General features: G+C 31.1%; 5 protein-coding genes and 1 long non-coding RNA gene across 8 annotated transcripts in view; 5 read left to right on the plus strand and 1 right to left on the minus strand.

The window, feature by feature from the left end:
* Positions 1–5,866: 5,866 nt before the first annotated feature.
* On the plus strand, positions 5,867–9,372 carry LOC119611661 (fibrinogen C domain-containing protein 1-like). 3 transcript variants are annotated; one of them, XM_037967317.1, is made up of 7 exons: positions 5,867–6,035; positions 6,114–6,181; positions 6,247–6,407; positions 6,485–6,533; positions 8,333–8,711; positions 8,782–8,863; positions 8,928–9,196. In XM_037967317.1, the coding sequence occupies exons 1-7, from the start codon at positions 5,925–5,927 to the stop codon at positions 8,933–8,935; spliced, it is 858 nt and encodes a 285-aa protein (XP_037823245.1). In that variant the 5' UTR covers positions 5,867–5,924; the 3' UTR covers positions 8,936–9,196. The 3 variants fall into 3 exon arrangements, with proteins under 3 accessions (XP_037823245.1, XP_037823243.1, XP_037823244.1); XM_037967315.1 differs by having other exon boundaries at positions 8,333–8,863; positions 8,928–9,372; XM_037967316.1 differs by having other exon boundaries at positions 5,893–6,035; positions 6,099–6,181; positions 8,333–8,863; positions 8,928–9,372.
* A 1,878-nt stretch (positions 9,373–11,250) lies between these two features.
* Positions 11,251–13,257, plus strand: LOC119611658 (microfibril-associated glycoprotein 4-like). The gene is made up of 6 exons (XM_037967312.1): positions 11,251–11,398; positions 11,519–11,601; positions 11,669–11,829; positions 11,908–11,956; positions 12,410–12,940; positions 13,016–13,257. The coding sequence occupies exons 1-6, from the start codon at positions 11,288–11,290 to the stop codon at positions 13,143–13,145; spliced, it is 1,065 nt and encodes a 354-aa protein (XP_037823240.1). The 5' UTR covers positions 11,251–11,287; the 3' UTR covers positions 13,146–13,257.
* Positions 13,258–13,712: 455 nt separating this feature from the next.
* Positions 13,713–17,068, plus strand: LOC119611659. The gene is made up of 5 exons (XM_037967313.1): positions 13,713–14,078; positions 14,251–14,333; positions 14,406–14,566; positions 14,654–14,702; positions 16,675–17,068. Exons 1-5 carry the CDS (start codon positions 13,968–13,970, stop codon positions 16,787–16,789), a joined length of 519 nt encoding a protein of 172 aa, XP_037823241.1. The 5' UTR covers positions 13,713–13,967; the 3' UTR covers positions 16,790–17,068.
* A 674-nt stretch (positions 17,069–17,742) lies between these two features.
* Positions 17,743–23,359, plus strand: LOC119611660. The gene is made up of 4 exons (XR_005232089.1): positions 17,743–17,880; positions 20,193–20,516; positions 20,589–20,673; positions 22,412–23,359. It is a non-coding gene; the product is annotated as an uncharacterized LOC119611660 (long non-coding RNA).
* A 17,978-nt stretch (positions 23,360–41,337) lies between these two features.
* LOC119611657 (NADH dehydrogenase [ubiquinone] flavoprotein 1, mitochondrial-like) lies at positions 41,338–42,965 on the plus strand. The gene has a single exon (XM_037967311.1). The coding sequence runs from the start codon at positions 41,338–41,340 to the stop codon at positions 42,718–42,720; it is 1,383 nt and encodes a 460-aa protein (XP_037823239.1). The 3' UTR covers positions 42,721–42,965.
* Positions 42,966–68,232: 25,267 nt separating this feature from the next.
* The window catches only part of LOC119611656, a 5,000-nt gene continuing 1,143 nt past the window's right edge, over positions 68,233–72,089 (minus strand). Inside the window, exons 1-2 of the mRNA XM_037967310.1 lie at positions 71,687–72,089; positions 68,233–71,647 (exon numbers count right to left, since the gene is read on the minus strand). The exon at positions 71,687–72,089 is cut by the window's right edge and continues 1,143 nt beyond it. Coding sequence (XP_037823238.1) covers positions 68,865–71,647; positions 71,687–72,089 — 3,186 coding nt within the window. The 3' untranslated portion in view covers positions 68,233–68,864. The remainder of the gene's footprint in view (positions 71,648–71,686) is intronic.

Here is a 72,089-nt window from a genome sequence, read left to right on the forward strand (position 1 = left end):
CTAAATATACACTTTGGGAAAAAATGGAAAAAGAATACAAGAAACCTGTACCTCCTGTATTGGTCTTATTATAACTGCTTGAAATATAATATATAGATATTTCAAATGCCGACGGCATTATGACTTGATGATTCATTTAAGGCAAAGAAATTATCTTAAACGATGAGCAGTGATTAATACCAACGTTGCATTTCGAATTAAAAAGATCCAGTTAAGGTCCATACAGCGAAACCCATAATATAGTTCTTGATCAAAGTTTTAAATCTAACGGAAAAATAATCATATATAAAATGGCAATACACCTCACAAGATTGATCGGATTCTAATCTACATAACGCAGTATTCTAACAGCGAACGACACAATATAATGATCTCTCACAAAATATTCATATCAATATATAAAATGTATATATATGAAGATTTTGTCGGTCTGTGAAACCAACATCTCTAAAAGTCAAAACCTTGAGACCATTTTATAGTTTTCTAAAGGATTGAATCTGACCTCAGCTTCTCAACATCACATTTGGGCTTTAAGCTATTGTGTCTCGACATTTGAAAAATGTTATTTCTACTTCTACCACTTTATTTATGTATATGTATGTATGTCAGTCCATTCTGTTAACTATAAAATAAACGCTTAACATATAACATGTCTGCTTTCCCCTTCGAGATATTTTCACCTCGAATTCTAAGGTCAGGTTCGGTTTTAGTGTAACTCAATCCTTTAAAAAAGACTCCGAGTTAAAAAATTGATGGCATTTCTTCTCTTTCGCAAAAGTATTATAAATTTGCCATTAAGATCGAACGATTATCTGGACATTTGTTATGGGTTTTTGTTTTAAACCGACAAGTTGCAATTTATTGATTGCAACTTATAACAAATGCCTTAACCAATGGCTAGACTATAGACTAGACTAGACTAGACTATAGACTAGACTATAGACTAGACTATAGACTAGACTATAGACTAGACTATAGACTAGACTATAGACTAGACTATAGACTAGACTATAGACTAGACTATAGACTAGACTATAGACTAGACTATAGACTAGACTATAGACTAGACTATAGACTAGACTATAGACTAGACTATAGACTAGACTATAGACTAGACTATAGACTAGACTATAGACTAGACTATAGACTAGACTATAGACTAGACTATAGACTAGACTATAGACTAGACTATAGACTAGACTATAGACTAGACTATAGACTAGACTATAGACTAGACTATAGACTAGACTATAGACTAGACTATAGACTAGACTATAGACTAGACTATAGACTAGACTATAGACTAGACTATAGACTAGACTATAGACTAGACTATAGACTAGACTATAGACTAGACTATAGACTAGACTATAGACTAGACTATAGACTAGACTATAGACTAGACTATAGACTAGACTATAGACTAGACTATAGACTAGACTATAGACTAGACTATAGACTAGACTATAGACTAGACTATAGACTAGACTATAGACTAGACTATAGACTAGACTATAGACTAGACTATAGACTAGACTATAGACTAGACTATAGACTAGACTATAGACTAGACTATAGACTAGACTATAGACTAGACTATAGACTAGACTATAGACTAGACTATAGACTAGACTATACTAGACTATAGACTAGACTAGACTAGACTATAGACTAGACTATAGACTAGACTATAGACTAGACTATAGACTAGACTATAGACTAGACTATAGACTAGACTATAGACTAGACTATAGACTAGACTATAGACTAGACTATAGACTAGACTATAGACTAGACTATAGACTAGACTATAGACTAGACTATAGACTAGACTATAGACTAGACTATAGACTAGACTATAGACTAGACTATAGACTAGACTATAGACTAGACTAGACTAGACTATAGACTAGACTATAGACTAGCGGTATTCTACGATATCAAAAATTACAACAAAAAAAAATACTAAAGTGCTGAATTTTCCATGCCTGATCCAAATTATCTTGTGTTTTTTCTTTAGGAGAAGTACTTATACCTTTATATCTATAGGTAAGCTAATAAATTTAAACAATTTTTGAAAATTTATATGAATGAACTTGTTCGGTATATCTTGTAGCAAATTAGACTTGTCTTTTTCTCTGTATATAAAATATCTCTGTATATCCATATAATAAAACTATAACTATTTAGATAGATTTGTCTTAAACGTGTAATTGTTCGGTCACGCTATAAATATCTAGACACAATACTAGTATCCACTCATTATAATACCTATATACAGCTAAAACAGCGAGTAAGTACATAACGAGTACTATGCCAAAGCTAATTGAATGAAATATTTTTATTTTTCTTATTCAATTGTTAATTATTTGAAAGTTTATCATCGTCTGCATTGTATTTAAATAAATAATATTTAAATGGTGGAATGACTATTGCTTTACTCTCCAGACAGTCAAATAAAAGCCATAAATTTATTATGCAAAATAGTTGATTTTATATGCATTTTTTTCCAGCAATAATAAATAGAAAAATAAATATGAAAAAAACAACAACAACAGCACAAAGTGTATATCTAACAATAATAATAATACAATATCAATGATTAATTTACACTCGCAATCTTTAATCGCATTCATTCATAAATTCTTTAGAAGGCAGTTTTTAAAAGTATCATTTCTTAACAGAATGCTGTGCACAGAAATTTCGCCAAGCTGTGCACAGCAATATCATTTTTTTTATGCTGAGACATATTCAATCATGATGTTTTTGGGAAAAACTATGGGGATTTTATTTTAAAAATGGGAATTTTTTTGAGAACTTCCAGCCTTAGATTGGGGACATGAGTTAAAATTTTTCTGGCAACACTGCTTAAAAGTATCATTTTTTATAAAGGTTAAAAACCATAATAATTGTTTCTGTTCTAGATAAATGTCTTTACTAAGGGGTTGTGTTCTTACCTAAATTATTTGTAAATTCGAATTTAGCTTTCGTTAAACGTCCAGCAACGTTATACGCGTTTTTATTTTCTAAGTTGTGTGTTCGTTATGTTTTGTCATCAACCGTTAAAAACGTTTAACGTTAACTGGGTAATTCATGTAGCTGTGATTTCTTATAGTCTAGTCATGCACCCATTTAACAGAGTGTTTCATAGCCTAATACTGGTGTTTGTCTGGAATATTGAATTATAACCGAATAACGCCAGAGTTTGCGTTAGAAATTGGACATTTTTGCTGAGGCTCAGCAAAAAATTGTGAGCTCAAGTTTTACATATGAGGATCGGACAGACAGACAGACAGACAGACGGATATACATAGCTTAATCGACTGTGATTCTGAGCCAATTAGTATACTTTATGGTGGGTGTAGGACCAATATTTTTGGGTGTTACAAACATCAGCACAAAAGCATAATACCCTCCCCACTATAGCGGTGTAGGGTATAACAATAAAAATAAATACCATTACCGAATATTTTAACTCAGACTGTTTGAAAATACAAAAATCCAACCTTTAAGAGATGAAATAAAGGACGGATTTCAAACATTTCTTCTATCGTACGAAGAGAATTGCCATCTCCTGTTTGATTACGTTAAAGGCTTCTTTAATCTCAAAACAAATGTCTTAAGAGTGTCTGCCATACTCGTGACATTATCGTTATAGTACCATGATCAGTGATTGAATCCGGTGAGATGTGTTTTTTTAATAGGATGAAGCTACGTGAAATTTCGCGAAATTACTTACAAGGTGGTGCGATTTGACTACTCCTGTGGAGTCACGAGAAACGACGCCTTTGAGGCCAAATATGTTCGTGACACCATTAAACTTCCTTCTAGTATTTAGCAACGCATCTATTAGCAATCCCTTACCCATAATCAGTTCAAAATTTTTATACCCACCATCAAAAAATCATCGAAATATTAGTCATAGACCCACAAAAGTATATATGTATATTCTGGGTCCTTATTAAATTCTAAGACGATCTAGCCATGCCCGTCCGTCTGTCCGCCCGTCTGTCTGTTGAAAGCCCGATAGAATCCGAACGGAATGAGCTAGAGGGTTGAAATTTTCCACAAATTTTTTCTATAGATAAGGTTTGTTTGTTATTGAAAATGGGCAATATCGGTCCACTTTTTCGGATAGCCCCCATACAAGAGGACAGCTTTAACGGTATAGCGATGAAATTCGACATAAATAAGTTTCATATGAGCCAAAATCTGCCTATCAAATTTTATGAGGATCGGCCCATAATTCCCCTTCAGAAAGTCACTATAACGCTCATTACTGGCTTAAAAATAAGAATATAGCGATAAAATTCGACACGCATAAGTTTCGTGTGAGACAAAATCTTTCTAGCAAATTTTATATGGATCGGTCAATAATTAACCCTACTCCCCATATAAGGTCCCCTTGAAAAAATGACTTTAACGCTAATGTTACTGTCTTAAAAATACGACTATAGCGATAAAATTCGACAAATTTTATATGGATCGGTCCATAATTGACCCTACCCCCCATATATGGTCCCCTTAAAAAAAATACTTTAACGCTCATTACTGGCTTAAAAATACGAGTATAGCAATGAAATTTGATATAAGTAAGTCCCTAAAGAGCCAAAACCTCTTTACCAAATTTTATGTGGATCGGTTCATAGTTGACCCAACATCCCCCCCCCATACAAAGTCCCCTTAAAAAAATACTTTAAAGCTCATTACTGTCTTAAAAATACGAATATAGCGATTACAATTACACACATAAGTTTCATGTGAATACCAAAATTTTATGTGGATCGGTCAATAACTAACCCTACATCCCATATAAGGGGTCACCTTCAAAAAATGACTTTAACACACATTACTGGCTTAAAAATTGCTGGATTTTATAGCAATGAAATTTTACATAAGTAAGTCTCTTACGAGCAAAATCCTCTCTAGCTAATTTTATGTGGATCGTTCTATAATTGACCCTACTCCCAATATAAGGTCCCCTCCAGATCTTTATTGACTTAAAAGTATGAGTATAGAGATGAAATTTCACATAAGTAAACTTTTTACGAACCAAAACCTAAGAAACTTTTATAAGAACGTAAATCTTCCTACCGATTTTCATGCGGAAAGTGTCGGGAACTGATATTCGATGTAAAAACATGTTTTATATAAACCAAAATCGGTCTAAAAATAATTTATGAAAATCAGTCAATAATTCACGCTACTTCTCATATAAGGTCCTCTTCAGTAAATTTGATGAGTAATATTACTCTGATGTTTATAGGAGAGCCATTCCTTTTACGCTATACGGTTCGATGGTGGGTATATTAGATTCGGCATAGCCGAATATAACACTCTTACTTGTTAAATCTTAAAGTCTCTTTAGATAAGGTCAGTGACTTATCACATTTTTCCCTAAAATTAATCTTCTTCAAATCTCTGTATGTATGTATATGTATTATTTTGTGAGAATCGCAGACTTTCTATTTACTGATAAGAATAAACTATGCCTTTGCAAAACTATTCTTCCGAGCATTTGAGTTATAAGTTTGTCAGGCCGTTTTAAAACTCTCCTAAAATGCTATATTCTAATTCCGTATGGACCCACATTAATTGCCCTGTGACATATCAAATCCTTAGATATCCAACGATATTCAGGAATATGTAAGTTCGTATTTAAAAACTCCTATTTTTTTAAGGAAATTAAGTTTTTTTGGAATTTACTGAAGGGTGCTATGAAATTCGGATCAAGAGTACCTAACACTCTCACTTATTCTAAGTATTGAAATTAAGAGATAAGAAAATACTTATAGGTATGTATTTTCAAAAAGTAATTTTGCAGATTAAACCGGTGAATTTTTTCCTTGAAATATTATTTGTTTACAAATTAATGTCTTTAGTCTGTGTTCTAATATATTGGTGCAAACACTTTGCTGTTTAAAATGAAATTAAAAAAATATCTAACAACTAAAGTATTCATCTTAATAGTTGTAAATTTGTTTAATTTTGCAAACTCTTCACAAATTCTTACGAATAATGATTTTGCTCCAGAGGTAAACAAAAACAATAAACATTATCTTTTCAAATAGCTTGACATATACATACATATTTTTAAGAGTTCTAAATTTTAGGAAGGTGCAGATTTAGAGCTTGATGATCCCTGGTTACGTGCCCAAAAATATGAACAAAATGTTCTTGTGTAAGTTTTTTTTAATTTCTAATTAATTTAAATTTTTATAATTTGTTTCTCTTCTTATCAATTAGCATGGAAGAGAAAATAAAATATTTGTCCGAAACTTTTGATCAATTAGAACTGAAAATGCACACCCTTATTAAAGATAACATGGAATTATTAGAAAAAAATCTACAACAAATTATAGATGAAAAAATAACAAATATAAATCAGGTGGCAGAAGAAAAAATGAGTAAGTAGAATTTTAAATAAATTACAACAAGTTTTATAATTTTATATCGTTTAATATACACTTAATCTATATTTTAGAAATTATCAACAATGCCAAACTAACTTATAATGTTAACGAAGTCAAATGGTAAGGATCAAAATAAACCATTGAGAAACACATGAAAGTTTGTCTCAAAATTTTTACAAATATCTAAGTTGAAGTTAAATATAATTTTTAGTCTAGTCTATAGTCTATAGTCTAGTCTATAGTCTAGTCTATAGTCTAGTCTATAGTCTAGTCTATAGTCTAGTCTATAGTCTAGTCTAGTCTAGTCTATAGTCTAGTCTATAGTCTAGTCTATAGTCTAGTCTATAGTCTAGTCTAGTCTAGTCTATAGTCTAGTCTATAGTCTAGTCTATAGTCTAGTCTATAGTCTAGTCTATAGTCTAGTCATAGTCAGCTAGTCCTAGTCTATAGTCTAGTCTAGTCTAGTCTATTCGTTCAGTCTATAGTCTAGTCTATAGGTCTAGTCTATAGTCTCGTATCTATAGTCTAGTCTATAGTCTAGTCTTATAGTCTAGTCTATAGTCTAGTCTATAGTCTAGCTATAGTCTAGTCTATAGTTCTAGTCTATAGTCTAGTCTATAGTCAGTCTATAGTCTAGTCTATATCTAGTCTATAGTCTAGTCTATAGTCTAGTCTATTAGTCTAGTCTATAGTCTCAGTCTATAGTCTAGTCTATGTCTAGTTATAGTCATCTATAGTCTAGTCTATAGTCTAGTTATAGTCTAGTCTATAGTCTAGTCTATAGTCTAGTATATAGTCAGTCTATAGTCTAGTCTACTAGATTAGTCTATAGTCTAGTCTTAGTTAGTCTATAGTCTAGTCTATGTCTAGGTCTCTAGTCTTAGTATATAGGTCTAGTCTAGTCTAGTCTTAGTCTAGTCTATAGTCTCAGTCTATAGTCTAGTCTAAGTCTAGTCTATAGTCTAGTCTTAGTATAGTCTATAGTCTAGTCTATAGTCTAGTCTCTATAGTCTAGTCTATAGTCTGTCTATAGTTCTAGTCTATCGCTGTATATAGTCTAGTCTATAGTCTAGTCTATAGTCTAGTCTATAGTCTAGTCTATAGTCTAGTCTATAGTCTAGTCTATAGTCTAGTCTATAGTCTAGTCTATAGTCTAGTCTATAGTCTAGTCTATAGTCTAGTATAGTCTAGTCTATAGTCTAGTCTATAGTCTAGTCTATAGTCTAGTCTATAGTCTAGTCTATAGTCTAGTCTATAGTCTAGTCTATAGTCTAGTCTATAGTCTAGTCTATAGTCTAGTCTATAGTCTAGTCTATAGTCTAGTCTATAGTCTAGTCTATAGTCTAGTCTATAGTCTAGTCTATAGTCTAGTCTATAGTCTAGTCTATAGTCTAGTCTATAGTCTAGTCTATAGTCTAGTCTATAGTCTAGTCTATAGTCTATAGTCTAGTCTATAGTCTAGTCTATAGTCTAGTCTATAGTCTAGTCTATAGTCTAGTCTATAGTCTAGTCTATAGTCTAGTCTATAGTCTAGTCTATAGTCTAGTCTATAGTCTAGTCTATAGTCTAGTCTATAGTCTAGTCTATAGTCTAGTCTATAGTCTAGTCTATAGTCTAGTCTATAGTCTAGTCTATAGTCTAGTCTAGTCTAGTCTATAGTCTAGTCTATAGTCTAGTCTATAGTCTAGTCTATAGTCTAGTCTATAGTCTAGTCTATAGTCTAGTCTATAGTCTAGTCTATAGTCTAGTCTATAGTCTAGTCATATAGTCTATAGTCTAGTCTATAGTCTAGTCTATAGTCTAGTCTATAGTCTAGTCTATAGTCTAGTCTATAGTCTAGTTTATAGTCTAGTCTATAGTCCATTCAGACGTTTTAAACTTCCAAACAATAAATATATTTAAAATTTTTTTCCTTCTAGTTCCAACAATCGTTTACCCAAAAGTTGCCAAGATCTAAACGAATGCAATAGTAATATCTATAGTATAATGGTACCAGATATCAGCAATAAACCTTTGCCGGCTGTATGTGATTTAAAAACTTTCGATGGTGGTTGGACCGTTATACAGCGGCGACAAGATGGTTCTGAAAATTTCTTTAGAAATTGGACAGATTACGTAGAAGGATTCGGCAATTTAAATGGTGAATTCTTTATAGGTTTAGAAAAGCTTTATGCTCTTACCTCATTGGATGAACCCCAAGAATTATACATTACTTTGGAAGATTTTGATGGACAAGAAAGATATGCTAAGTATGGCCTATTTAAAGTTGACTCAAATAGTACGGATTACATACTAACGGTGGGTAAATACTCCGGAAATGCTGGTGATTGTTTAAGTCAACATAATGGTTATAAATTTTCAACCCAAGATCGTGATAATGATGCAGAAGAAAATAAAAATTGTGCCGATCACTGGAAGGGAGCATGGTGGTATAATAATTGTTTTTATAGGTTAGTATGTATATTATTATTGTTTTATTTATTTATTTATTTATTTTTAAATTTTAATTTTTAGCAACCTAAATGGTTTGTATTTGGGTGGCAAAACACCTCCCTCAAAGAGAGGCATATCCTGGTGTAAATTTCGAAAGTATGAGTATTCACTTAAGTCGGTAAAAATGATGATACGATCAAAGAGAAATTGACTATTTGAATCAAGGTTTTGGGATGTTATATTGAATACAAACTATTTTACAAAAGTTAATCCATAAGAATTTTATTTAAGGTAACTAATATAGCGAAATAATAACTTTAGATATTGAAATTCATAAAATTTTAAAAACAGGGTCTATTATAGGAAGTACTAAAATATTTATTAATTTGATATGAAGCTTTTTTAGGAATACCATGTATGATAAAATGTAATGAACTGTATACTATAAGTATCGTTAAAAATTGTTGTAATATGAATTTTTCTATAAAATATAAAACTTAAATTGGAAGAGTCCAAACTTTAAAAAGGCCAACCGTGTATTCAGTATCTCTAAAGGACATTTTATTTTAAAAATTTTGATGAAAATTACAAAATTAAAAACAACTTGTCTACAGTCTAGACTATATTCTAGTCTACAGTCTAGTCTGTAGTCTATTCTATAGACTAGTCTATTGTGTAGTGTATAGCATAGTCTATAGTGTAGTCTATAGCATAGTCTATAGACTATAGTCTATAGTATAGTCTATAGTCTAGTCTATAGCATAGTCTATAGTCTAGTCTATAGTCTAGTCTATAGTCTAGTCTATAGTCTAGTCTATAGTCTAGTCTATAGTCTAGTCTATAGTCTAGTCTATAGTCTAGTCTATAGTCTAGTCTATAGTCTAGTCTATAGTCTATAGTCTATAGTCTAGTCTATAGTCTAGTCTATAGTCTAGTCTATAGTCTAGTCTATAGTCTAGTCTATAGTCTAGTCTATAGTCTAGTCTATAGTCTAGTCTATAGTCTAGTCTATAGTCTAGTCTATAGTCTAGTCTATAGTCTAGTCTATAGTCTAGTCTATAGTCTAGTCTATAGTCTAGTCTATAGTCTAGTCTATAGTCTAGTCTATAGTCTAGTCTATAGTCTAGTCTATAGTCTAGTCTATAGTCTAGTCTATAGTCTAGTCTATAGTCTAGTCTATAGTCTAGTCTATAGTCTAGTCTATAGTCTAGTCTATAGTCAGTCTATAGTCTAGTCTATAGTCTAGTCTATAGTCTAGTCTATAGTCTAGTCTATAGTCTAGTCTATAGTCTAGTCTATAGTCTAGTCTATAGTCTAGTCTATAGTCTAGTCTATAGTCTAGTCTATAGTCTAGTCTATAGTCTAGTCTATAGTGTAGTCTATAGTCTAGTCTATAGTCTAGTCTATAGTCTAGTCTGTAGTCTAGTCTATAGTCTAATCTATAGTCTAGTCTATAGTCTAGTCTATAGTCTAGTCTATAGTTCAGTCTATAGTCTAGTCTATAGTCTAGTCTATAGTCTAGTCTATAGTCTAGTCTATAGTCTAGTCTATAGTCTAGTCTATAGTTTAGTCTATAGTCTAGTCTATAGTCTAGTCTATAGTATAGTCTATAGTCTAGTCTATAGTCTAGCCTATAGTCTAGTCTATAGTCTAGTCTATAGTCTAGTCTATAGTCAGGTCTATAGTCTAGTCTATAATCTAGTCTATAGTCTAGTCTAGTATATAGTCTAGTCTAGTCTAGTCTAGTCTATAGTCTAGTCTATAGTCTAGTCTATAGTCTAGTCTATAGTCTAGTCTATAGTCTAGTCTATAGTCTAGTCTATAGTCTAGTCTATAGTCTAGTCTATAGTCTAGTCTATAGTCTAGTCTATAGTCTAGTCTATAGTCTAGTCTATAGTCTAGTCTATAGTCTAGTCTATAGTCTAGTCTATAGTCTAGTCTATAGTCTAGTCTATAGTCTAGTCTATAGTCTAGTCTATAGTCTAGTCTATAGTCTAGTCTATAGTCTAGTCTATAGTCTAGTCTATAGTCTAGTCTATAGTCTAGTCTATAGTCTAGTCTATAGTCTAGTCTATAGTCTGGTCTATAGTCTAGTCTATAGTCTAGTCTATAGTCTAGTCTATAGTCTAGTCTAAAGTCTAGTCTATAATCTTGTCTATAGTCTAGTCTATAGTCTGTTCAGATCAAAATTCTTAGGTATATTAAAAGCTTGGAAATAAAAACTAAAGCTATGACTTGAATTAACTGTTTATAAAATCCACGGCTGAGAATACAAGTTATGAGATAAGAAAAACATTTTATTAAACCCACACAGACATCTGTAAGTATTTGCTGATTACAGCAGCCTGAACTTATTGCATTCTCCTTTAAATAATGATCATATTTCTTCAGTTGACTTAGTCTATTTTAAATTATTGTTGAAAATTCACTGCATTTTAAAAATGAAAATTAAACATTGTACTGCAATTAAATTGCTAATATTAATATTATTAAATATTATATATTTTGTAAAATCTTCATCAGTTCTTAATAAAAATGACTTCGCAGTTTTGGTAAGCAAGATCCCTAATTTGCGTCGTTTTTATTTTTAAATATAATTTAAAAATTTCTCCGATACTTATTAATAATGTAGAATGGTGTGTTAGAATAAGAAAAATGTTTGATAATTTTAGGAAGGCTCTGGTTTGGATGCCGATTTAATACCTTTAAATCATTTTGGATCTCCGGTATCACCATATGAACAAAATGTTATCATGTAACTACTCAATTATTTATTAACTAAAAAAAACTTTTATAAATTTTGCTCCAATATTATATATCAGCATGGAAGAGAAAATAAAATTTATGGCAGAAACCTTCAACCAACTGGAGCAGAAAATAAGTAGTCTTATCAATGATAATATGGAATTATTAGAAGACAAATTTCAGAAAATAATGGATGATAAAGTAACAAATATGAACAAAATAGTTGAAGAAAAAATTAGTACGTACAAATATTATAAAAATTGTATAATATACATATATTGATATAATCAAATCTGTTCGTATGTTTTATTTACAGAGATGATCGGTAACAGTAAACCCTCTTATAATGTGCAGGAACTAAAATGGTGAGAACTGAAAAATAATACTTCATATACATTTTAAATATTAGTTTAATTCTAGTTCAAGTTCAGTTCTAGTTCGTTTCTAGTTCAGTTCTAGTTCAGTTCTAGTTCAGTTCTAGTTCAGTTCTAGTTCAGTTCTAGTTCAGTTCTAGTTCAGTTCTAGTTCAGTTCTAGTTCAGTTCTAGTTCAGTTCTAGTTCAGTTCTAGTTCAGTTCTAGTTCAGTTCTAGTTCAGTTCTAGTTCAGTTCTAGTTCAGTTCTAGTTCAGTTCTAGTTCAGTTTTAGTTCAGTTCTAGTTCAGTTCTAGTTCTAGTTCAGTTCTAGTTCTAGTTCAGTTCTAGTTCTAGTTTAATTTTAGTTCAATTCTACTTCAGTGCTCGATCAGTTTTAGATCAGTTATGTCACTAGATATTACTTACATTCATCACAATTCATTTAAAAATTTTAACATTTTCAGTTCCGATAATCGTTTACCCAAAAGCTGCCATGATCTTAATGAATGCCATAATAATATCTACAGTATAATGTTACCAGAAATCAGCAATAAATCATTCCCAGCTGTGTGTGATTTAAAAACTGTGGATGGCGGTTGGACCATTATACAACGACGTCAAGATGGTTCTGAAAATTTCTTTAGAAATTGGACAGATTACGTAGAAGGATTCGGCAATTTAAATGGCGAATTCTTTATAGGTTTAGAAAAACTTTACTCCCTTACTTCACTGGATGAGCCTCAAGAATTATATATAAGTTTGCAAGATTTTGAAGGTGAAACACGTTATGCTAGATATGGACAATTTAAAGTTGATTCTGCGAGTACAGATTACACGTTAACAGTGGGTGATTATTCTGGAGATGCCAGTGACTGTTTAAGTCAACATAGTGGTAATAAATTTTCTACCAAAGACCGTGATAATGATATACATAATACTAGAAACTGTGCCGATTACTGGAAGGGGGCTTGGTGGTATAGTAATTGTTTTTATAGGTTAGTATATGTTTCAACATTAATATAGTGCATATATGTATGTACATAGTTATATTACATACTTTGAAATTTTAGCAATTTAAATGGCTTGTACTTGGCTGGAAAAATACCGTCATCGAAGAGGGGTATATCCTGGTGTGGTTTTCGTAAATACTTATATTCTCTTAAGTCTGTGCAAATGATGATACGACCAAAGAGAGATTGAATATTTAAAACTAGTTGTTGAATATTATTTTAAACAATCCATTAATCCATATAAATAAACTGTAATTTAATTTTTATAATTAAATATAAACTTAGAATGGAAAAAAATTTAATCTGTACTTTTTTCATTAACACAATTAAGAATAATGATAAGAATTTTTTTATAAAAAATGGTATTCTCACTTATTATCTTATTAAATCGAAGTGTGTTAAGTTTGCCTTTATGTTTGTACTCAGCGGAAATTTTCATTACCAAGTAATTGGTAAGTTAGGGAGAATCGGATCTGCTTTGAATATCTCCTAGACGTATTCTCAATTCGGTTTGGGACGGTTAAGAGTAGAATATTTAGACTGTTTAGACTGAAAAATGGGTCTAACACCTTCTCAGCTAGTGCCCTCCCTAGCTGTTATCGGGCAACTATTAACTAATGCACTTTAGTGCATTATCAAGATAATTTAGAATTCAAAATATTTTCATAAACCCATCGGGACAGTGTAAATGTTATTCGGTTATACTCAAAAAATTTGCATTAAAAAACTTTGTTTCATATAACTATGTATAACATATAAAATTTAAAAAGCATGTTTGAAACTAAGAAATAATTCAAAGACTTGTATAAATTGTGTTTAAGAAAATCCCCTTTTAAAAATATAAATTATGAGATAAGAAAACATATATAAAAATAATTTATTATACTCACTCAAACCTGTAAGAATCTGTTGATTACTCCAGTCACAGCCAACTGAATTTATATGATCATCATTTTTCTTAAGTTTCATTAGTCTATTTTAAATTATTGTTGAAAACTCATTGCATTTTAAAATGAAAATTATAAATTGTGTTACAATTGAGTGCCTGATATTAATATTTTTAAATATTATGTATTTTGTAAATACTTCATTAGTTCTTAATGAAAATGACTTTGCATTTGAGGTAAGCAAGATATTATTCCGATTTACACTAAGACACCGATTAGCTTAATTTTTATTTGTAAATTTTGGCGTCTTTATAATTTTATTTACGTTGTTATGACTTCTTTTTATCTGTCGTATTTATCCGATATTCATTAGTATAACAAATATTCACCTAAATATGTAAATTTTAGGAAGGCTCCGGTTTCGATACCGATTTAAAACCTGTAAATAATTTTGACACTCATGTATTATCATATAAACCAAATGTTGCCATGTAAGTAGTATTAAATTATGTTTTTTAATTAAATTAAACTTTAATCAAGTTTGTTTTATTAAAATGTATCAGCATGGAAGAAACAATAAACTCTATAGCTGAAACCTTCAATCAACTGGAACAGAAAATAAGCAGTCTTATCAATCATAAAATGGAATCATTAGAACACAAATTTCAGAAAATAATGGAAGATAAAGTAACAAATATGAAAGAAATAGTGGACGAAAAAATTAGTAAGTAAAAATTTAGTAATAATTTTAAAACATATGTATTTTTGTATAATCAAATCTATTCGTATCCTTTTGAACTTTTATTTACAGAAATGATTGGTAACAGTAAACCCTCTTACAATGTGCAGAAATTGAAATGGTGGGAACTGAAAAATAATATTAAATAGTGATTTTATCGATATGGCCGCTTTAATTCTAGATTGAAAACAATTGAAATATTCTAGTTCAGTTTTAGTTCAGTTAGTCTATTTCCAGTTCAGTTCTAATTCAGTTCTAGTCAGTTCTAGGGTTCTAGTTCAGTTCTAGTTCAGTTCTAGTTCAGTTCTAGTTCAGTTCCTAGTTCAGGTCTAGTTCAGTCTAGTTCAGTTCTAGTTCAGTTCTAGTCAGTTCTAGTTCAGTTCTAGTTCAGTTCTAGTTCAGTTCTAGTTCAGTTCTAGTTCAGTTCTAGTTCAGTTCTAGTTCAGTTCTAGTTCGTCTAGTTCAGTTCTAGTTCAGTTCTAGTTCAGTTCTAGTTCAGTTCTAGTTCAGTTCTAGTTCAGTTCTAGTTCAGTTCTAGTTCAGTTCTAGTTCAGTTCTAGTTCAGTTCTAGTTCAGTTCTAGTTCAGTTCTAGTTCAGTTCTAGTTCAGTTCTAGTTCAGTCTAGTCTAGTTAGTTCAGTTCTAGAGTTCTAGTTCAGTTCTAGTTCAGTTTCTAGTTCAGTTCTAGTTCAGTTCAGTTCAGTTCTAGTTCAGTTCTAGTTCAGTTCTAGTTCAGTTCTAGTTCAGTTCTAGTTCAGTTCTAGTTCAGTTCTAGTTCAGTTCTAGTTCAGTTCTAGTTCAGTTCTAGTTCAGTTCTAGTTCAGTTCAGTTCTAGTTCAGTTCTAGTTCAGTTCTAGTTCAGTTCTAGTTCAGTTCTAGTTCAGTTCTAGTTCAGTTCTAGTTCAGTTCTAGTTCAGTTCTAGTTCAGTTCTAGTTCGTTCTAGTTCAGTTCTAGTTCAGTTCTAGTTCAGTTCTAGTTCAGTTTAGTTTAGTTCTAGTTCAGTTTTTTTTCAGTTTTAGTTCTAGTTTCAGTTTAGTTCAGTTCTAGTTCAGTTCTAGTCAGTTATTGTTCTAGTTCAGTTCTAGTTCAGTTCTAGTTCAGTTCTAGTTCAGTTCTAGTTCAGTTCTAGTTCAGTTCTAGTTCAGTTCTAGTTCAGTTCTAGTTCAGTTCTAGTTCAGTTCTAGTTCAGTTCTAGTTCAGTTCTAGTTCAGTTCTAGTTCAGTTCTAGTTCAGTTCTAGTTCAGTTCTAGTTCAGTTCTAGTTCAGTTCTAGTTCAGTTCTAGTTCAGTTCTAGTTCAGTTCTAGTTCAGTTCAGTTCTAGTTCAGTTCTAGTTCAGTTCTAGTTCAGTTCTAGTTCAGTTCTAGTTCAGTTCTAGTTCAGTTCTAGTTCAGTTCTAGTTCAGTTCTAGTTCAGTTCTAGTTCAGTTCTAGTTCAGTTCTAGTTCAGTTCTAGTTCAGTTCTAGTTCAGTTCTAGTTCAGTTCTAGTTCAGTTCTAGTTCAGTTCTAGTTCAGTTCTAGTTCAGTTCTAGTTCAGTTCTAGTTCAGTTCTAGTTCAGTTCTAGTTCAGTTCTAGTTCATTCTAGTTCAGTTCTAGTTCAGTTCTAGTCAGTTCTAGTTCAGTTCTAGTTCAGTTCTAGTTCAGTTCTAGTTCAGTTCTAGTTCAGTTCTAGTTCAGTTCTAGTTCAGTTCTAGTTCAGTTCTAGTTAAGTTCTAGTTAAGTTCTAGTTCAGTTCTAGTTCAGTTCTAGTTCAGTTCTAGTTCATTCTAGTTCAGTTCTAGTTCAGTTCTAGTTCAGTTCTAGTTCAGTTCTAGTTCAGTTCTAGTTCAGTTCTAGTTCAGTTCTAGTTCAGTTCTAGTTCAGTTCTAGTTCAGTTCTAGTTCAGTTCTAGTTCAGTTCTAGTTCAGTTCTAGTTCAGTTCTAGTTCAGTTCTAGTTCAGTTTCTAGTTCAGTTCTAGTTCAGTTCTAGTTCAGTTCTAGTTCAGTTCTAGTTCAGTTCTAGTTCAGTTCTAGTTAGGTTCTAGATCCATTCAAACCTGACACTATTACATATTACATTCATCATAATTCATTTCAAAACTTTTATATTTTCAGTTCCGATAATCGTTTACCCAAAAGTTGCCATGATCTAAATGAATGTAATAATAATATCTACAGTATAATTTACCTGAAATCAGCAATAAATCGTTTCCCGCTGTATGTGATTTAAAATCTCTAAATGGTGGATGGACCATTATACAGCGGCGCCAAGATGGTTCTGAAAATTTCTTTAGAAATTGGACAGATTACGTAGAAGGATTCGGCAATTTAAATGGCGAATTCTTTATAGGTTTAGAAAAACTTTACGCCCTTACCTCACTGGATGAGCCTCAAGAATTATATATAAGTTTGCAAGATTTTGAAGGTGAAACACGTTATGCTAGATATGGAAAATTTAAAGTTGATTCTGCGAGTACAGATTACACGTTAACAGTGGGTGATTATTCTGGAGATGCTAGTGACTGTTTAAGTCAACATAGTGGTTATAAATTTTCTACCCAGGATCGTGATAACGATATACAACCCACCAGAAACTGTGCTAAACACTGGAAGGGAGCTTGGTGGTATATGAATTGTTTTCATAGGTGACATAGAAATAATTTAAAAACTTGAAAAATTTATTTTTTTTAACACATATTTTTTACATTCTAGTAACTTAAATGGCGAATATTTGGCTGGAAAAATTAAAGCTTCAGATGGTGGTATATCCTGGTGTGGATTTCGTAATTACAGATATTCTCTAAAGTCTGTGCAAATGATGATACGAACAAAGAATGATTAACAATAGAGGCGGACGTAGTTAAAAATGTACATTAGATTAAAAAAATCATATAGTTTAACATATTGGGAAACCCCTCTTTATGTAATATATTTTAATCGCCGCTGTTAAACACATAAAAAGACTCTCTCTCTCTCTTACAACTCAAGCTAAATAACTTATTACTTAAAAAACAATAAGTAAGTAAGTTACCTGTTACGACTATAGTAATAAATTTAATGACTATATACATTGCTTGAATATTTTTAAATTAGCGCTAATCTACAAAAATGTATAGAGTACATGTTTTTCTTATAAAAAATTGTCGCATTTTCTCATTTTTCTTTAGTCTAGTTTAATAAATTGTTGTAAACAGATTTCAGATTAAAATGAAAAGTTACCTCAATTACGTGGATAATTGTAATATTTCTAAATTTTAAAAATTTTGGAAACTCATCATCAGTTCCTAATAAAAATTAATTTGACTGGTGAGAAATTGATTGGTGAGAATTGGAGATGTAATATTCCCTAGACTTACTAACTGTTAAAAATATTGCAAATTTTGTGTTCTAATTCAGTTCTAGTTTAGTAGGTTTAGTAGTTAAGTAGTTCTAGTTCAGTTCTAGTTCAGTTCTAGTTCAGTTCTAGTTCAGTTCTAGTTCAGTTCTAGTTCAGTTCTAGTTCAGTTCTAGTTCAGTTCTAGTTCAGTTCTAGTTCAGTTCTAGTTCAGTTCTAGTTCAGTTCTAGTTCAGTTCTAGTTCAGTTCTAGTTCAGTTCTAGTTCAGTTCTAGTTCAGTTCTAGTTCAGTTCTAGTTCAGTTCTAGTTCAGTTCTAGTTCAGTTCTAGTTCAGTTCTAGTTCAGTTCTAGTTCAGTTCTAGTTCAGTTCTAGTTCAGTTCAGTTCTAGTTCAGTTCTAGTTCAGTTCTAGTTCAGTTCTAGTTCAGTTCTAGTTCAGTTCTAGTTCAGTTCTAGTTCAGTTCTAGTTCAGTTCTAGTTCAGTTCTAGTTCAGTTCTAGTTCAGTTCTAGTTCAGTTCTAGTTCAGTTCTAGTTCAGTTCTAGTTCAGTTCTAGTTCAGTTCTAGTTCAGTTCTAGTTCAGTTCTAGTTCAGTTCTAGTTCAGTTCTAGTTCAGTTCTAGTTCAGTTCTAGTTCAGTTCTAGTTCAGTTCTAGTTCAGTTCTAGTTCAGTTCTAGTTCAGTTCTAGTTCAGTTCTAGTTCAGTTCTAGTTCAGTTCTAGTTCAGTTCTAGTTCAGTTCTAGTTCAGTTCTAGTTCAGTTCTAGTTCAGTTCTAGTTCAGTTCTAGTTCAGTTCTAGTTCAGTTCTAGTTGAGTTCAGTTCTAGTTCAGTTCTAGTCAGTTCTAGTTCAGTTCTAGTTCAGTTCTAGTTCAGTTCTAGTTCAGTTCTAGTTCAGTTCTAGTTCAGTTCTAGTTCAGTTCTAGTTCAGTTCTAGTTCAGTTCTAGTTCAGTTCTAGTTCAGTTCTAGTTCAGTTCTAGTTCAGTTCTAGTTCAGTTCTAGTTCAGTTCTAGTTCAGTTCTAGTTCAGTTCTAGTTCAGTTCTAGTTCAGTTCAAGTTCAGTTCAAGTTCAGTTCTAGTTCAGTTCTAGTTCAGTTCTAGTTCAGTTCTAGTTCAGTTCTAGTTCAGTTCTAGTTCAGATCTAGTTCAGTTTTAGTTCAGTTCTAGTTCAGTTCTAGTTCAGTTCTAGTTCAGTTCTAGTTCAGTTCTAGTTCAGTTCTAGTTCAGTTCTAGTTCAGTTCTAGTTCAGTTCTAGTTGAGTTCTAGTTCAGTTCTATTTCAGTTCTAGTTCAGTTCTAGTTCAGTTCTAGTTCAGTTCTAGTTCAGTTCTAGTTCAGTTCTAGTTCAGTTCTAGTTCAGTTCTAGTTCAGTTCTAGTTCAGTTCTAGTTCAGTTCTAGTTCAGTTCTAGTTCAGTTCTAGTTCAGTTCTAGTTCAGTTCTAGTTCAGTTCTAGTTCAGTTCTAGTTCAGTTCTAGTTCAGTTCTAGTTCAGTTCTAGTTCAGTTCTAGTTCAGTTCTAGTTCAGTTCTAGTTCAGTTCTAGTTCAGTTCTAGTTCAGTTCTAGTTCAGTTCTAGTTCAGTTCTAGTTCAGTTCTAGTTCAGTTCTAGTTGAGTTCTAGTTCAGTTCTAGTTCAGTTCTAGTTCAGTTCTAGTTCAGTTCTAGTTCAGTTCTAGTTCAGTTCTAGTTCAGTTCTAGTTCAGTTCTAGTTCAGTTCTAGTTCAGTTCTAGTTCAGTTCTAGTTCAGTTCTAGTTCAGTTCTAGTTCAGTTCTAGTTCAGTTCTAGTTCAGTTCTAGTTCAGTTCTAGTTCAGTTCTAGTTCAGTTCAAGTTCAGTTCTAGTTCAGTTCTAGTTCAGTTCAGTTCTAGTTCAGTTCTAGTTCAGTTCTAGTTCAGTTCTAGTTCAGTTCTAGTTCAGTTCTAGTTCAGTTCTAGTTCAGTTCTAGTTCAGTTCTAGTTCAGTTCTAGTTCAGTTCTAGTTCAGTTCTAGTTCAGTTCTAGTTCAGTTCTAGTTCAGTTCTAGTTCAGTTCTAGTTCAGTTCTAGTTCAGTTCTAGTTCAGTTCTAGTTCAGTTCTAGTTCAGTTCTAGTACAGTTCTAGTTCAGTTCTAGTTCAGTTCTAGTTCAGTTCTAGTTCAGTTCTAGTTCAGTTCTAGTTCAGTTCTAGTTCAGTTCTAGTTCAGTTCTAGTTCAGTTCTAGTTCAGTTCTAGTTCAGTTCTAGTTCAGTTCTAGTTCAGTTCTAGTTCAGTTCTAGTTCAGTTCTAACCTGTCACTACCAATTCGCTTTAAAACTTTTTCATTTCCAGTTGCAATAGTCGTTTACCCAAAAGATGCCATGATCTTAACGAATACCATAGTAGTAGATCATTCCCAGCAGTGTGGAATTATAAAACTCTGAATGGGGTTGGACCGTATACGGCGACAACAAGATGGTTCTGAAAATTCTTTAAAAATTATACCGATTACGTAAAAGAATTCGGCAGTTAAATGGCGAACTCTTTATAGAATTGGAAAATATTTACGCCCTAACCTCACTGAGTGAGCCACAAAAATTATATATAATTTTGCAAGATTATGTTAGATATGGACTATATAAAGTTGATTTTGAAAGCACGCTCCATGAATTAACCGTAAGTTAATATGCCGGAAATGCTGATGTTTTTGTTGAAGTCAACATAATTTTTATAAATTTTTTACCTCAGATCGTGATAATGCTATACAATTTGCTAAATACTATAAGGCAACTTGGTGGTGTGCGGAATGTTTTCATAGGTTAAGTATACATATGTAAGTACATACATACAGTGTCTCTCATAAGTTTCGAATTTAATGTATTATGAAACAGACATCATTTTATAATAGATTTTGTGGGAAAAATAAATAAATAAATTTATTATGTTGTCCAGACAGTCCTTAAATTCTATACCTCATTTTAAAAATTAAAAAAAAAATTATTTACATAAACTAATTTAACTTTTTTTTAAAAAAGTGCAAAAAATAGCTTCACAAAAGTATTCGAATTTTTTGTATAAATCATATTTAGATTAGCATTATGAAGTAAAAATAAATAATTAAAATGAAATTAATGTTTTGTATAGTAGCCTTTGTTTTTAAAAACAACTTCCAAGCGTCGTGGGACCGTTTCTACCAATTTATGGAATAGTTCTGGAGTTATTATGTCCCATTCTCCATGCAAAGCAACCGTATGGTGGTTTTAGAGGATAATGAGTGATTTAAAAGTTGTTCTTGTAAATATAACCACAAATTTGGTGAAAGAAGATACTTAGTGTTGTTAATGATCAACATTTTCACGTACCAGGTCGTGTATTTTGGATCGTTTTTCTGTTGAAAAATAAATTGAATGGGTTGTAGCCCCATTTTGGTGGTACTAGCATGCAAATTCTGCTCTAAAATTGACAAGTGGACCTTCTAGTCTATAATTACAATAATAAATTTTAGCAGTCCAACACCGTGGACGGACACAGAACCCCAAAATATGGCAGAGCAACTTGGGTCCTTTACAATTGGTTTTAAGTTAGATAATTCCAAGGCATCTCCAAGCTTTCGCCATATCATTTGACGACCATCAGAGCCAAAAATATTATATTTGTTCTAATCGTAGAAGATAACCTCCTTCCAGAATCCAATATTCTTACTTATGAGTCTATTTGCGGAGTCAAGACACTTAACATCGATTAACTTCGATATGAGCGGTTTCCACCTTGGTACTTGACCATGCGAATTATTGCTCCCTAGTACTTTGCGCACAATTTCGACACTAATTTTTATTCACATTACTGTCATGAGTTCGTTGTTAATTTTTGGAGCTGATAGATGAAGGTTCTTTCGGTATTTCTTCAGTATTTCTCTGTCGTCCTGTATTGACAGCAGTTTTGGACGACTTGATAATGGTAAATACTCGACGGAATTCTTTGTTCCATGCGTGTAATGACAAAATATATTGTCGATGGGAATCTATCAACCATTTCCTATATATATTTAATTGATCGGCCTTGTTTATACAGATATAAATTAATTTTTTAATTTGAATTGATCAACTCTTTTTGTTTGAACATTTTAAGCGCTTACACAGGAAGGATTTACAACATAATTATGCAAATTTCCAAAAAATATAATGTTAAATATTCCATATAACCACTACCTGCATAATGGGTTAATTAATGGGCAATAAAACACGTGTTCAAGGATTCTAATAAAGTTCTTAGAAAAAATTCGAATATTTTTGTGCAGTACCTGAAATGACCCTTTTTGGGTTTTTTTCCATTTTCTTGGAAACCATTAATGATTTTTTATTACTTTTTTCTTGTATTTTGTAAAAATAATATAAATTAATAAAATTTCATTAAAAATTTTAAATACTATTATTATTTTTAAAGTAGCATCATACAATAACACAGTAATTCATAAAAAATAATAAATTCGAATATTTATGTGAGACACTGTACATATGTATGTATGTACATGTGGTACGTGTTCCTTTTATTTAAATTTTGTTATTTTTTAGCAATTTAAATGGTTTTTAATTGACCGAAAGAACTGTATGATCAAAGGTGCTTGGTATGTATGGCCTGGTTTGGATTTTATGATTAGAATTATTCTCTTAAATTTGTTCAAATGTTGATACAACCACAGAAGTATGCTACAAATGTTTATTAAACAATGAACAATAGAAATATTTAACTACAAAAACATAAAATTTTAATTTTTTTTTTTAAATTAACAGAAAATAAACAAATAGATATAAAATATATTTAACTTACTGAAAATGGGCACTATCTCAAAGAATTCCTTTAAAATCGTTTTAATACTTTCATAATATCTGAACATTTTTTTAAGTAACACTTTTTTCAATAATTAAACAGAATATATATTGAGATAAACTAATATCTCATAAATAATAATTTACTCTTACTCTTTCGCTTTCATAATAAATTAATTTCATTTCCTTTTATTTCTCATTTTCTTAAAACATTTGCACTTGCTGCTTTGTAATTTTAATTTTATTTCCTCTTTGCTACAAAAACAAAACCGACGATGGATACATACACAAAATAAACGAACGACGCGCTTCAACAAAAAACAACATTAACAACTGCGCTGCCGGCAGAGGTGCAAATTATTAACAGATTTAAAAACATGTATTTCTCATTAAATATTAACTTTTTTGCAAATATTTTTTAACATTATGATTTAATAACTATTAATTTATATTTATTTCATAAAATTATAATTAATTCAATACTTTTTAACACTTTTAAACGACTTTAAAATTAAGACACTATTAAGACGTGCACGCACCGTAAGAATTGCAAAAAGAGACTGAATGATGGATGCGAATGAATGCAATAATAAAAGTGAAGCTGTTACAGGAGCTTTTTTAAGTTAATAGAGTCGTCGTATAGTGAATGAGAGAAAATTCCAAATGAGCTTTAGCTTTATAACTCAAATGATTGTTGAAGTTTGGCATTTCCTTTACCAATAGCTTTGCATATTTTTTAATATATTTTTTTTACTATTTTAGAAAATAAATAATTTCTAAAACTGAGAAATTTGCAGAAAATAAAAAAACATCCATAGACAATTTTTCAACAAACTGACTAGACAATATGTTAGTCTATAAACTATAGACTCTAGACTAGACTATGGACTAGATTATAGACTAGTTTATTTGGTAGACTATAGGCTAGACTATAGACTAGACTATAGACTAGACTATAGACTAGACTATAGACTAGACTATAGACTAGACTATAGACTAGACTATAGACAAGACTATACCCCACACTATAGACTAGACTATACCCTACACTATAGACTAGACTATACCCTACACTATAGACTAGACTATAGACTAGACTATAGACTAGACTATAGACTAGACTATAGACTAGACTATAGACTAGACTATAGACTAGACTATAGACTAGACTATAGACTAGACTATAGACTAGACTATAGACTAGACTAGACTAGACTATAGACTAGACTATAGACTAGACTATAGACTAGACTATATACTAGACTATAGACTTGACTATAGACTAGACTATAGACTAGACTATAGAATAGACTATAGACTAGACTATACACTAGACGATAGACTAGACGATAGACTAGACTATAGACTAGACTATAGACTAGACTATAGACTAGACTATCGACTAGACTATAGACTAGACTATAGACTAGACTATAGACTAGACTATAGACTAGACTATAGACTAGACTATAAGACTAGACTAGACTATAGACTAGACCTATAGACAGACTAGACTATAGACTAGACTATAGACTAGACTATAGACTAGACTATAGACTAGACTATAGACTAGACTATAGACTAGACTATAGACTAGACTATAGACTAGACTATAGACCTAGACGATAGACGAGACTATAGACTAGACTATAGACTAGACTATAGACTAGACTATAGACTAGACTATAGACTAGACTATAGACTCGACTATAGACTAGACTATAGACTAGACTATAGACTAGACTATAGACAGACTAACTATAGACTAGAACTATAGACCTAGACCTATAGACTAGACTATAGACTAGACTATAGACTAGACTATAGACTAGACTATAGACTAGACTATAGACTAGACTATAGACTAGACTATAGACTAGACTATAGTATAGACTAGACTAGACTAGACTATAGACTAGACTAGACTAGACTATAGACTAGACTATAGACCAGACCTGGGATAAAGCATTAAATGTGTTAATGCATTAACAATTTTTTCTACATTAAAAAAAATTACTGTTAATGCAAGTTTATTGCATTAACATTAACGTGGGTACATTTAATGCATTAAATTTGCATTAACATTAAATATTTTTAAATTTAATGCATTAATTTTACATTAACATTAAATATTGTGAAATTAATGCATTAATTTTGCATTAACATTAAATATTTTTGAATTTAATGCATTAATTTTCCATTAACATTAAATAATAAATAATAAAATTAATGCATTAATTTTCCATTAACATTAATGTATAAAATAATTTATAAAAATAAGATACAGCGCTAAAGACCTCGGTCTAACTAAATTCAAGTAAAATTGAATGTGTTAAAGTCCTTTCTAATAAGTCCTATACTCGATAATACATATTAGAAGAATAGTATCACTTCCCAGATATTCCATTTTTAGTTTATTTTGTTAAAGTCCTTTCTAATAAGTCCTATACTCGATAATACATATTAGAAGAATAATATCACTTCCCAGATATTCCTTTTTTAGTTTATTTTGTCTGTGGAATCTTATATAAATATCATATTTAAAACACACAAGTTTGAATGGAATATAGGAGTTATTAGAAAGGACTTTAACCTATTTAATTTTAGTTGTTTAGTTAGATCGAGGTCTTTTGAGCTGTATTTTTATTTATGTTTATCAATTTTATATATATTAATGTTAATGGAATATTAATGCATTAATTTTATTGCTTATTTAATGTTAATGTAAAATTAATGCACTAAATTCAGATATATTTAATGTTAATGCAAAATTAATGAATTAATTTCAAAAATATTTAATGTTAATGTAAAATTAATGCATTAAATTCAAAAATATTTAATGTTAATGGAAATTTAATGCATTAAATTTAAAAAATTTAATGTTAATGCAATATTTTTTACATTAAATTAATTTTTTTTTAATTTAATGTTAATGCAAAATTAATGGAAATCGCCCAGGTCTGCTATAGACTAGACTATAGACTAGACTATAGACTGGACTATAAACTAGACTATAGACTAGACTATAGACTAGACTATAAACTAGACTATAGACTAGACTATAAACTAGACTATAGACTAGACTATAAACTAGACTATAGACTAGACTATAAACTAGACTATAGACTAGACTATAGACTAGACTATAGACTAGACTATAGACTAGACTATAGACTAGACTATAGACTAGACTATAGACTAGACTTATAAACTAGACTATAGCCTAGACAATAGAAAAAATATAAACTGGAGATTTTAGTCATATTTCTATCAATTATGTACGGAATTTGGTTTGAAAAGTAAATATACCCAGCAAAAACTGGGTAATGGCTTTCAATTGTAATTACTTACCTAACAACATACTTTTCAATGACTACAATATATGGTCTGGATTATATAGAAGTAGTCTAATAAGGTCTTACTAATAATGTGTTATATAAATACTTTCTAATTCATTAGTCATCTTGACGGTGAAGATACATATGCTGTATATGTTTATTCATGTGATTTACAATGACTCCTTTTTCTAATTACTTGTAATAATTTGTGGTAAGTACTTGCCTCCAATGACATCACCGTGTTAAAATAATGACTTAAAATGCTATTGTGTAAGTAAATTTTAACATTTTAACTTCTTACATGGTAATGGAAGTTTTTACTGGGTACTTAAATAGAAAAAAATTTTCAACAGATTTTTTTTTTTAGTTTTCAAATTACAACTTTTTAATAATTATTTAGTTTTTAAAGTAGTAAAAAAGTAGTAAAAGTAGTAAAAGTAGTAAAGTAGTAAACATTTTTAAAGGAAATACTAAACTTCAACGCAACAATCATTTGCATTCCAAAGCTCATTTTGAATTTTCTCTCATTCACTGTACGACGACTCTATTAACTTAAAAAAGCTCCTGTAACAGCTTCACTTTTATTATTGCATTCATTCGCATCCATCATTCAGTCTCTTTTTGCAATTCTTACGGTGCGTGTTCGTCTTAATAGTGTCTTAATTTTAAAGTCGTTTAAAAGTGTTAAAAAGTGTTGAATTAATGATAATTTTAGGAAATAAATATAAATTAATAGTTATTAAATCATAATGTTAAAAAATATTTGCAAAAAAGTTAATATATAAGGAGAAATAAATGTTTTAAATTTGTTAACATGTTGCATATCTGCCGACAGCGTAGTTGTTAATTTGGCTTTTTGTTGAATCGCGTCGTTCGTATATTTTGTGTATGTATGTTGTTGTTGTTTTTGTATAGTTGTATAAAAGAGGAAATTTAAATTACAAAGCGAGTGCAAATGTCCTAAGAAAATGGAAATGAAAGTAAAATGAAAATATTTAATTTTGAGAGCAAATAAAAAGAGAGCGTAAAAAATATTTAAGAGAAATTATATTTTGATTGTAATTAATATTTCTTGATGAAAATTATGTTTGGATTAGCTTGTGAACAAGATACTTTCGAATGCCGTAAATCAAGATAGAAGGAGCTCTTTGGGTATTTCCGGGTAAGTTTTTGTTATTAAGAGATAAAATTTACAATATAACTAACTAACTAACTAACTAACTAACTAACTAACTAACTAACTAACTAACTAACTAACTAACTAACTAACTAACTAACTAACTAACTAACTAACTAACTAACTAACTAACTAACTAACTACTAACTAACTAACTAACTAACTAACTAACTAACTAACTAACTAACTAACTAACTAACTAACTAACTAACTAACTACTAACTAACTAACTACTAACTAACTAACTACTAACTAACTAACTAACTAACTAACTAACTAACTAACTAACTAACTAACTAACTAACTAACTAACTAACTAACTAACTAACTAACTAACTAACTACTAACTAACTAACTAACTAACTAACTAACTAACTAACTAACTAACTAACTAACTAACTAACTAACTAACTAACTAACTAACTAACTAACTAACTAACTAACTAACTAACTAACTAACTAACTAACTAACTAACTAACTAACTAACTAACTAACTAACTAACTAACTAACTAACTAACTAACTAACTAACTAACTAACTAACTAACTAACTAACTAACTAACTAACTAACTAACTAACTAACTAACTAACTAACTAACTAACTAACTAACTAACTAACTAACTAACTAACTAACTAACTAACTAACTAACTAACTAACTAACTAACTAACTAACTAACTAACTAACTAACTAACTAACTAACTAACTAACTAACTAACTAACTAACTACTAACTAACTAACTAACTAACTAACTAACTAACTAACTAACTAACTAACTAACTAACTAACTAACTAACTAACTAACTAACTACTAACTAACTAACTAACTAACTAACTAACTAACTAACTAACTAACTAACTAACTACTAACTACTAACTAACTACTAACTAACTACTAACTAACTAACTAACTAACTAACTAACTAACTAACTAACTACTAACTAACTAACTAACTAACTAACTAACTAACTAACTAACTAACTAACTAACTAACTAACTAACTAACTAACTACTAACTAACTAACTAACTAACTAACTAACTAACTAACTAACTAACTAACTAACTAACTAACTACTAACTAACTAACTACTAACTAACTACTAACTAACTAACTAACTAACTAACTAACTAACTAACTAACTAACTAACTAACTAACTAACTAACTAACTAACTAACTAACTAACTAACTAACTAACTAACTACTAACTAACTAACTAACTAACTAACTACTAACTAACTAACTAACTAACTAACTAACTAACTAACTACTAACTAACTAACTAACTAACTAACTAACTAACTAACTAACTAACTAACTAACTAACTAACTAACTAACTAACTAACTAACTAACTAACTAACTACTAACTAACTAACTAACTAACTAACTAACTAACTAACTAACTAACTAACTAACTAACTAACTAACTAACTAACTAACTAACTAACCAACCTATTACGGAAAATTTTGACCCGATTTTGTTTTGAGCTGATCTATTCTAGTTGTCTTTTAGGACCCATTTTAATCTCAATTGCAGATACTTAAAGAGACCATTTTGACCTTAATTATATAAGTTTTTTGAACGATTTACCTCAAATTAAAGACAACACTTCAACATAATTGCGTGGAACAGAAAGAATCTGTCCAATTACAACTTAATAATATTTTCATAGCACTTCCTTTTCAGCACCCTTCTAAAATAATGGGAATATTATTTCCTTAAGATTTTGCAAGCAGGCTAATGATGATCACATTGATTTTTGATTACAATTTAAAGTGTGCCATTAATTGCAAAGGCACGCGTTATATAAACCCCTAATAAATTCTAGGGTTTTCTTAAGATGGTTAAAAAACAATCTTAAAAAAATAATTAGCTAGTTATGGCCCCAGTTTTTTAAAAGACCCTGCTTGTTAAATAAACACAAAAAATATTTTTTTTTAGTTTCGCATTAGCTACTGATTTCTTTTTAATCTTGTGCGAAAAATAAATAAGACTCACCCTTAATAATTTCTTTTATAGATTCTTTTCCAATCAAGCAATATAGTAGTTTATGCTGATAAAAACAATACTTTACTAACAGCTGCCTTAAGAGGATTATTGAGGGTTACAAACGAAAAAAAAAAAAAACTATACAATTTTTTAAGAGATTTTTTAGCCCAAAAACGTTGACATTTTTTTTAAAGTTTAATGTCGATCATAAATTAAAATTGTGAAAGAACAAAAAAAATGGAAAAGTATTGATCATTAATTTTATTTGCAATGAATTTAGGTCACTGATACAACGCAATTTAAGAGCTCATCTTTAATAACACAGATCACAGACATGTGACCCATATGACCGTAGAAAACGACCCAAGCGACCAAACGACCCACTGGTATCAAGGCAGGTCAGCAACGGCTGTTAAAAGGGTTCACAACCCCTTTTTTCGCTATTGTTATTTTAACGTAATGGGACAGATTTTAAAGCAGCAATTTTTTATCTTCCTTTTTTGGGTGAAAAATCCTAAAAATTGAAAACCTTTTTTTAAGTAAAAAAAAAACATTGCAAAATTTAATTAAATAAATGCGATTTTTTGCACCTAAATGATTTTGTTATTGTTGCATTTTACACTTCTTGCAATGACGCATAACGAATCCTTTATCCCTTTTGTTGTTGCTTTGTTTACTTTGTGCAACATTGCAACGACATTTCGTGTGACCCTTTTTTTTGCGCGCGGATTACAAACAATTTAGGGGTTCACGAGAAAAAAAAATATTTAATGCCAATTTTCTAATATTTTACACAATTTTTAACCGTTTTTCAAATTTCCTTTATAAGTGAGTGTATGTGTGTCGTTCAATCTTTTGTTTTGCAAAAAATCCAAAAATTTGACAGTTTTTTTTGGCAAAATGAAAAATTATAAAATAACTCTTTCGCTAGGTTGGTGGTGGAAAATCCTTGTTAAATTTGGGATTTTTCAATAGAAAATTTTGTACAATTTTTTTTCTTTGTTTGGAAAAAGGATTAGTTTTTGTATTAGTGTTGTCTTTTTTGTTTTTGCAATTAATGGCAAAAATTTAGAATTTTATTTCTTTTAGAGGACAATAGGAAAGGGTTGTTGGTTAATGGATAGATAGCTGCTACTGCTTCCGTTTAAGGCTGCTGTTTTATAAGTATGTTTCAGTATTTCAGTAGATTTTGGAACAGTGGGTTTAAATGCAACATTTTTGTAAAATCAACAAGATCGAAAAACTTTAACCAACTGCTATCGCACATAAAGAAAGTTCGATCACAGTCGCACTTATAAACATAGTAAGATCAATTTTAAACCAAAAGAAGATCAGTATTGATCATAATGAGGAGACATTTTTTAACTCAAGATTTTTTAACATTAAAATCAGACTGTAGATTTGTTTAAAGATCAATTTCTGTCTCAATCGTAGATTCTTATTTAGACTTATTGTTGCCTCAATTTTAACTCTTTATAAAGATCAATTTTTTCTCTTATTCAATCATTCTCACATCCAATAGAACTTTGAAATCTTTAAAGTTGTTGCAAACTCAAACCAAAAGAAGATCAGTTTTGATCAAAAGCAAGATCCTTTTCTTAACTCAAGATTTTTTCAGACTGTAGATATATATGTATAAAGATCAATATCTGTCTGAATCGTAGATCATTATTTATACTAACTGTAGTCTCGATTTTAACTCTTTTAAAAGATCAATTGCGGTCACAATAAGTCACATTCACATGAAGATCAGTTATGATCACAAGAAAGATCCATTTTTTAACTCAAGATTTATTTAGGACTTAAATCAGACTGTAAATATATAAAAAGATCAATTTCTGTCTCAATCGTAGATCATTATTTAAACTTATTATAGTCTCGATTTTAACTCTTTTTTAAGATAAATGTTGCTCTCAATCAGTCTCTCTCACCTGCTATTTTGACCTCACAATTGTCTACTTTATAAAGATCACATGTTAACTTTAATTACAGATCCTTATTAAGACCAATTTCGTTATATTAATTATTTATTTTTACCTCAATTTTAACTCTTTATAAAGATCAATTTTGATCTCATTCAATCTAGCTCACATTCAACTTTAACCTCATAATTGTGATTTTTAAGAAGATCACATTTGAGCCCAATCATACATCTTTATAAAGTTAAATTTTGGTTTTGGTTTGGATCACCTCAAACCAAAAGAAGATCAGTTTTGATCACAAGCAAAATCCAGTTTTTAGCTCAAGATTTTTTTAGGATTAAAATCAGACTGTAGCTATATAAAAAGATCAATATCTGTCTCAATAATCGATCATTATTTAAACTAATTGTGGTCTCGATTTTAACTTTTTTTAAAGATCAAAGTCTCTCACACGAAGATCAGTTTTGATCACAATCAGGATCTCGATCAATGTCTCGATTTTAACACTTTTTAAAGATCAATGTTGCTCCCAATCAGTCTCTCACAAGAAGATCAGTTTTGATCACAAGCGCGATCCATTTTTTAACTCAAGATTTTTTGAGATTAAAATCAGACTGTATATCATTATTTAAACTAATTGAAGTCTCGTTTTTAATACTTTTAAAGATCAATCAGTCTCTCACATGAAGATCGGTTTTGATCACAATCAGGATCTCGATCAATGTCTCGATTTAAACACTTTTTAAAGATCAATGTTGATCTCAATCAGTCACTCTCACCTGCAACTTTATAAAGATCACACATGTCAACTTGACCGTAGAGCATTATTAAGACCAAATTCGTTTTTAATTACAGATCCTTATTAAGATCAAATTCGTTATATAAAAACGAAACAATTTTAAACATAATTTTGCTTATAATCGTAATGACTCATTTGGCACTCGATCATTGATTTCTATTAAGTTCAATTTTGTTCACAATTGTAGATCTTAAAGAAGAACCCACAACCTATGAGTAGGGATTATCCCCTGAGTTCTAGTCTAAGAAAAAAAATTGATCAAATGATAATGATGTTTTAATACAATCGGTGATATTTGACTAATTATACTCAACATAAGTTACTTGACAACTTCAAGTTATAAAGGGTAAAATTTCAAGTTGGCCTCATTCTGAAGCGTGCCAATAAAGATTATTTTAGGGTTTCTTAAGAATATGAAAAAGATAAATACAAACAATTACAAAAGTGTCAATATTCTTAAAAAAAAATACTTTTCTTTAATTCGAAAACCTTTTGCTCAAGAAATTCTCCCCTAAGGTTTTAACATTTTATCCCATACTTTTAGCTTTCTACCCCACTGTGTCACGTGTCATCAAACATATCTAATGCTTTGTAGTTGCATTATAAAAATGTGCACAAATCGATGAGTATGCGTGGCGGTGTTTCATATTTACCCAACTACAGCCGTAATGATTTTGACTACTTACCCCTTTTTTCTGGGTTTTTGTTATCGAATTTAATGTTTGATTTTTGGGTTAAAATTTCACATATTTTTTATTGGAAAAAATACTATATATTGGAAATTTTCAATTTATCATTTAATTTAAACAATAGATAAAAAGTTCAATGAACAAACATTTTTCAGATGGTAGTTAAACAGACAGACAGACAGACAGGCAGGCAGTTTGCCAACCAACCAGCCTGTTGTCAAAAGTATGTATGTCGTCGTTGTTTGTTCTCAAAATTTTATAATGTTGAAATTGCTCTTTGTGTTTATTTCAAAATAAAAAGGGTTTAAAGTGTATTTAATAAAGGCCCTTTAAAGTTGTTTAGAAATTTTGTTTGAAATATATTGTTACATTGTTGTAGACACAGGCACACACACTTTTGGAGCTTGCTAAAGGCTTTAGGAAATCTATATAATTTTAAACCCTTTACAATCGCACGCGTTTCAATTTACTTTGGAAAAACGCAGCTGTTTTTTGTAGTTTGTTTAAAATTTATAGAACAAATAATAATAAAATTCTTTAAAATTTTATTAGTTTTATTAATAAACGAAAGGGCCACTAGCAGCAGACAATAAAGAATCATAAAAATTTTGAGGAGAAAACTGTAAAATTTGGAAATTTTTATCTTATACAATCTAAATTAAAGGGATAGGGGTAAGGGAAATACTTAGTATTACAGTTTAGAAACATGTGGTGATTGAGAAAACCTTAGTTAGTTAGTTAGTTAGTTGTTAGTTTGTTAGTTAGTTAGTTAGTTAGTTAGTTAGTTAGTTAGTTAGTTAGTTATTAGTTTAGTTAGTTAAGTTCTTTAGTTAGTAGTTAGTTAGTTAGTTAGTTTTAGTTGTTAGTTAGTTAGTTAGTTAGTTAGTTAGTTTAAGTTAGTTAGTTAGTTGTTAGTTATTTAGTTAGTTAGTTCGTTTAGTTCTTAGTTCGTTTCTGTTCGTTCCGTTCGTTAGTTAGTTCGTATAGTTCGTTAGTTCGTTAGTTCGGTGTTAGTTCTTCGTTCGTTCGTAGTTCGTTCGTTCGTTCGTTCGTTTAGTTGTTAGTTCGTTCGTTCGTTAGTTAGTTCTTCGTTATTCGTTAGTTTCGTTCGTTCGTTAGTTAGTCGTTAGTTAGTTAGTTAGTTCGTTCGTTCGTTTAGTTAGTTCGTTTCGTGTTTTTCGTTAGTTTTCGTTCGTTCGTTTTCGTTCGTTCGTGTTCGTTCGTTTCGTTTAGTTCGTTCGTTTTTGTTCGTTCGTTCGTTTAGTTCGTTCGTTAGTTGTTCGTTCGTTCGTTCGTTCGTTCGTTCGTTCGTTCGTTCGTTCGTTCGTTCGTTCGTTCGTTCGTTCGTTCGTTTTTCGTTCTTCGTTCTCGTTCGTTCGTTCGTTCGTTCGTTCGTTCGTTTTCGTTCGTTCGTTCGTTCGTTCGTTCGTTCGTTTTCGTTCGTTCGTTCGTTCGTTCGTTTCGTTCGTTTCGTTCGTTTCGTTCGTTCGTTCGTTGTTCGTTCGTTCGTTCGTTTCGTTCGTTCGTTCGTTCGTTCGTTCGTTCGTTCGTTCGTTCGTTCGTTCGTTCGTTCGTTCGTTCGTTCGTTCGTTCGTTCGTTCGTTCGTTCGTTCGTTCGTTCGTTCGTTCGTTCGTTCGTTCGTTCGTTCGTTCGTTCGTTCGTTCGTTCGTTCGTTCGTTCGTTCGTTCGTTCGTTCGTTCGTTCGTTCGTTCGTTCGTTCGTTCGTTCGTTCGTTCGTTCGTTCGTTCGTTCTTTCGTTCGTTCGTTTCGTTCGTTCGTTCGTTCGTTCGTTCGTTCGTTCGTTCGTTCGTTCGTTCGTTCGTTCGTATCGTTGTTTCGTTCGTTCGTTCGTTCGTTCGTTCGTTCGTTCGTTCTTAGTTCGTTCGTTCTTTCGTTCGTTCGTTCGTCGTTCGTTCGTTTCGTTCGTTCGTTCGTTCGTTCGTTCGTCGTTCGTTCGTTCGTTCGTTCGTTCGTTCGTTCGTTCGTTCGTTCGTTCGTTCGTTCGTTCGTTCGTTACGTTCGTCGTTCGTTCGTTCGTTCGTTCTTTCGTTCGTTCGTTCGTTCGTTAGTTCGTTCGTTTCGTTCGTTCGTTCGTTCGTTCGTTCGTTCGTTCGTTCTTCGTTCGTTCGTCGTTAGTTCGTTCGTTCGTTCGTTCGTTCGTTCGTTCGTTTCGTTCGTTCGTCGTTCGTTCTTCGTTCGTTCGTTCGTTCGTTATCGTTCGTTCGTTCGTTCGTTCGTTCGTTCGTTCGTTCGTTCGTTCGTTCGTTCGTTCGTAGTCGTTCGTTCGTGTCGATTCGTTCGTTCGTTGTCGTTCGTTCGTTCGTTCGTTCGTTCGTTCGTTCGTTCGTTCGTTCGTTCGTTCGTTTCGTTCGTCGTTCGTTCGTTGTTCGTTCGTTCGTTCGTTCGTTTCGTTCGTTCGTTCGTTTCGTTCGTTCGTTTCGTTCGTTCGTTCGTTCGTTCGTTCGTTCGTTCTTCGTTCGTTCGTTCGTTCGTTCGTTCGTTCGTTCGTTCGTTCGTTCGTTCGTTCGTTCGTTCGTTCGTGCGTTCCGTTCGTTCGTTCGTTTCGTTCGTTCGTTGTTCGTTCGTTAGTTCGTTAGTTCGTTCGTTCGTTCTTCGTTCGTTCGTTAGTTCGTTCGTTCGTTCGTTCGTTCGTTCGTTCGTTAGTTCGTTCGTTCGTTCGTTCGTTTCGTTCGTTCGTTCGTTCGTTCGTTCGTTCGTTCGTTCGTTCGTTCGTTCGTTCTTCGTTCGTTCGTTCGTTCGTTCGTTCGTTTCGTTTCGTTCGTTCGTTCGTTTCGTTCGTTCGTTCGTTCGTTGTTCGTTCGTTCGTTCGTTTCGTTCGTTCGTTCGTTTCGTTCGTTCGTTCGTTCGTTCGTTCGTTCGTTCGTTCGTTCGTTTTCGTTCGTTCGTTCGTTCGTTCGTTCGTTCGTTCGTTCTTCCCCGCGTCGGGGCTCTTCCCCCTCGCCCTCCCCCCTGTTCTCGTTTTCCCCTCCCTTTTCCTCCCCCCTGTGTCCTCTCTCCCTCTCTCCCTCTCTCCCCCCCTGATTACTAACATACCTTCATAATTCTTTCCTTTTAAAGGAGTAAAAGCGCCAAACCATCCTCCTTTTCTCTAGCCTGGCAAAAAAAACGAAATTGCCCAAAAATATCTGTGCAACATTCTTGTCTATTTATAATTAAATTCCTGTAAAATTTCCTTTAAAATGCAAAAACAAAATCCATAAATAATTTCTTTTTGTCGTTGTGGGCCATCATCTCCAACACCACCACCCTCAAAAGTATGCTTTATAAAGTAATAATTTTAAAATGTGCTCCGTTTTTGCATATACTTTTTTACTCTGTGGCGCTGAAAACATTTTGTTGTCATGCTGAAATTTACAAAACTCCTCTTGGTAGAAAAATTGAAAAAAAAAACAAAATAAAACTTAAAAGAATGTTTAAAATATCTCTTACATTAAAAAATATGTTGAAAATTTTTTTTATATATTTTAATATGCTTTTTAACTCCTCCTTTTTGCCGTTGGAGTACATATTGTATTTTTTATTATTATTGTAAGGAATTTTAATTTTTTATATTGATTTTTTAGCAAAAGGATAAGGAACATTTTTTAAACGGTGTACGTGAGTTTTACAAATAAGTATGTATGTATGTTTTTTCTTCTTATTAATGAGATAAAAATTTCATTACTTTTTTAAAAAATACATATGCATGTATATATGTTTTTTTTTCATCGAGCAGACAAGTAAATTGAATTATTTAATAATGGCAGTAGATTATTTAATACTTATTTGTAATATATTTAGAGTTTTTAACAAATTTGGTTAATATTAAAGTTATTTAAATCATTCTTATAGCGTTCGTTAAGAAAATTGACAGAGTTCAATGGTAGCTCTTTATAGAGATAAATCTGTACCGAGTGCAACCGATACGTTTGATACGAGCCCAGAACTATAGACTAGACTATAAACTAGACTAGACTACTATGACTAGACTATAGACTAGACTATAGACTAGACTATAGACTAGATTATAGACTAGACTATAGACTAGACTATAGACTAGACTATAGACTAGACTATAGACTAGACTATAGACTAGACTATAGACTAGACTATATAGACTAGACTATAACTAGACTATAGACTAGGACGATAGACTAGACTATAGACTAGACTATAGACTAGACTACTAACTATAGACTAGACTATAAGACTAGACTATAGACTAGACTATAAGACTAGACTGATAGACTAGACTAAAGACTAGACTATAGACTAGACTAATAGACTAGACTTACTAGACTAGACTATAGACTAGACTATAGACTAGACTATAGACTAGACTATAGACTAGACTATAGACTAGACTATAGACTAGACTAAGACTCTGACTAGACTATAGACTAGACTATATAGACTAGACTATAGACTAGACTATAGACTAGACTATAGACTAGACTATAAGACCTAGACTATAGACTAGACTATAGACTAGACTATAGACTAGACTATAGACAGACCTATAGACTAGACTATAGACTAGACTATAGACTAGACTATAGACCTAGACTATAGACTAGACTATAGACTAGACTATAGACTAGACTATAGACTAGACTATAGACTAGACTATAGACTAGACTATAGACTAGACTATAGACTAGACTATAGACTAGACTATAGACTAGACTATAGACTAGACTATAGACTAGACTATAGACCTAGACCATAGACTAGACTATAGAATAGACTATAGAACTAGACTATAGACTAGACTATAGACTAGACTATAGACTAGACTATAGAGTAGACTATAGACTAGACTATAGACTAGACTATAGACTAGACTATAGACTAGACTATAGACTGGACTATAGACTAGACTATAGACTAGACTATAGACTAGACTATAGACTAGACTATAGACTAGCCTATAGAATAGACTATAGACTAGACTATAGACTGGACTATAGACTAGACTATAGACTAGACTATAGACTAGCCTATAGAATAGACTATAGACTAGACTATAGACTAGACTATAGACTAGACTATAGACTAGACTATAGACTAGACTATAGACTAGCCTATAGAATAGACTATAGACTAGACTATAGACTAGACTATAGACTAGCCTATAGAATAGACTATAGACTAGACTATAGACTGGACTATAGACTAGACTATAGACTAGACTATAGACTAGACTATAGACTAGACTATAGACTAGACTATAGACTAGACTATAGACTAGACTATAGACTAGACTATAGACTAGACTATAGACTAGACTATAGACTAGACTATAGACTAGACTATAGACTAGACTATAGACTAGACTATAGACTAGACTATAGACTAGACTATAGACTAGACTATAGACTAGACTATAGACTAGACTATAGACTAGACTATAGACTAGCCTTAGAATAGACTATAGACTAGACTATAGACTGGACTATAGACTAGACTATAGACTAGACTATAGACTAGACTATAGACTAGACTATAGACTAGACTATAGACTAGACTATAGACTAGACTATAGACTAGACTATAGACTAGACTATAGACTAGACTATAGACTAGACTATAGACTAGACTATAGACTAGACTATAGACTAGACCATAGACTAGACTATAGACTAGACTAGACTATAGACTAGACTATAGACTAGACTATAGACTAGACTATAGACTAGACTATAGACTAGACTATAGACTAGACTATAGACTAGACTATAGACTAGACTATAGACTAGACTATAGACTAGACTATAGACTAGACTATAGACTAGACTATAGACTAGACTTGGGATATAACATACCCCAAGAACATTGATAGGAAACTGAACATTGAAGAATAATACCTTCATAGATCACCATATAAGGTTTTTCCCACCAACATTAGTTATCCATGTAAAGGAGCTCCCAACTGGAAATTTCCTTGGAAAATTAAAATTCATAATCAATAATAATTTTTTCTCCCAAATAATACTTAAGAATATGTCTTCGTCAGTGGCAACCATTACGTAGAAATTTCTTAGTTTTTTGTTTTTATAAAGGGTCATCAAACAGTGATGGACTAAACAGACAACCTAGCAACCCTGCTAAACATACATACAAATATTCATATATGTATGTATACATAGGTGTATGTATGTATGTAAGTATTAAATTTAATGGGGTAGTAGCAACAGCATCCATCCGTTGCCTGGTTTAGACTTTTTGAAAGTAAAATTGAGAAAAAATAAAAGTAAAATTTGTTAGAAAAAAAAGTGAAAAGTAAAACTATATTTGTAAGTGTATGTAAGTCTATACATATGTATGTACATACATATGTATTCATGTCACTATGTAAGTTACATTGTATACGTATGTGTGTATATTTTGTATTTATTTCTAATTTTGATCAATTTTTCTTTTTTTTCGCTTTTCATTTACAACAAAAATTACAAAATACTCCCAAATAGTAGAAGAATTTCTTGCACTTTTCTACATACTCTTCTTTATATACTGTCCGTATATGTATGTTTCTATGTATGTATGTACTATATGTGCTTTTGCTTGAGTAAATGTCCATTTATTTGTTTGTTTGTATGTGCGTTCATGTGTAATTCTTAAGCTTGACCTTAAAGAAAGGAGAGAATAGTAAAAAATTAAAGGAAATAACAGCACGTGTTTGAATGTATTAGAGATGTGTATGTGTGTGTAAAATGTTGTATGTATGTAAGTGTATACAATAGAAGGGAAGTTACTTTTTATGAAATTTTTAGCTTTAGGAATTTTTGGGGAGTGAAAATTTGAGACAAATCGGAAAATGTGAAGTACTATTTTTGGGTTAGTTTGGTCCTAAGGCATTAAAGGATTAATATGTACATATATACATATGTATTTATATACCACTTTCAATATAATAGTAAAATAGTTTTTGACCCCGAAGTAAAAAAAAATATATGTCTAACTAATCGAAATATTGTCATTAGACCCACCCGAGTAATATATATATATTCTGGATACTTATAAAATTTCAAGACAATCTAGTGATATTCGTCCATTGGTGTATCATTTGAAAAAACAATAGGCAACAAATGGGAGTAGCTAAGGCGCTTAAATTGCCATAAATATCGGTCCATGTTTTGCTCTACCTCTCCCACTTGTTAAACCCCTAGAATCTAGTTAGTAGTTTTCTATAAAAGTACTCTGTGATATTAAATTACTTAAGTACTTTTCAGCATTTGTTTCTATTAAGACTATTTATTGACTTATTTGTGGTGTGATCTAGTCTATATCTAGGGGACTAGTCTATAATCTAGTCTATTGACTGGACTATGAACCAGTCTATTTACTAGTTTGTCGCCTTGAGTATTTACTACTCTTTGGACTAATCTATTAAATAGTCTATGAATTAGTGTATTGATTAGTCTATGAACTGGTTATTTGACTAGAATTTTTCACTTTGGCTATTCTATGGATTGGTCTATTGACTACTCCCATATCTAGTTTATGGACATATCTATTGAGTTGTTTATGGACTAGTCTATGAACTAGTTAATGACTTAGTCTATCATCTATGGTCTATTGGCAATTCATTGGACTTATTTGTGGACTTGTCTATTGACTAGTACAAGGACTTTTCAATAGTCGATGCACTAATGGATTAATTAGTCAGTCCATGAAATGGTCTATTAATAAGCCCATGCCATAATCCAAGAGGCTGTAAAAATTAAGCATAATGTGGTTCAGTTCATAGTTACCTCCAGTCCTCTTTCGAAATGTATCCTGTTGCTCAAATTTTGTAATTCCTAGAATGATTACTATTTAGAACAAAATAAATACTACCCTAATAATTCATGTAGGTATGTTTGTTTGTGTGTATTTTTCTTTTTAATAGATGAGTTGTGATTTACTTAAAGTTATTTAGGATCTTAGGTGGAGGATTTAAGATTTCCATTGCTTGTAATTTGTTACATTATTACTTTGTAAAACTTACGAGAGGAAAAAAATAATTAAACTTTATTTAATTAATTGGTAATTTTTAGTTTTAGTTCAATGACAATTTAGTTATTTTAATCGTTTCATTTGTATGATTATATCAAGAGGTTCTAACTAAGAAAAAGTAGACCAAATTAAAGACGTCATTAATGACCTTTCAAAGTAACTTTCAAGAAAATTTCATTATTTAAATCTAATTTTATCTCTCGGATGTAATATCGATTCGTTTTTACGTCGCAATGAAATTTAAACTTTAATTGGCTGACTGGGCCGTAATATCGGAAATTATGCTCCCACCTATGCAGTGCATTATTAGAACTAGAAAAATAGCTTGTTGAAGGGACTCTAAAGGGAGTAGTGTGGATACTTTTTGAATGCTAATGGCTAACTTCTGGGGTTTTTTTCCTATTAGATTTCGAGGTCCGTGGCATTTGTATAAACCTGTCCCGATTGGAATTCAAACTTTTAATTGATAAGGCGATAAGTTAGGTTCCTGACATGTCTTGACTTAATGAAGACCTCACAAATCATAGAAAATCGTGTTATTAGAGATAAGTTGCGAACTTTTAAAGAAAATTCTAATTTTCATCCTAAGAAATCGAAAAATCGTTTGTTGTCTTGCTCTATAGGATTTCAAGGGTTAATTCGAAAATATTGGAATTTAAGTTTTCATTCTTAAAACTTCCCTCGTATTTCGAAACAAAACAAATAATGACTTTTTAATATCATTCTATAATACAAATTAGTTTCAAGAAAAAATGTGTTCAAAAATAACTAAAACTTCCATAATATTGCAAAGTCTCTGCTATACCTTAAAAATCCCCTCCAGAAAATATACTAACAACCAAATAGCACCCAAATTTAAACTGCTAACAGATAAAGATCGTATTTTTACAAATCTCTATGGTCGACATGATTGGCATTTGAATGCAGCCTTCTCACGAGGAGATTGGTATAAGACAAGAGAAATTATAGCCAAAGGACCAGAATGGATTGTTGATGAACTAGAAAATTCAGGTGTAAGAGGTCGTGGAGGAGCCTTTTTCCCAGTGGGTAAAAAATTGAGATATATGCAAAAGTTTAAAATCACAACACCCAGATATGTAGTGGTAAATGGAGCCGAAGGTGAACCTGGTACTTGTAAAGATCGTGAGATAATGCGCCATGAGCCCCAAAAGTTAATCGAAGGGGCTCTGCTAGTAGGTCGTGCTATTTCTGCTACAGCGGCTGTGATATTTGTAAGAGGCCGGTTTTACCATGAAGCCTGCAATCTCCAAATGGCTCTTACGGAAGCGTATCAAGCAGGTCTAGTGGGTCCAAATGCTTGTGGTAGTGGTTTTAATTTTGATATATTTATACAACGCGGTGGTGGCAAATATATATCGGGAGAAGAAACAGCTTTATTAAATTGTCTAATGGGTGCAGAGGCTAGACCTCGCAGAAAACCACCATATCCCTCTGAAAAAGGTCTCTACGATAAGCCAACAACTTTACTTAATGTGGAAACTGTGGCGCTAATACCCACGATATGTCGCAGAGGCAGCAAATGGTTTTTAAGTCTGGGCTGTCCTCCCTATAGTCCCGGCTCTAAATTATTCAATATATCTGGTTGTGTTAATAACCCCTGTACAGTGGAGGAACATATGGGAGTACCCCTTAAAAAATTAATCGAACATCATGCTGGTGGTGTAAGTGGAGGTTGGGACAACCTTTTAGCCGTAATACCAGGAGGCTCCTCTACGCCCATGCTGCCTAAAAATCTCTGTAACAATTTAACACTAGATTGGAAATCTCTGAAAGCAGTAAATAGTTCTTTAGGCACTGGTGCTGTTATAGTCATCGATAAATCTTTTGACATTTTCGAGGCCATAAAACGTTTATTATTATTTTACAAAAAAAGCTCTTGTCATCAGTGTTCCCGATGTCGTGGCCAATCTGTTTGGGCCCATGAATATTGTCAACAATTTCAAATGGGTATTGGCCAGCGTCAGGAAATCGATTGGCTATGGGAAATCTCTAAATGGGCTGCCGGTAATACAATATGTTCTTTTTCAGAAGGTAATGCCTCTGCGGTACAGGGTTTCCTAAGACATTTTCGCGGCAATATAGAAAAAAGTTTACAGCGCAATAAAAAGTCTTAAATATGGCAGCAAGTTTTAGTTGTCTTTAATTAATTTAATTAAATATTTTAATTTACACAATTTACAGCAGTTATATATTATACGTTGTGTATTTATGATTTTAGTTAAAGCCTTTTTTTTTCAAATAAAACCCTTAAATATTAACATACACGTACCACGTCCCTTATCAGTGATAATGATAAAATAATAAAAATTAAAACTCATTTGTTTTTGTATAAATAAAAATTAATAAAACAAAATAAATTTATAAATTTTTTATCTTTCTCTTTTTTTGTCCTCATAAAATATCACCTGCCTCAGCCCCACTCAGCCAAACACTTGTATCTAATCTTTTCACTAACACCAATTATAAATAGCAAAACAAATTTTGTGTAGAAATCTATTATTTAAATCTAGAACTAAGCTGAAACTAAACTGAACTAGACTGAACTAGAACTGAACTAGACTGAACTAGAACTGAACTAGAACTGAACTAGAACTGAACTAGAACTGAACTAGAACTGAACTAGAACTGAACTAGAACTGAACTAGAACTGAACTAGAACTGAACTAGAACTGAACTAGAACTGAACTAGAACTGAACTAGAACTGAACTAGAACTGAACTAGAACTGAACTAGAACTGAACTAGAACTGAACTAGAACTGAACTAGAACTGAACTAGAACTGAACTAGAACTGAACTAGAACTGAACTAGAACTGAACTAGAACTGAACTAGAACTGAACTAGAACTGAACTAGAACTGAACTAGAACTGAACTAGAACTGAACTAGAAACTGAACTAGAACTGAAACTAGAAACTGAACTAGAACTGAACTAGAACTGAACTAGAACTGAACTAGAACTGAACTAGAACTGAACTAGAACTGAACTAGAACTGAACTAGAACTGAACTAGAACTGAACTAGAACTGAACTAGAACTGAACTAGAACTGAACTAGAACTGAACTAGAACTGAACTAGAACTGAACTAGAACTGAACTAGAACTGAACTAGAACTGAACTAGAACTGAACTAGAACTGAACTAGAACTGAACTAGAACTGAACTAGAACTGAACTAGAACTGAACTAGAACTGAACTAGAACTGAACTAGAACTACTAACTAGAACTGAACTAGAACTGAACTAGAACTGAACTAGAACTGAACTAGAACTGAACTAGAACTGAACTAGAACTGAACTAGAAACTGAACTAGAACTGAACTAGAACGAACTAGAACTGAACTAGAACTGAACTAGAACTGAACTAGAACTGAACTAGAAATGAACTAGAACTGAACTAGAACTGAACTAGAACTGAACTAGAACTGAACTAGAACTGAACTAGAACTGAACTAGAACTAAACTAGAACTGAACTAGAACTAGAAGATATTTATTATTAAAATAATGAATTGTTCAATAAACACATGTAAAAATGACAGATATGTATAAAGCTTTAAAACCTCCTAAATATAATGTAATATTCAACATTATAAATAATTAGTTAGTAAATACATACCATGAAACATACTATAGCTTTTCACAATTTTCTATAATTTCTATTTGATTGAACTTAAAAATCAAATTACTTTTTAATCGATTTTAGAATGTCACGCACCAACACGTTAATGTGAAATTAAGAAACGAACACCTTCTCATAAAACAATAATTAAACAACACATATGTATGTATGTATAATGTACAACATTTTAAACTCCAACTCATGCATACTTTACATACAAACACGTATCCTTGTTTAAGTTTACAAAGGATATTTGTCAACATATGCAGCATGTAGTTTTGTATAAGAAAGTGTATGTGTATTGTAGATTGTAAATATGTAACGGTTAAACAAAAACATTAATAACATTAATATAAATTCTACATGCATATTTACAGGATATTTCATATTTCTTTCTTTTCCTTTTTGAATTATTTAGTTGTTGTAAACTTTTATTTTGTGTGTTTTTTTAGTTTTTATTTGTATTTGAGAAACATATGCCCTGTTTACAACGCCACCGCGCTGCGCTGCTGTCTAATCATTGTTCAAACTTAAATTGTCCATGTGTGTGTGGATGTGTGTCCGTATTAATGCGTATTTTATTTCTATTTTTTATATCAATTTAAATAATTGTATTTATTTGTTGTAGCATATAGCGCGTGTCATATTTTAACAACCCTCCACATTAACCAAAAACTAAAAAAAAAACAAAGAAAAACTATTTTTCTAATTTCAAATTTTGTTTTTGTTTTACGTTTTCTACATTTAACGTTATTTTGAATTTGTAAAAAAATATACAAATTGTTTGGGAATATAATTTCTTACTACTAATGACATGTATTAAAATTATATTTTATTGTAACACCGTTTCCTACAGCTGAAATAGAACAGAACTAGAACAAGAACAAAACTAGAACAAATCTGGAACTGAACTAGAACAGAACTAGATCAGGACTAGAACAGAATAGAACTAGAACAGAACTAGAAGAGAGCTAGAACTGAACTAGATCAGGACTAGAACAGAATAGAACTAGAACAGAACTAGAACAGAACTAGAACAGAACTAGAGCAGAACTAGAACAGAACTAGAACAGAACTAGAACAGCACTAGAACAGAACTAGAACAGAACTAGAACAGAACTAGAACAGAACTAGAACAGAACTAGAACAGAACTAGAACAGAACTAGAACAGAACAAGAACAGAACTAGAACAGAACTAGAACAGAACTAGAACAGAACTAGAACAGAACTAGAGCAGAACTAGAACAGAACTAGAACAGAACTAGAACAGAACTAGAACAGAACTAGAACAGAACTAGAACAGAACTAGAACAGAACTAGAACAGAACTAGAACAGAACTAGAACAGAACTAGAACAGAACTAGAACAGAACTAGAACAGAACTAGAACAGAACTAGAACAGAACTAGAACAGAACTAGAACAGAACTAGAACAGAACTAGAACAGAACTAGAACAGAACTAGAACAGAACTAGAACAGACTAGAACAGAACTAGAACAGAACTAGAACAGAACTAGAACAGAACTAGAACAGAACTAGAACAGAACTAGAACAGAACTAGAACAGAACTAGAACAGAACTAGAACAGAACTAGAACAGAACTAGAACAGAACTAGAACAGAACTAGAACAGAACTAGAACAGAACTAGAACAGAACTAGAACAGAACTAGAACAGAACTAGACAGAACTAGAACAGAACTAGAACAGAACTAGAACAGAACTAGAACAGAACTAGAACAGAACTAGAACAGAACTAGAACAGAACTAGAACAGAACTAGAACAGAACTAGAACAGAACTAGAACAGAACTAGAACAGAACTAGAACAGAACTAGAACAGAACTAGAACAGAACTAGAACAGAACTAGAACAGAACTAGAACAGAACTAGAACAGAAACTAGAACAGAACTAGAACAGAACTAGAACAGAACTAGAACAGAACTAGACAGAACTAGAACAGAACTAGAACAGAACTAGAACAGAACTAGAACAGAACTAGAACAGAACTAGAACAGAACTAGAACAACAGAACTAGAACAGAACTAGAACAGAACTAGAACAGAACTAGAACAGAACTAGAACAGAACTAGAACAGAACTAGAACAGAACTAGAACAGAACTAGAACAGAACTAGAACAGAACTAGAACAGAACTAGAACAGAACTAGAACAGAACTAGAACAGAACTAGAACAGAACTAGAACAGAACTAGAACAGAACTAGAACAGAACTAGAACAGAACTAGAACTGAACTAGAACAGAACTAGAACAGAACTAGAACAGAACTAGAACAGAACTAGAACATAACTAGAACAGAACTAGAACAAACAGAATTAGAACAGAACTAGAACTTATCTAGATCGGTACTATAACTGAACTAGAACCGAACTATAACTGAACATTTATCTCAAAAGTATATTTCCTAGTATTGGAAACGGTGTAGTAATTTATATACATATTTACTCATACATATATTCCAAAAAAAAATTAAGGACAAATAGTAATTTAAATAAGTATGTACTACTCTTAGTGGTACGGGCCAGTATCACACGCTCAAGGTGTTGGAGTTTTCAACAATAAAATCTAATGGTAATTTAGTTTTCAGTTTGAAAATATAAATAGTAATTAGTTTCAAATCAGCTAGAGGGCGAGAAGAAAATTTGAACTTTTGTAAAAGGAAATAAAGAGGGCAAATCGAAATATGAACAAAACGCATAAACATTAAAATGTTAAGTTCTATTCAAGAATTTTTTCGTCATTTAAAGACATAATGTAATTCTCCTTTAGTTAAGAATATTTTAAGCAGAAGTAGTTATTATTTGGTCTAAAATTTTGAATACTTTGCTTTAACTTATAACCAAATCAGGTCATTATCTTATTTGTTACCTTGTACCACATGACTATCTGTGTATTCTTCTAAAGATGATAAAAAAGTTTTTGCTGGTTATACAAAAATATTTCCACCGAACACCATGAATTTAATAATATTCATTAGAATTTATTAATTCTCATATTTGCTTAAAAACATACATACGTATGCATGTTTGTGTATTTATGAAAATTTATTTATTGTTTTTTTTTTATATTCGTTATTAAAAATTTCCATTGATATGTCCTACTTTTTTTGCTGCCTAATTAATTTACCTAAACTTTGCTTATCTAATCTTATGTATTTGTTTTAGTTTTTTATTTTTATTCTACAAAAGGCAATATATTTAAATATAATAAAAAAAAAACGTTGCTGGAAAATTAACAGGACATACATATTACTTCATAAATACAATTCTTTAAAAAAAAATTATATGTTATGATTTGACATGCTAATTTGTGTTTTTTTAGACATAGATTACTATAGACTGGACTAGTCGAGCTCGGATCTAGTAGTCTAGTTCGAGCTCAATTCTAGTTCAGTTCTAGTTTCAGTTCTAGTTCAGTTTCTAGTTCAGTTCTAGTTCAGTTCTAGTTCGTTCTAGTTCAGTTCTAGTTCAGTTCTAGTTCAGTTCTAGTTCAGTTCTAGTTAGTTCAGTTCTAGTTCAGTTCTAGTTCAGTTCTAGTTCAGTTCTAGTTCGTTCTAGGTTCAGTTCTAGTTCAGTTCTAGTTCATTCTAGTTCAGTTCTAGTTCAGTTCTAGTTCAGTTCTAGTTCAGTTCTAGTTCAGTTCTAGTTCAGTTCTAGTTCAGTTCTAGTTCAGTTCTAGTTCAGTTCTAGTTCAGTTCTAGTTCAGTTCTAGTTCAGTTCTAGTTCAGTTCTAGTTCAGTTCTAGTTCAGTTCAGTTCAGTTCTAGTTCAGTTCTAGTTCAGTTCTAGTTCAGTTCTAGTTCAGTTCTAGTTCAGTTCTAGTTCAGTTCTAGTTCAGTTCTAGTTCAGTTCTAGTTCAGTTCTAGTTCAGTTCTAGTTCAGTTCTAGTTCAGTTCTAGTTTCAGTTAGTTCAGTTCTAGATATAGTTCAGTTCTAGTTCAGTTATAGTTCTAGTTCAGTTCTAGTTCAGTTCTAGTTCAGTTCTAGTTTCAGTTCTAGTTCAGTTCTAGTTCAGTTCTAGTTCAGTTCTAGTTCAGTTCTAGTTCAGTTCTAGTTCAGTTCTAGTTCAGTTCTAGTTCAGTTCTAGTTCAGTTCTAGTTCAGTTCTAGTTCAGTTCTAGTTCAGTTCTAGTTCAGTTTCTAGTTCAGTTCTAGTTCAGTTCTAGTTCAGTTCTAGTTCAGTTCTAGTTCAGTTCTAGTTCAGTCTATTCTAGTTCAGTTCTAGTTCAGTTCTAGTTCAGTTCTAGTTCAGTTCTAGTTCAGTTCTAGTTCAGTTCTAGTTCAGTTCTAGTTCAGTTCTAGTTCAGTTCTAGTTCAGTTCTAGTTCAGTTCTAGTTCAGTTCTAGTTCAGTTCTATTCAGTTTCTAGTTCAGTTCTAGTTCAGTTCTATTCAGTTCTAGTTCAGTTCTAGTTCAGTTCTAGTTCAGTTCTAGTTCAGTTTCTAGTTCAGTTCTAGTTCAGTTCTAGTTCAGTTCTAGTTCAGTTCTAGTTCAGTTCTAGTTCAGTTCTAGTTCAGTTCTAGTTCAGTTCTAGTTCAGTTCTAGTTCAGTTCTAGTTCAGTCTAGTTCAGTTCTAGTTCAGTTCTAGTTCAGTTCTAGTTCAGTTCTAGTTCAGTTCTAGTTCAGTTCTAGTTCAGTTCTAAATTAGTTCTAGTTTAGTTGTGGCAAAAATTACAATTTCTTAACAATCGTAGCTACCACTCTCAGAAGACTTCAAAAACACGCTTCATACACTTTCTCAACCACCAGTTACTAAGATGAAGGATAAGAAACACTATCGTACCTCTAACATGTCCTTAGGTGGTTGTATTTTTATACTTGTACCTCTATTTAATCTGACTGTGTCAAGTATTTGTTATATCACCACTTTAAATGCTTCATTCAGGTCCAAGTAAAAATGTTACTTTTCATACTTCAGTTCACATCTTTTGATTATTTTGTGAAAGGGGGGGGGTGGGGAGTTGTGTAAGTGTGTAATTTTGATACTATTCATTTTGCAACTCTAAAGAAACAGGACTTATCAGAAAAAAAGTGAAATAGTTTTTGTTTTCGTGTGACTTTGACAGGCATATGTTACAGTATATCAGTGCACTTAGAAAAATTTTACTGAACGAAGTTCAAAAAGTTAGGATCTATCAATCTAACTAAATTTTATTCCTTCCTCTTTTAGCTTATTCTATTAAAATGTTCTCAAGCTTTCCAATTTTTCAAAGTGTTTAACATACTTCATGTTTTAGTATGTGTTTGAGTAACTACACAAACAATTTAAGTATGAAGAAGTAACAAAACAAATTACACCCCCTGTTTTTTTGTCACAAATATGATGTGTAAAGATTTACTATATGTTACTTAGTTACTTTTCCTTTTTACAAAAATTTACCTTTAATTTTAGTTTTATTTCATGATTTTTATAAAACATCTTTTATACTTTCCTCCCCCTCTGATAGCAAAACTCAATATTTAAACGTTCTTGCTAAAAGGGAGTGAATTTATTGGTATTTTTTGCCTTATTTTTTGAGAGAGAAAAAATATCTGTAAATAAGAAAATTATGACATATTTTTTTTTGATTTTTAATAAGGATAAATCAATACTTTAGCTAAAAACGTAATAAGTACTTATAGGGAGACAGAGTAAAGAAAAATTTGTGATAAGTTTGCATTGATTTTGATTGTTTCACTTGAACTGAACTTTTTTTAAGGGGAGTTTTTCGTTTGTTTTTTTTTCTTCTTTTATTATGAAATTTATAAAGATGTCGTATTTTTATGACAGATTTAAATCTTTTGGAAAGTTTGGTCAGTACGTTGAAATAAATGTGGAAATGGAAAATAACTTAAGAAGGTTTTTCTTTTAGAAAAATATCTGGTGTGTGTAATGATATAAGAATTTATTCTTTGATATAAGAGTTCAGATTTATAATCGATTTTTATGTCTCATTTGTTTATTTTGTTAAATTCTGTCTGGGAGTTGTTTTTGAACCAGATTGTAATTCAGATCTTCTTTCCATTTTAAAGTAGAATTTGCACACATACATATGTATATGTATGTAATGTATATTAAATCAAATTCCACGGGCCCAACAACTATTGAAAAGAGTCGGAATCCGTAGACCAAAATATACTTTTCTAAAAAATTGAATCCTAATCTGAAATTAAAATCCGAAGCTTTTTAAGTCGTTGTAAAAGCGCGAATATATAGTTCAGTTCTAGTTTAGTTCTAGTTCAGTTCTAGTTCAGTTCTAGTTCAGTTCTAGTTCAGTTCTAGTTCAGTTCTAGTTCAGTTCTAGTTCAGTTCTAGTTCAGTTCTAGTTCAGTTCTAGTTCAGTTCTAGTTCAGTTCTAGTTCAGTTCTAGTTCAGTTCTAGTTCAGTTCTAGTTCAGTTCTAGTTCAGTTCTAGTTCAGTTCTAGTTCAGTTCTAGTTCAGTTCTAGTTCAGTTCTAGTTCTAGTTCAGTTCTAGTTCAGTTCTAGTTCAGTTCTAGTTCAGTTCTAGTTCAGTTCTAGTTCAGTTCTAGTTCAGTTCTAGTTCAGTTCTAGTTCAGTTCTAGTTCAGTTCTAGTTCAGTTCTAGTTCAGTTCTAGTTCAGTTCTAGTTCAGTTCTAGTTCAGTTCTAGTTCAGTTCTAGTTCTAGTTCTAGTTCAGTTCTAGTTCAGTTCTAGTTCAGTTCTAGTTCAGTTCTAGTTCAGTTCTAGTTCAGTTCTAGTTCAGTTCTAGTTCAGTTCTAGTTCTAGTTCAGTTCTAGTTCAGTTCTAGTTCAGTTCTAGTTCAGTTCTAGTTCAGTTCTAGTTCAGTTCTAGTTCTAGTTCAGTTCTAGTTCAGTCTAGTTCAGTTCTAGTTCAGTTCTAGTTCAGTTCTAGTTCAGTTCTAGTTCAGTTCTAGTTCAGTTCTAGTTCAGTTCTAGTTCAGTTCAGTTCTAGTTCAGTTTCTAGTTCAGTTCTAGTTCAGTTCTAGTTCAGTTCTAGTTCAGTTCTAGTTCAGTTCTAGTTTAGTTTTAGTTCAGTTCTAGTTCAGTTCTAGTTCTAGTTCAGTTCTAGTTCAGTTCTAGTTCAGATCTAGTTCAGTTCTAGTTCAGTTCTAGTTCAGTTCTAGTTCATTTCTATTTCAGTTCTAGTTTACTTCTAGTTCAGTTTTTGTTAAGTTCTAGATCAGATGATTTTTAAAAACCGAAGTTCTAGATCATTTTTAAGACATAATAACAGAGTGAAGACACTTATCCTCCATACATTCGAGTTGTTGATCACGGGGACCCATCGTTCCATCACATCATTATGATGGACTGGTTACCGATTGATCTAATGGCTCAAGAGGTTGCCGTTTTCTACTCAAGACAATCGGTTTGTGACATATGACCCAGTCAGTCTACTCTACCATATTCAACTGTCAATACGATCCAAATATGATGGAATCAATCCTCCATGATGGATCATACAAGATCTTCACCGATGACTCAAAAACAAAATATGGCGTAGGTGGTGGCTTCTATATATATAGCACATACTGGAACCGCAAACTGGCTCAGGTTTTATCGAATATATGGTGGCAATACTCGAATATATGTATACAAATAGCCAGGCTGCTCAGAGCGTTTAAGGCAGTGTTAACATAACATCAAACTTGGTCCTAAAATACCAGGTATCGGGATGTCGAAACATTCCACAATAGGAATGTATTGGATTGCAGGTCCTCAACAGATATCTGGAAATACCACCGCGGAATATGGTGTAGATGGTGACAGAACAAATGTAACGTTCTTCAGGCTGAACTATCGGTCATAAATCGGTCATGCTAGAAGACTAAACTTACCCAGTAATTACTACTGCCGAACCTGTTAGGCTGAGGAGGAAGAAGAGAGTATCAATCATTTCCTATAACATTGTCCCACTCTAGCTGATCATAGATTGAATCGGTTAAAGGTTGCTAAGATGAATTCCTTCATTCATATGATAAATTGGTTTGGTTAGAAATCCAGAGTAATTTGGTTGTAGAGTACTAATACATATTTTAACTTAGTGTGTCAACAGTTAGCAGGATAACCTGCTAACCTAAACTAACCTATATCTCTTGATCGAATTTATATCTCTTTAAAACTTTAGATTAAGATATCTTAAATAAAGAACAAGATATAACAGAAGTTAAATCTTTATTTTTAAGCCATTGAATAGGCTATAACTTTAGGCAGTGATATCTCGAAAACCTGATTTAGTTGAATACTTTAGAAAAATATAATTTAATCCCTGGTTATTCTTGAAATTATTTATGAACATTTATTAATATCCGATTAACATACAGTGGTCTAAAAAATACAAAAAATAAAACTCTTTTTTGGAATTTTTGTTTTAATATAGATTTGAAATAAATGTTTATTGAGGGTTTGATTTTGACGTTTTTTTTTTTAATGTTAATTTTATTTATTTAGTTTTTTTTTTTTTGAATTTTAGTTATTTTATAATTTAAAACACATTTATTTTGTTTGTTTGTATTATAATATAATGTATTTTTTTATATTTATTTTTGATAAATGTTATAATTTATATGTTAATTTATTTATTATTTTCATATACTTATTATTACATACAGTTTTTTATTTGTTTTAAATAATAATAGTAATAATGTATTTTGTTTATTTAAATTGTTTAATATGTTATAATAATTTTGTTTTATTTATTTTTTAATAATTATATGTTATAATAATTATTTTTTGTTAATGTTTTGGGGGAAAAATTAAAAAATTTTTTGTTTATTTATTTTTTGCCAAAGGAGTTGGTTTTTCTTTAATTATTTTAACAAATGCATATAAATTATTAATAATTTTTTTTGTTTGACTTGCATAATGTAAATGTTGTTGTTTTTTTGTTAAATTTAAATATGTTTTGTTTTTTTTTTTTTTTCTTAAATTTAAATATTTTGAATAATTTTGATTTTTGCTCATAGTGTATTTGTTTTTTGTTTAATTTAAATTAAATTTTTTAATGTTTTTTTAGTATATGTTTTATAACTTAATAAAACATTTAAGTTGTTTTGCCAATTACAAAAAATTATAATAAATAGTACATAAATATTTTTTGTTTTTTAATAAAAAGTATAAATTATTTTTAAATTTCAATATTTGCCAATTGTTTTTGTCTTGTTTAGCCAATATTTTATGCCAATTGTTTGGTTTTTTTGATTTTGATTTTTTTTTTTTAATTCAAACTTATAAACTAATTTTGATTTGTGGCTCAAAGGGGAAAAAAATTCTCGATTGAATCCATTTTGATTTTATGCTCATTGGGGTTTTTTTGATTTTCTTTTTTTAAAAAAAAAAGTTTTTTTAAAAATAATTTTGAAAATTTTATTTTTTTTTTTCGTTTTTTTGAAAGAAATTTGTAAATAAATAAAAAAACACAGTTATAAAGTTTTTATATCCAATATATTTTAAATAATTTTTTATTTAAAGTTACTTAAATGCTAAATTTGGATTAATCCAAAAAAATTTTGATTTTGTGCTCGTTTCTTAAAAGCTAAGAGAAAATAAAAAGGTTTTTTTAATTAAATAAATATTAAAAAAAATCATAATTAAAAAAAATCCATTCCAATTTTGAAAATGTTTTCACAAAAATTTATAAAATTTTCCGAAAATATGTAAAAAAATTCAAAAAAAGTGTCCCAGAAGACTTTATGTTAATTCCTAAAAATATTAAACAATTTTCCTCAAATCCCAGTAAAAAATAAGGGAAGTTTGTAGTTAAAAACTAATAAAATTTGTGTTTTGTTTTAAAAACATAAACTAAGTACGATTTTTTTTATGTTTTGCCGCTTTTTTTTTGGAAATTCCTAAAAATTTTCAAAAATTCCCCATAATCCCAGAAATTGAAAAAATATTTATATAACAATCAAAAATAAAATATAAAATTATTTAGGTGAATTTTTAATATTTTTTTTTAATATTTTTTTTTGGATGGAAAATTCCTAAAAATTTTCAAAAATTTCTCCATAATCCCAGAAATTTAAAAAAATTGCAATATTAAATCCCAGGAAGTAAGTTGGATATTTTTCAAAATAAGATTAATGTATACCTTGCACTAACATAAACTACATTTGATTTTTTAAAGTTTTGCACATTTTTTGGAAAATTCCTAAAAATTTTCAAAAATTCCCATAATCCCAGAAATTTAAAAAAATTTGCTAATTTAGCAATATTAAATCTCAGAAAGTAAATTTGAGCATTTTTAATAATAAATTTTAAAATATTTATGTTTTTCAACAATATTTTTTTAAAATTCCTAAAAATTTTCCAAAAATTTCCCAAATTAACAGAAATGAAAAAAATTCCCAATTCTTCAATAACTTTTGATTTAAGAATTTAGAACTCTGAATTTTAGACAATAAAAAATGTACCTTTATTTAAAAATTTCATCATAAAATATTTTCTGTTAATTCCCAAAAATATTGCAAAATTTTCCTTAAATCCCAGAAAGTAAATTTGGGCATTTTTAACAATAAATTAATACAAATTTGTCTATTTCTTTTACTAACATAAACTACATTTGATTTTTTTTTTAAGTTTTGCACATATTTTGGAAAATTCCTAAAAATTTTCAAAAATTCCCCATAATTCCAGAAAATAAAAAAAATGTCAATTTTAAATCCCAGAAAGCAAAATTGAACATTTTTAATTAAAAATTTATAAAACTTAGTTTTTTTTTTCAAAAATATAAACTTTTAATGATTTTTAAATGATTTTCAGGTTTTTTGGACAATTCCCCAAAATCCCAGAAATTAAAATATTGCTAATTCTTTAATAATTTTTCTTTTAAGAATTTAGAACTATGAATTTTAGATAATAACAAATGTCCCTTTATTTAAAATTTGATCATAAAATATTTTCTGTTAATTCCCAAAAATATTGCAAAATTTTTCCTTAAATCCCAGAAAGCAAAAAGGACATTTTTAATATTAGATTAATAAAATTTTTTGTGTAATTCTTTCACTAACATAAACTACATTTGATTTTTAAAGTTTTGCAGCTTTTTTGGAGAATTCCTAAAAAATGTTCAAATATTCCCCATAATTCCAGAAATTGAAAAAAATGTTAATTTCAAATCTCAGAATGACAATTTGAACATTTTTAATAATAAATTTATAAATATTTGTTTCAATATAAACTTCTAATGATTTTTTTAATGATTTGCAAGTTTTTTGGAAAATTCCTAAAAATTTTCAAAAATTCCCCAAAATCCCAAAATATAAAAAATTACTAGTTTAGCAATATTAAATTAAGTGTTATAATGCATTAGGTGATTTATTTTTGATTTACAACTTGTTTTGAAAAATTCCCATAAAAAATAAATAAAATCCCACAATTCCAGAAATCACAAAATAAACAATTATTCAAAAATTGCCTATTTAAAAAGATTAAAAACTTTCAAGTTTCGATTATACAAATGACCCGTTAATTAACATTAAATATATAATATATATATTTTGTCAATTCCTAAAAAAATTTTGTCAAATTCCAGTAAAAAATAAGGGGATAATTAGTCTTATTATTATAAAAAATTGTTCATTCCTTTCACTAACATAAACTAAGGATGATATTTTAATAATTTGCAGCTTTTTTAGAAAATTCCAAAAAAAATCCAAATATCCCACAATCCCAGAAATTAAAAGAAAAGAATGAAAGAATAATCCAAATTTATTTTAATAGAAATGTCCACAAAAACTAAACCACTTTCCAGCATAATTCTCTATAAAGAAAAATCCACCACCATCATTCTCGCCTTAATCTTCAAAATTGTGCCAAATACTAACCGGAAGAAAAAACTTTCTTCCAATACAATACCTTCAAAAGAACAATGAACATGTATAACAAACAATAAAATAATAAATTAAAATAGAAAATTATGCATACAATTTTTGCATACATACCTACATATTTATTTCAAACAATAAGCAAAAAAGGACATAAACTGTCATTTTTCATTAGTTTTGCAAAAAAAAAATGAAAAGGGAAAAAAATCTGTGCAAATTTCAGGATTTTCAACACAATTTAAAACTCACACTCTAGCAAATGTATTGATTGTAAATTCATAAAACCTAGAGACAGACGTACATAAAAATTGCATTATGCTAATGTTGTAATGCTTTAAATTTGCATATCAATTTATAGTAGAAACTGCCTGTAACACCCATTAAAAATGCCACTAGCCAACTTGCCATAGAAAATTTTATAAAAATGTAAAAACATGTTGATTTTTTTTGGCAATTGCAAGAAATAGGGATGTTTTTAATGGTGAAAAATGTTTAAATGTAAAGTTGACAATTTTCCTTTTTTTTCATGTGTGTTGGGGAGGTAGGGGAAGTATACCTTTGCAAAATGTGACTTTTTTTAACTCTAAGAAGATTTTAGTGTAAACTTTGTGTCTATACTATAGACCTGTCTTTAGTCTCGATAATCAACTGACTTTTATACTGATTATGGACAGATTATTGTACCGATTATATACAAAGTTTAGTCACGACTAGAGATAGACTTTACGCTCGACTATTGAATACATACAAACTTTAATCTGGACTACAGATAGACTATAGTCTTGACTATAGATAGACTATAGTCTTGACTATAGACAGACTATAGTCTTGACTATAGACAGACTATATATAGACTATAGTCTTGACTGCAGACAGGCTACACACAGACTATAGTCTTCACTACAAACAGAATATAGTCTTGACTAAAGACAGACTATAGCCTTGACCATAGACTTTAGATAGACTATAACCTCGACTACAGACAGACTATAGTCTTAACTACTGTAGTTTCGACTATAGACATACAATAAGCTACACAATATTACAGACCATAGTTTCGACTACAAAGTGACTACAGTCCTGAATATAGACTTACTACAGTCTCAGCCATAGACATACTATAGTCTCGACTATAGACAGCTAGTATCTCGACTATAAACAGACTATAGACTGGACTATAAACAGACTATAGCTTCGACTATAGACATACTATAGTCTCGACTATAGACATAATATAGACTCGACTATAGACAGACTATTTCTATAAAGTGACTACAGTCCTGAATATAGACAGACTATAGAGTGACTACAGCCTTAGCTATTGACAAACTATACTTATCGCATCGACTATAAACTAGACTATAATCTACACTATAGACAGACTACAGTCTCGACTATAGACAGACTAGGATATCGACTATAGACAGACTTTAGTCTCGACTATATACAGACGACTGCAAACTGATTATAGTATCGACTATAGTTTCCACTATAGACAGACTATAGTCTTGCCTATAGACGGTTTTGATTATAGAGATTCGTCTCAACTATAGACGGACTATAGCCTCTACCATAGACAAACAATAGTTTTCACTATAAATAGACTATTTTCTCGACTGCAAACTTACAATAGTCTCGACTACATAATATAGACTCGACAATAAACAGACTATATCTATAAAGTGACTACAGTCCTGAATATAGACAGACTATAGAGTGACTACAGTCTTAGCTATTGACAAACTATACTTATCGCATCGACTATAAACTAGACTATAATCTGCACTATAGACAGACTACAGTCTCGACTATAGACAGACTAGGATATCGACTATAGACAGACTTTAGTCTCGACTATATACAGACGACTGCAAACTGATTATAGTATCGACTATAGTTTCCACTATAGACAGACTATAGTCTTGCCTATAGACAGTTTTGATTACAGAGACTCGTCTCAATTATAGACAGACTATAGTCTCTACTATAGACAAACTATAGTTTTCACTATAAATAGACTATAGTATCTACAGCGAACTTACAACAGTCTCGACTATAGACAGACAATAGTCTCCAGTATAGAGTGATTATAGTCTCGACTATAGACAGTTTTGATTAAAGAGATTCGTCTCCACTATAGACAGACTATAGTCTCGACTGCATACTTACTATAGTCTCAGACAGACTATAGTCTATAGTATGGAGTGATTGTAGTCTCGACTATAGACAATTTTGATTATAGAGATTCATCTCGACTATAGACAGACTATAATCTCATTTTGATTATAGAGATTCGTCTCGACTATAGACAGACTATAGTCTCTACTATAGGCTGACTATTGTTTTCACTATAGACAGACTTTGGTCTGGACTGCAAGCTGACTATAGTCTCTACTATGTTTCCACTATAGACGGACTATAGTCTCTACTATAGACAGACTATAGTTTCCACTATAGACAGACTATAGTTTCCACTAGAGACAGACTATAGTCTCTACTATAGAGAGATTATAGTTACGACTATTGAAACTTTTGATTATTGATTTAAATTGTTTCTTATAAAAGTTTGCTTCTTGTAATATTCTATACACACCCTCTTCCTCCCGTAACTAAGACTTTTATTTACACAGATTAAACTTTCGGCCTTAAATTTAAGGGATGATTTTAATTGCAAATTTGTAAGGATTTTTTTTTTTTGCAAATTCCAAATGCTTTTAATAACTAAAGAACACACGTGTCCATGCAAATTTTTCCATTTAATATGCAAGATTTTTTCCCTTTTCTTTTTTCTATTCGTCCTGTCACTTTAATCGCCATGACAACAATTATAATAATTATTATAATTACAATTTTTGTCATATGATACTTTTGCATAAGAGACTTTATTTAACTCCCAAAAAAAAAAAATCGAATAAAATCTATGAATATAAATGTAAATTAATAAATGTTGATCGTGTATGGCAAATAATAAAAACCATTATTTTTTGCATCCTTAACACCCTTAAAGAAAGTTGAAAATTGTGTTCTATTCATTAGTTTTATTTTTTTTTTCAATTCTATTCACTAAAATACGTTGACGACCTTTGTCTTGGAAAGTTCATTTCACACACATACACACATACGCTTGTGTTATTGGCAGCAGGAAATTCTATAAAAATCTATTGAATTTATGCCAATTTATAATAGTTTTTTCTGTTGTTCGGCTACTTTTTCATAATCCTTAAAAATGTTTATTGCCCTTTCCATTTTATATTTATTTTGTTTGTTGCATGTTCAAATTTTTGAAATCCCCATTTAAAAGAGACCTCTTTTGTGTCTTGAATAGGGGTGCATTTAATTTAGATTTTTTCAAATATTTTCTATTTTTTTTGTGGCAATATATTTGCATGTTTAAAAATCAAAAACCATTAATATTTTTATTTGTGTGTGTGTGTTTCAGTTTTGCAAAAATTCTAATAAAAATGTTTTATTTAAATGGCTTTGTGTTCTATTTGTTTTTCTTAGAGGGAAAATATACATGAATTAGAAAAGAAAAATATGAAAAGTCAATGCAAAAATTGTTAAAAACTTTTGGGAAGGTTAACTAGGTCAGAGTAGAAAGAATTTGTAAAAAATTTTGTGTATAGTTTCGCCTATAGATAGACTACAAAATTAACTATAAGTGTAGAGTGTAGTTGACAGACTATAGTTTCGAGCATAGTACGAACTAAAGATTTAATTAAGTTGACTTTTGACACACTATATACATACCACAATCTCTCATTGTAAATATACTATAGTTTGGACCAAGATTATATTCCACCAAAAGGTGGAATATAATCTTGACTATAGACAGATTATAGTCTCGATTATAAATAGACTCGATTATCTATATAGACTATAGACAAAGTAGAATCCTGACTATAGACAGACTATAGTCTGAATCAAAAACAGGCTATAGTCTCGATTATAAATAGACTATAGTGGCGACAAAAGTCATATATTCCCGACTACAGACGGCATATAAACATGACTATAGACAGCTTATAGTCTGAATTAAAAACAGGCTGCAGTCTCGATTATAAGTAGACTATATCAGCAACCAAAAGCATATATTCTCGACTATAGACAGAATATAATCCTGACTATATGCAGACTATAGTCTGGATTACAAAAAGGCTATAGTTTCGACTATAAATAGACTATAGTTGTGAACAAGATATATATTCTCGACTATAGACAGAATAGAATCTTGACTATAAACAGTCTATAGTCTGAATTAAAAACAGACTATAGTCTCGATGATAAATAGACTATAGCTGCAACCAAAGGTATATATTCTCGACTATAGACACAATATAACCCTGACTATATGCAGAATATAGTCTGAATTAAAAACAAACTATAGTCTCGAATATAAATAGGCAATAACTGCAACCAAAGGCATATATTCTCGACTATAGACAGAATAGAATCCTGACTATAGACAGACTATAGTCTGAATTAAAAAACAGAGTATAGTCTCGATTATAAATAGTCTATAGTTGCGACCACAGATATATATTCTCGACTATAGACAGAATATAAATCTGACTATAGACAGCTTATAGTCTGAATTAAAAAACAGGCTATAGCCTCGACTATAAATAGACTATAATGGCGACCAAAGGCATATAGCCTCGATAACAGACTATCCTGACTATTGACAGACTATAGTCTGAATTAAAAACAGACTATAGTCTCGATTATAAATAAACTATAGCAGCAACCAAAGGCATATATTCTCGACTATAGACAGAATAAAAATCCAGACTATATAATATATATAAACAGTCTATAGTTCTGACTATAGACAGATTATAGTCATTATTAGAGACTGACTCTAATCTCGACTACAGTGCAAATAATCCAGGCCTAATATATATGAAAAATGTAGTATATTGTAAGAATTCTTCATTGTTTCATAACACGAAATTGTTTCGTAATATATATGAAATTGTTTCGTAATATATACGAAATTGTTTCGTAATATATACGAAATTGTTTCGTAATATATACTAAATTGTAGGAAATATTTTGGTATAATTTTAGAAATATTAAATTACATAAATTGTCAAATGTAAATTTATAACAAATATGTGTGAAATTTACAAAATATTCCTAAAAATACACGAAATTTTCATAAATATTACAAAAAAGTAATTGTTTTAAAGTTAAGCATGAATTATTTTCATTGTATAAACAATTTCTAAAATTTTATAAATAAAAATATTATTCAAATATCCTATTATACACTCCTAATGACCATTATAATTTGTATACCAAATTCAATCATTATCCCCCTCCCTCATTTTTTTCCAAAACAAACAAAATATTCATTACGATTTTTATCCTAAAAATTATTGATTTTTTTAAGATTTAATAGCAAATTTATGTAAAAAACAAAGATTTTTTTTATTATATTTATGTCTATTGTTTAAAACAGTTTTCCATTAATCCCTAAAGTAGCCATATACATACTATGAATAAAATCTTTTATCAAATCCTGGACAAAACAACCAGCAGCGGTAGCGGCAGCTGTCGCTTGTTGTTTATATTGTGTGTGTGTGTAACAGCGAGCGTACGCCTGCCATATAAAGACTTTATAGTTTTTTTGTGTAGAAATGTAAATAGAAAAAATTAGAATAGAAATCATTTGACCGTGTTAGTTTTGAATACAAGTGTCTGTCTGTCTGTCCGTCTGTGTATGGACATTTGCTGGTTAGATATCTCCCCGCCAAGTTTTTTATTGTTTTTTGTTACTTTTATTTACAATTTCTATTTTATAGGGGAGTTTTTTTTTTACTTCTTTTACTATTTATTTATAATGATTTTAATGTTTTGTGAGAGTATAAAAAAACTGCAGATGCATTATTTTATACATATTAAAATTTTGTATATTTCACTAGTTTATCTTGAGTAAATAGTTCCACAACACAGCAGGATCTATTTGCTTTCTGATTATTGACTAGTTTTAGGACAACTGTTAAATCGTTTTTAATGCGGAAGTGATTTTTTTACATAATAATACAAAAAAATGGAAATTACTATAAAAAAAAGTACGAAACCTAATAGTTATGGGGGTGTTTATTGGGTTTTTTAATAGTTTTTTTTTTTTGTAAAAAATAAGGACAAATTAAAGAATTTTAGATCAACTGTTAAGAAATTGTAATTAGTACTTTTGGTTGAAGTTATGGTGGTTTCGTTTTTGTGGGAGATTTTGTAGATTTTTATCGTAAATAAATAATAGTTTTAATGTGGTATTTTCTATAATTATTACCAGTGGAAAATATGAAACCATTTCAAAACAAAGTAGTCCTTTCTTTTGATTATAGATAAATATTATGAAATATAGATATACTAGTCCAGAGCCATATAATTTGGGCTATAAAAAGTCTCTAGTTTATAGTAAGGACAGACTATTGCCTCGGCTACAGACAGACTATGGTTTCGAACATATATCTCAACTATAAACAAACTATAGTCTCGATTATAAATAGGCAATAGGCAGCCTATATCTTGACTATATACAGAACATAGTCTCGACTATTTCCAAACTATAGACAGTCTAGAATATAGAAAGACAGCATTGAAGGAAATGGTCTTAACTATAGATAGACAATAATCGCGACTATTTCCAAACTATAGTCTCAACTATAGACAATCTATATACAGATTATAGTTTCTAATTTAGTCATTCAATAGTCCCAACTGTAGACAGAATACAGACAACAGTCTCGACTATAGACACACTACAGTCACGAATATTTACAGACTTTAGTCAGGAATAGGGACTGACTATAATCACGTCTATAGAAACATTATAGTCACGTCTATAGAAACACTATAGTCACGACTATAGACAGACTATAGGTACGACTATAGTCGAAATATAGATACGACTATAATCAAACTATAGTCACGTCTATAGAAATACTATAGTCACGACTATAGACAGACTATAGTCGAAATATAGCTACGACTATAATCAAACTATAGCTACGACTGTAGTCATGACTGTAGACAGCCAATTGTAGACAAAATATAGTCTTCACTATAGAAAGATCATAGTTTTAACTATAGACATTCCATGGTCCTACTATAGACAGGATATATTCACAACTATAGGCAGACTATTGTCTCTACTACAAAGAACTATTGTCTCGATTAAAGACGAATATAGACTAACTATGGTCTCTATTATAGACAGACTGTAAACTTGATTATAGTCAGAGTATAGTCTCGAGTATAGGCAGAGTTAAGTCTGAACTAGTCTCGACCCAATTTCAAATCATGTTATGAACATGACCTTATTTAAAAAAATAACAAAGAAATTAAATTTCAAATCATTTTTTACAATAATACTTTTGATTTTCAATTAATACTTTAACATGCATTTGACAAAATATCCCCCTATAACTCTCTCAATTAAGCAATTTCAAAGAAAATTAAGATATAGTGTAATATACTTAACAAAACATATATCAAATTACAAAATCTAAAAAAAAAACACCAACACAATTTAAATGGGTTGAAAAACTACGTCTTTACAGCAATTAAAGTCAATAACATTTCGAAAAAAAACCCTGAAAAGTAAACTACTACTAGAGTAACTAATTAAAATGTCATTTATGACAATAAGAGACAAAATTAAAAAAAAAAATAAGAAAGAAACCCTAAAAAATCACAGCATGTGATCGAAATTAGAAAATTTTGTAACAAACATATCTACTTAATAATAAAATTTTGAAAACTACAGTTGTAATTGTTGATGTAAACAAGACAAATTAAATGACAATTTAAAAATGTTATTAAATAATGCTGGTTTAGTTTTTTTTGGAGATATATAAATAAAAAACGTACCCCTATTTAATTAAAAACAAGAATCAATAAATTTTAATTAAAAAGAAGTTGAAAGTTAAGAAGATTTTTAAGAAAAGGAACTAAATGTTATAGAGTCATCCCTCTTAAAAGATACTATAATTAATTGGTTATTGGGTGGATGAATATTCTTAAGAAATATACTAAAGACTTGTTAGCAGTTTTTTTTAACCTAAGGGATGGATACTTTTAGCGTGAAGGTAACTAACATAGAACTAGTTTTGTTATTAGTTATTTGGGTATAGTATGTAACTTTAATAGCGCGATGACCTATCTGAATGTAAATTGGTACTTTTTCACTCATTCTGTCATAGATCAAACTATTAATTCAAACAATAATCTCGACTATAGAGAGGTTAAAGTCTTGACTACAGCCAGACTATAGTATTGACTAAAGTTTTGACTATAGACAGACTATAGTCACGAATTTAGACAGATTGTAGTCTCGACTATAGAGACCATAATCTATACTATACTATAGAGAGACTCCAACTTCAACTATAGAGAGACTATAGTCCCAGATATAGAGAGACTATAGCCTCAGCTATAGAGAGACCATAGTCTCATCTATAGACATACTATGATTTCAAATATAGAGAGACTGTAGTCTAAACTATATGTAGACTATAGTCTCAACTATAGACAGACTATAGTCTCAACTATATACAGACTATAGTCTCAAGTATAGACAGGCTATAGTCTCAACTATAGAGAGACTATAGTCTCAAATTTAGACACACTAAAGACAGCCTATAGCCCAACTATATACATACTATTGTCTCAAATATAGAGAGACTATAGTCTTATCTATAGACAGACAATAGTCTCAACTATAGACATACTATAGTCTCAACTATAGATAGACTATAGTCTAAACTATAGACAGGCTATTGTCTCAACTATAGAGAGACTATAGTCTCAGCTTTAGACATACTATAGTCTCTACTATAGATAGACTATAGCCTTGACTATATACAGACTGTAGTCTCGACTATAGCCTCGTCTATAGAAATACTATAGTCTCAACTATAGATAGACTATAGTCTAAACTATAGACAGACTATAGTCTAAACTATAGACAGACTATAGTCTAAACTATAGAGAGACTATAGTCTCAACTATAGATAGACTATAGTCTAAACTATAGACAGACTATAGTCTCAACTATAGACAGACTATAGTCTCAACTATAGGGAGACTATAGTCTCAACTATAGGGAGACTATAGTCTCAACTATAGGGAGACTATAGTCTCGACTATATACAGACTGTAGTCGCAACTAAAGAGAGACTATAGTCTCAACTATATAGTATCTCTATAGTTGAGACTCTCAACTATAGAGAAACTATAGTCTCATCTATAGAGAAACTAAAGTCTCAACTATAGAGAGACTATAGTCTCAACTATAGAGATACTATAGTCTCAACTATAGAGAGACTATAGACAGACTGTAGTGTCGACTATAGACAGACTATACTCTCAACTATAGGGAGACTATAGTCTCGACTATAGGCAGACTGTAGTCGCAACTATAGAGAGACTATAGTCTCAACTATATAGTATCTCCATAGTTGAGATAATCTCAACTATATAGTATCTCTATAGTTGAGACTATAGTCTCTATAGACTCAACTATGGGCATACTATGGTCTCAACTCTAGACAGACTTTAGTCTTGACTACAGACAGACTGTAGTCCCGACTATAGTAAGATATATTTTGTACTATAAACAAACTATTATCTCGACTATAGACAGACTATAGTCTCAACTATAGACACTATAGTCTGCCTATAGTGCCAACTATAATTCAATTATACACATACTATATAGACTCTAGATGGATTGTAGATCCAATTGAAGAAAGAACATAGAGTCGCGCCTATAGATGAACTCTGGTTTCATCTACAGGTTCGAATTACGACAAGCTATGGTATAGACTAAAGACAAACTCAAAGTCTCGAGTCATTACAGTCTCGGCTAAAGACAGACAACATTATCGTCTTAATTGTCCGATTATAGATAAACAATATATCGACTATATACAGGTTATAGTCTTGACTATGTAAAAGATTTTTGTTTCGACTAAAAACCAGCTATTATCTCGACTATAGACAGATTATTGGCTCGACTATAGACTGACTACAGTTGCGACTATAAAGAAACATTTGTCTCAACTATAAGTGGACTATGTATAGACATGATCACTAAACCGGGGGATCAACATTTCGTTGTAAAAAAAAACCTAGTATTGATTTCAGTTTATGGGTATTTTAAAAACAACTAAATTGAAATAAAAAAAAAATAATAAAAAATTTAAAACATAGTTTTTTGAAATAATTAAAAGTTTTTATTGATTTTTTTTTTTAAATTATAAATAAAATTATATATTTTACAATAAAATTAAGTTAAAATTAAAGAAAACATTTTTTAAATATTACTAAAAAAAATAAAATTTTTACAAGGATTTTAGGAAATAGGAGGGAGATTTTAGTTAAAAAATTTTAGCAATTACTATTAAGGCACACAGCTTTTTTTAAAAAAATTGTAAAAAATTTTTTTAAAAATTGTTGATTTGATTTATGGATTTTAAAATAGCAATTGCTAAAATAGGATTATTATTATTATTATTAAAAACTTAATGATAGAAATTAAATTAGAAATATAAAATAAAAGTATAAATAACTCCTTAGCGCCAATTTGTTGAAAAAAATGGTTTAAAGGAGTTTTTCTATAGGTGTTTGAAGCTTTTTTTTTAATAAAAATTAAACAGGCTAAGCTTGTTTTAATTGATTATTTAAAGGAAAATCATTTGACTAGATTTTGTTTTTAAAATAAATTATTTTAAAATTGTTTGACTAGAGTTTTTGGAATGGATTGTTTAAAAAAAAAATTAAAATTAAAATTTAATAAAAATTATAATTATTTTATAAAGTTTTTTTAAGATAGAAAAAAATTATTGTTTTTAAGTTTTTTTTTTATAAATTTTTGATTTTGAGGTAGCCTTAGTTATTTTGGTATTTTTTTAATATTTTTTTTATAATTTTTTTATGTTAACAACTACATAAATTGTACTTTTGCCCTGAGAAAAGTTTTTAATAATGTTTTTTTTTTTTTTGTTTTCTTTAAGCCTTTTAAAGAAATTCCTGATGTTTTTTTTATATAGTTCACCTATTTTTTTTAATCAAAATCTATATATACAAAGTGCTTTTTTAAAGGTTATATTTTGGGTAAAAAAAAAACACTTTTGGCCTATACGTTTAGTTTTTGTTTAACTGGGCTATAAATTCTTTTTTAGATTTTTTTTTTAAATTTGAGCAAAGCAGTTTTTTGTTTTAATCTTTTATGTTAAATTCTGTTTAGAACCCTGCTATTTTTTGTTTAGTAGCTATTTATTTTTTTAACTACTTTTTTATCCAACTATGGTTTTTGTATGTGTTTTTTTTTTCTAAATATTTTTTTACGTATTTTGTTTAGCGTTTTATTTTTTCTAAGTTTTTTTCTTTTGTTAAACTTATTTATAAGGTTTAAAAAAAAAAGAATTTTTAAAAAAAATTTTTGATTTTTTTCGATTTATATATAAGTTTTTTTTTTAAAGAACAACATGTAGGAACTTTTCTAACCATCACTTTTTTGGAAATTATATTATACTATTAGGGATTCTCTTTTAAATGGCAGAGGTCTTAAGCTTTTGCCAGTTGTTTTCAAAATTTTAAACTATTTTTTTAAATAAAGTTTTTTTTCAACACTCAGTCTTATTTATAAAATGTTTAAAATAGTTTTTAGAGTTTAAAAAAACGCTCAAACAGTTGGCAATACTAAACTTCGCTTTTAAGATAGAGCAAAGAGAGCCAAAGAAAAGCTTTGATTTCAGTTAGTTGTTGTGTTGAGTTAATTAAAATCAGGGCGAAGTGTAAATACAGAGAAACGCAATGAGCTCTCTTGTACTCACACATACTTACACCAGTCAGAGAACTAATTTTTAACTCTCTAACTTTCTTTGACCTAAAACAGACATCGACAGAGAGTGACAATTAAGCTCTTTGAAGTGTAAGCTTGTTGTTATGTTGAGTTAATTAAAATCAAGGCAAAGTGTAAATACAGAGAAACGCCATGAGCACTCTTGTACTTATGCTCACACATGCTTACACCAGTCAGAGAACTAATTTTTAACTCTCTACCTTTCTTTGAGCTAAAGCACACATCGACAGAGAGTGTGAATTAAGCTCTCTGAAGGATAAGCTGGTTGCTATACAAGTATGAACTTAAGCGTAAAAGCAAAAGAGCAAAAAAGCTTTTTACTTATCTCCGACATAAACTCAGTCTCAGATGAACGGTGAAGGACAGTTTATATGCATTCGAATGGATTAAATTTTACACTTTTTCAACAAAAACCTAAACAACTTTCCATAAGAGTACAGCCAAGGCGAATTCGTAGAAGATGAGATCATTTTAAAAACTAAAAACACAACAAATTCACCTAATTTGCCCGAATTCGCCAGTGACTTAAGCTTGTAGAGATTTAAAATCAGTTTAGCTTAAAAGCTTTCTAAAAGTTCATTGTAAAGACCGCTCTCTTTCTAGCTAAATTCATTTTATATATAACTCTTGAGGCTCTCCCTTTTTGATCAATTTCATTTTGTATAGATTCTTAAAGCTAAAGCTTAAAAGCTAACAAACTTTATTGGAAAAAAAGGCTCTTTCTCTCAATGACTTACATCATCTGGTAAAGATTTGAAAGCCTTAAAAGCTGTAAAGTTTCATTGTAAAACAGTTTTCTCTCTCCCTCTTTTAAACTCACAACTACTAATTCGCCTTAATTTTAAATCGTTCTCATTCTCTCTCTCTCTCCCACCTCTCCTTTTAAAAGAGAAACCCTGTTTTTGTTTTCATTTGCTGGACCCGCCTAACGCTAACCCAACAAACATACATACATACATAAGTTTAAACAGGTGTCAAATTGAAAGATAATTTCATAGTACCTGTTAGACGTTCTTTGACGGGTAAATACACAATAGCGGGTACAAATCTATTACTTACTACATCCGCACCAACATCATTATCATCACCATCATTGCCATCGCTTTGCGCCACGGCCTCTATAACAAATGCCTGCATTTGAGACGATGTTCCATCTTCACGTGGCACCGCAAATGAAGCTGGTTTGCCAGATTGTTGGGCGATTTCTTGTAGAAATTGTTGTTGAAAATTAGCAAAAACCGGTGAGCATGCGGCTGATCTAAAGCCTCGTGGCGAGAGTGAAGAACGTTGGAAATCTTTGCTATCACTTATGGAGTTATCTTGTGTTAGCTGGATTTTGGGACTAAGAGGTTTGGGCATATCCTCGCGGCTAGTGGTAGAGGTAATTTCGGTGGGTGAGGGTGTACGCATGGAGAGGTTAGTGGGTTCATTGTTGGTTACAAACGGTACTTGTTCCTGCTGTCGCTTGTTTTCAAACTGTTCATTGTCGTCTTCATCCAAAGCCACTATTTCGGGGGGAGTTTCACGGCTGGATTTTCTTTTCAAGGATTTGCTGTCCTTCTTTTCTGGCATGGACTCCTGGTTGTGTGGCTGTTGTTGTGGTTCCTCTAATTTTTCCTGCTTAAAATGTTGTTCCGTATTTTCTTCCGGTTCCGGTTCCTGTTCATTATTATTGATTATGGAATGTGTACGTTCGTGTATGAATAGGAATGCATAGTAGGGTGTGGTAAATGGACACATGGAACATTGATATTCCTTTAGCTGTGGTGATTGGAGATTTTGTTCATTATTAAAAGCGTTAGCCATATTGTTTTTCGGCATATTCTGTAGCAAATGTTGGGCATTGAGATTTTGCAAAGCTTGAGCTAATTGAGCTGGTGAGGGTACTGCTGTAGGTGTATTTGAGGAACCAGCCGAACTGGAACCATTGGGTACTTTTAGAGTAGGACTAGAGGGTTTACTTAAACTGCCACCATACTGCTGTTCCAATTCACGTACCTTATCCATGCCGGAGGGACCATGTTCGCTAATCAAATGACTTCTCAGCCATTTGACATTGCGAAAACGTCTAGTGCAAATGGGACAAATTTCGGTATATGTTGAAGAGGGATACGCATCATTTTTACCCTCTGAACCACCACTGCCAAAGGGACTCATGTTGAGATTTCTATTTAGGCCTTCCGTCTCTAGCATTTGTTGCTGCAAAGCCGTTTCCAAATTCAAACCATTTTGTCTGGGTTGTGGCAAGGGGGCACCATCCTCTATAATGCCATGGGTATTGTGTTTGTGTACCCTAAGGAAATATTTACTGCACAATTCCTTATTGCAGATATTGCACACTACACCGCCGATTTGGGCTCCATTTTCGATTTCAATGCCATGCATTCTTTGCATGTGAGTCTTCATGAAATATTTATTGCACAATTCCTTATTGCAAATCTCACAATAACTGCTGGTGGGCGTAATGGTATAGGGAGGTCTGGTACTCTGAGCCATAGCAGGATTAATCGGTCTTTCGGGCGTTACAAAGCCTTCGCGTAAAGGACTTCCCGAGGTATTGGTTAGCAAATGAACTTCAGTGATATGTTTTTGAAATTCTGGCAAGTTGGTAAACTCTCTTTCACAAGGTGTACAGCGCAGCTCCCCAGCACCGGCTCCCATGCCCATTAAAGGCATTAAAGAACTGGGTGAACCATTGGGAGACTGTTTGAGCAAAGCTTGTTGTTGCATTAGCAGCTGGGAGGGGAAATTTAGAGGAGGCATAGCGCCCTCCATACCTCCTGCATGTTCGGCCATTATATGAGCCTGTAGAGCATATTGATTTTCCATTTCCCGTCCACACAAATGACAAGCTATGGGTCTCTTGCCATTCAAATCATTTAACTGTTGTATCATGGTCTGTAATTTTTGTAGATTTTGCAAACCCATGGCTGCCTCAGGACTTTGAGCCATAGTCTGGCTATCGGCCATTAATTTGCTGGGTTCTGGTGTCGAGGGCACACTTAAGACCTGATTATTTTCACTGCGATTTTCTTGATTTTCATCATTGTTCGAGTCCTTCATAACCTCATCTTCATCGGGTTGTTCTAGTTTTATGCGTTTGCTAGACTGTTGCGCTAAATCTTCTGTGGCTGCTGCTTCAGCTCCTCCCGACATCATGCGTTGAGCCATCATTAAATTAACCGGCATACCAGGCATATTCATGAATGGCCAAGTGGGCAGCTTTTGAGGATTATCCGCTTCCTCGGGAGGCATAAAAATACCATGACGTTTCCATTTGTGGGTGCGTAGGAAATATTTATTACAATATTCCTTACAACAGATCTCACAGAAAGCCTCCGGATTGAGTACACCCAAACGTTTCAGTTTATCATGGGCAAAGTTGGCTTCGCGGGCCTGCTGTTGCGACTGTGGCGACAGTTTGCGAGGTTGTGGTGTAAATGATACTTCTTCCTGTTCCAAAACGAAATCTTGACGAAAACCTTCAGGCATTTGGAATTGTTTGCCTGTTGCTAATTCAGGAGTTTGGTTAGAAGGTGTAGTGGCTTCTAAAGAGTTGCTGGAACCTTCCGAAGGACTGTTACGCTGTGAATTACTATTGGAGTTTTGTTCATGAGCCTTGGCCCGATGACGACGCATGGCAAAGACATTGGTAAAACGTTTTGAGCAAATATCACAAAATACCGGTGCTGGAGCTGGTGGTGTAACTTGTGTGTTCGGCTGCTGTTGCGAGTTGCTGCTGCTGGCTTTTGCAGTTGGTGAGTTGAGGGTTGAAGAGGCCTCACTGTCTTTGCGTTGCTGTTCATTTATCAGCTTCTGTTGGGCCAATTCCATTTGCATTTGTTGCTGCTGCTGTTGCAAGTGTTGATGTTGCTGTTGCATTTGTAATTGAAACATTTGATTCATGGCATTCATGCTGGCATTCTGTTGTTGTTGCTGGCTGCTACTGAGACCATCACTGCTGGGATCATAGATGCCATGCTTGTTGGCTTTGTGGGTTTTTAGGAAATATTTATTGCAAAACTCTTTATTGCACAGTTCGCAAAAAGCTTCAGGGTTAAAAATTCTTAGAGGAGGACGATTCAGACCATCGACACCGGGAAAGCCGGGAACACCTAACAAAGGCAAATAACCTCCGGCCTGTAGAGCGGCTGCAGCAGCAGCTTCTGGAGGAAAAGAAAAACCCAT

Source organism: Lucilia sericata, unplaced genomic scaffold (genome assembly GCF_015586225.1).
Source record: "Lucilia sericata isolate MDLA Ls3-8-SP2 unplaced genomic scaffold, ASM1558622v1 Contig001508F_arrow, whole genome shotgun sequence".
NCBI lineage: Eukaryota > Metazoa > Arthropoda > Insecta > Diptera > Calliphoridae > Lucilia > Lucilia sericata.

Coding starts and splice junctions, on each gene's coding strand:
- LOC119611659 (XM_037967313.1), top strand. CDS start 13,968: ATGAAAATTATAAATTGTGTTACAATTGAGTGCCTGATATTAATATTT. Junction 14,567..14,653: donor AATAGTGGACGAAAAAATTA/GTAAGTAAAAAT, acceptor TTTTATTTACAG/AAATGATTGGTAACAGTAAA. Junction 14,703..16,674: donor AATGTGCAGAAATTGAAATG/GTGGGAACTGAA, acceptor TTATATTTTCAG/TTCCGATAATCGTTTACCCA.
- LOC119611657 (XM_037967311.1), top strand. CDS start 41,338: ATGTGTTCAAAAATAACTAAAACTTCCATAATATTGCAAAGTCTCTGC.
- LOC119611658 (XM_037967312.1), top strand. CDS start 11,288: ATGAAAATTAAACATTGTACTGCAATTAAATTGCTAATATTAATATTA. Junction 11,399..11,518: donor AAAATGACTTCGCAGTTTTG/GTAAGCAAGATC, acceptor TGATAATTTTAG/GAAGGCTCTGGTTTGGATGC. Junction 11,957..12,409: donor AATGTGCAGGAACTAAAATG/GTGAGAACTGAA, acceptor TAACATTTTCAG/TTCCGATAATCGTTTACCCA.
- LOC119611661 (XM_037967315.1), top strand. CDS start 5,925: ATGAAATTAAAAAAATATCTAACAACTAAAGTATTCATCTTAATAGTT. Junction 6,036..6,113: donor ATAATGATTTTGCTCCAGAG/GTAAACAAAAAC, acceptor TCTAAATTTTAG/GAAGGTGCAGATTTAGAGCT. Junction 8,864..8,927: donor TATAATAATTGTTTTTATAG/GTTAGTATGTAT, acceptor TTTAATTTTTAG/CAACCTAAATGGTTTGTATT.